At 34.2% G+C, this 54,167-nt stretch overlaps 1 protein-coding gene across 1 annotated transcript; it reads right to left on the bottom strand.

Annotated features, from left to right (window-relative positions):
* Positions 1–1,200: 1,200 nt before the first annotated feature.
* Smp_199560 (putative homeodomain transcription factor (phtf)) lies at positions 1,201–35,282 on the bottom strand (the record flags this gene model as incomplete). Its single annotated transcript, XM_018789230.1, has 12 exons — positions 35,084–35,282; positions 32,563–32,879; positions 29,780–30,551; positions 24,625–25,201; positions 23,247–23,298; positions 21,071–21,203; positions 18,719–18,764; positions 14,773–15,199; positions 12,588–12,729; positions 8,183–8,725; positions 7,770–7,821; positions 1,201–1,472 (listed from the first exon to the last, which is right to left on the bottom strand). Exons 1-12 carry the CDS (start codon positions 35,150–35,152, stop codon positions 1,201–1,203), a joined length of 3,402 nt encoding a protein of 1,133 aa, XP_018644716.1. The 5' UTR covers positions 35,153–35,282.
* Positions 35,283–54,167: the final 18,885 nt, after the last annotated feature.

Consider the following 54,167-nt stretch of genomic DNA (forward strand, 5'->3'; position numbering starts at 1 on the left):
CTTTGTACACTATAACAAAAGTGTGTAACAAACTTATGAAACATTCCTTTAGTTAAAATTCAGCTTGAATCGATAGACGAGATGATAATACCGGAGTTTTTTTCGATAATACAAAACTGAATAAGCACATGTTGTACAGCAAGCAAGATAGAAAAATAAAAAAAATGTAATAAAATTTTCCATTTCTAGGAAAATAAGTGGATCCTTCATGAGTCAAAAGATTGAATCTAAGCTATATAATCGAGAGTGTCCAGTCACTGGTTTCTACAGTTATGAGAAACGTTCTAGGACATTTAAACCTCACTACATTATACAATAGTTGATGTGTACACGAACAAGTGCCAGATCTTGATCTGCAATTCATTAGCCATTTTTGTCCAACTTAATCCTACCTTATCAACTTTAACATGAAAGTGTTTTGTAGTGGCTAAACTAATGAATGTCCACTATTACGTGAATTGGTTTAACCAATTTTAACTAGTAAAAACACTGTGACTCATTGGTTAGCAGAGATGGATAGTGGCTAGCAGTAGAATCCAGGACGCACGTTTCGTCCTATTTGGGAATCGTCAGCTGGATGTACCTGCATCTCAGAGTTGATGTTCACTCTGGGACTCGAACCCAGTACCCTCGCTTCAAACGCCATCGCGTTATCCACTCGGCCACTGAGTCCTGATAGCCACTTGCTTGTGCGATGGGGTGAAGTTTAAATTCACTTAGCATTGTTTGTTTGAATCTTCCCATCGATTTGTTAGGACTGCAACTGGTCAGTCTCTAATTGGCATATGTGCATACTGTGCGTATTGCCCCGATATAGCCTTAATTCACAAGCATGTTTACTCAATGACAGTCACACTGACGCTGCTTAAATGATTATTGTTGTTAAGATAGTACATTAAGTTATATCTTACAGCCGAGAAATAACACAGAAAAGAGAGCTACATAGTTTATTCTGTCTAACAAACACTTAGAGAGATACCTTGTGTCCTTAGAAGATAACGTAGATAGGCAAATGTCGCTTAGGCTCTCCGTATCTACTTCAAATTTTCACAGAAAACCACTCCATGATGAATGTTATGAAGCATCAAAGTATGTTACACACTCATTCATCTAACTGTCTGTTCTGAAAACCGATGAGAATTCAGGCCAGTCATAAATCATTCCAACAGATTATTACAATAAAACAACAATGATAATTGCTTACTGTACATCCGGTTTTGAAAACCAATCCATTAAAAATTGACCAGTCACAATATTCCAAAATACGATACAATAAGATTGCGAACAACTAGAAGTTTGTAAGTTCGTATCAATAAATGTACTATGGATTTTTATAGAAACGGTTGAAAACAAATGACCAAATAAACTTAATATAGCATGTAAATATAACCCAATAACAGTGTCTCCAAAAACAGCATTGTTAGTATTGAATGTTCGATTCATTGAATTATTGCCAAAAAATAACAATGTACCTTGCGTTGTTATAAATAATGATTGATATTGATTGCTATTATCAGTACTGCTATTATGATTATTATTATCCAGTATATTTGATGAATTAGTTGAATGAAATATAATAGATATGAATGGTAGAGCAAATGTTGCAACACAAGCAAATATAATGTAATCTGATGAAATACTTTGTCTTTCAACAGCCTGGAATTTATACAACAAAGTAAAATAATAGTATTAATAATAATCATTACAACAATACTACTTAAGTAAAATTGAGATTTAACTCAAAATTCTTAAAATTTTCAAACAACTTATCTAAAATGTCAAATTAGCGCCATCGCCTATCCACAATGATATGCACTGAAGATGCGTTTGGTTGCTTAGTTTATGATTAAGCCTTATTGAGATTACACTTTCAATGTAATCTCAGCATCGTTAATAACATTACCCTTTCTAACTATTGATTTCTGACAACTAGTTTGAAAAATAATCAGGTCCGCTCATAAAATTCAAACATTTTTCACAGCATAGTTTTATAATATATAGAGAGCGTCTTACAAAAAAGAGTACATTTAAGGTGGCGTCTCGAGATAATCGACAGAAAACCGCGTCGATAACCACTACCTCACATTTCAACGTAGTGTCAAGCCACACTGCATCTTGATCGATAAAATTCGATCTGCACTAAAAAGGACTTGACAAACATACATAAGCAGCGGTCTGCTTGAATATCTAGGCTACTTGTTCCTAACATCTAGATATTACAACAAGTTCCTTTTTTGTTCGTTTTAACACAATGTTATGTCTTAATAGCACAATCTATTCAGACGCATTTATGAAAAGTTTTTTACCACCTATCGCTTCACAAGGTACAAAAAATACAATCAGAGACATTGTGGTGGCTGGAAAAATCCATTGGAAAGAATAAACATTAATCAGATGACCATTCCTGAACTGTTAGATCCTAACTGCCAGTCACTGATTGGCAATGTGGACTATATTTAATTCCTACTAAGTCAAAACATGTATCGTAATTGTAGTGCAATCACAACTCAGGAATCCTGGTTAAATGATTTACAAGACGATAGCTTAGTATCACTACAAAATTTTAATATTTATCGTCAGGATTGATGAACAAATAAGAAATGCATAGCGGCGGTGTATCTACATTTGTAAATGTATAGCAACTCTCTTACAATCAATTTCGATTATGGTTAATTTTTTCCAAGCCTTATCTAACAGACAGTGTTATTCCAACGGTGACAATTCGTCTATTTCTTTGCATTATTATGATCACTATCATGCCTGCATAAAAGTGTAGGCTTAATCACATGTGACAGCCGACGCATATATCTCTCTCTCCCTAAAATCCTGGTACCTTAAATATAACTCGCGAATCATTCACTTTACCATGTATACATGTGCTCAACTCCTATTAATAGACTTTGCCTTGCTTTGCTGCGCCCTTATGCGACTTGGCTATAAATTTACCTCTATATTTGCTCGCATACACACATTTGCCTATTTGCTTCAAACTCGCTCGATGTGCCTGTAGATTTGTTATCCGTGCTATCCGCTAGTAAACTGTAGTTTCCACTTCTTATTTCCTGAATCAAAACGCCGTTAGGGATTTATATATTACCGGTTGTCAAGGTGATTGATTAACGAAGCTAAGCCACTAGAAATGTGAACTAGTGCCAATCTACTTTTGCAAGTTTCAAGCTTTCAAACGACCAACATCTACGCACTCTGGACTGCACATCATCTGCACTATCCATTTTCGCTGATGAACTCACCGAATTTGCTGTTACTCCCTTCAATGGTTCACTTTCAATTGTGTGTGGCGATTTTAATTCATGTGACTGTAGCTTTTTTTTCATCACTAGGTCACCAAATGTAGTAAATTTTCCCACTCATTTATATGCCTATTTGGGCTTAGTTTTCATTATTGATGTGAAAATATATGTGACTTGTAAAGCGCTACATTATCTTGTTCTGATCATTGTATAATTCCTGTTCTACCTAAAGTATATAGCAAGTTTGGAAAGAGTACGCTCTTACATCAGACAAAGAAAGTCAAATACAAGAACTACTCTTAAGAAAATATTCAAAATTTGAGAAACATGTTTCTTACAACTAACTGGGGATTATTCACAGATGACTCATTCGAAAACACCGTCGATAGTAGCACTCGTTATTTTAAATTCTGTTTTAATATATGTTGTCCCACTGAAACTATTTTTGTAAGTTTCGATCAACTTACGTCTCCACAACTAAAACGACTACGGAGAGTAAAAGAAAGAATGTAAAAGGAGAAAAACTCTATTGAACTTGGTAAGCTAAATGTTCTAATAAACCTAGAGATTGGGCGTCTGAACTCAATGTTTGTTCATAATTTTCTATCTTGTAACAACTCTCCAAGTATGTGGAAACTAATTAGAGAGCTTACAGGTGAGAGACGCATTAGAGGAGATAACCAGTTGAATGTTTGTGACTTAAATAAGTCATTTGTACGCCAGTTATCTGATGTCACGCTTTCTATACCCACAGGTCTGAAAAATATTTGTGTTTCAATTTTCACTGAAACTGATGTCCGAAAATGCCTCCAGTCACTTAACTCGTCCCAATATTTAGGACCTAATCAAATCCCAAACCTCCTTTTTAATAAGTGGACTGACGTTCTGTGTTATCCACTGATGAACATCACTAACAAATCCTTCTCAACTAATCTCATACAGAAAATGTGAAGATAAATATAATCCCAATACCTAAGAAAGTAACTGGAGGTAAGAATGCAAAATTTAGACCCATAGCGTAAACTTCACATTTTCTCAAAACAATTGAAAAATTATTGATACTCCCACTTCAATATGCACTAAGTGAGCACATTGATCCGTATCAGTTTGCTTAAAAATGCAAAAGCGATTCCTTAGATGCCGCTGTTGTTTTGTATCATAATATAGTGTCCAACTTGGAAAAGGGTGAGAAATATGTTCGATGCGCTTATCTAGACTATACTTCTGCCTTTGACTCTATTCCAAGACAACTTCTACCAAACACGTTAATCAGCGTCAACACTCCCAGCTGGAGTGAACTGGCTATGTTCCTACTTCTCTGGAAGAGAAAAGAAGTGCTTGGAGGAGAGTGCTCAACGTCTCTACTATCTGATGAAGGTGGGCCACAAGGAGCTGTCCTTTCCCTTCTCTTTTTTCTTCATGATCTGCAATCTACCTTGGAAAACACTTTTGTAAATATGCGGACGATCTCACTGTATGTACGCTGATTTCTACTTCTTCACATCCCCTTGCAATAAATGAGATCTTGTCTCCCATTAAACGATGGTTTGTTGTTATTGGTCTAGCACTTAACCCATCTAAATGTGAAACTGCCTGAGACATGAACAGCACCTAAGCACCTTGTCGGAATCCAAGAGAGCTTGTACCATCGGAGATTCTTTGATAAACCGTGTCTAAGGTCAATTAACTTGGTGCAATTCATTCCTTTGATCTCTGTCAGTCTTCTCATGTCTTATTGTTATCGAACAAAGTTCTACATCTCACTTACTACATAAAGAGGCTGGATGCTTTGGGGATTACTTGAAACTCACTCTGACAATTTGTCAATTCTTGCATATTACCTATTATTCTTTACTCTTCTCCATTATTCTTCCCCAGGCTTTTGAGAAAAGACTTTGATGTATTGCGGAGTGTGTTCAAGACAGTTAATAGGGTGTGTGGTGAATCTTTAGGGGTCATTATTAATAATAAACATGTTTCTAATTGGAAAGTCTTACAGATTCAAATCTTTAGAAAAAAAACATTTCACTCAATCCCAGGTATGTTATCTACTTAATTTACATACATATGTATGCAGTTATTGCTTGTAATACTTTTTTTTATTTCCTTTTCTCGTACAAGAAACTTCTTGAAATACTTTGTGCTGAGAATTCCATATTGTACCTAAGATATAATATTGAATAAAGCCATTAATAGTAATAACAATAATATTACATGACATCGGTCAGTAACGAGTGAGCAATCAGTCGTAAAAGAGGGATATATTTGTTTGCCCAGGAAAAACAACCATACAAATTTAAACCATTGATTCAAATTCTATTTAACTCGTTAAAGTAATATAAACATGAAATATCGAAAATATTCATAAAACGAATCTAATTGAACGTGGTATTGTGAGCTCGTTTCAATTATCATCCGTTCAGTACCACTACTACTTTAGAAAATCCCAGGTGTATGTCTCAGCCTATGCTATTGTTAATATATTTTTGGAAAAGTGATTAAATCAAACACAACTAGTTCATGACAAACAACACATAAATGTCAATAATTTCAATGGACTCTGTAAAAAGGTTTAGAAAAAGTAAAAGTAAAACCTGGAAAAGAACCTACACATACAAAAAGAAGAAGCAATCAAAGAGATTTGTCTCATTTTTGACAGAAATTGGCAATCAACGATTTATCATTGAGTTTGGGAATGATTAAATTCGACCCAGCTTCCGACCACTAGATAGTACGTTTGAACCTCAAATCAACCATCTTACTTTAGGTAGCCGCTTAATATAATTTATGGACGACCTTTCAGCGACGCTAAAGTGACCCTGAGAATATCCACCTACTTAATAGGGCTAAGTGAGGGTTATAAAGTAGTGTGAAGAATAAGGATTATGATTTACAATTGATGGTTAGGAATTAGATTTATCGTTTTCATCACATATTGATATCAGCTAAAATGTCAGAATGCTATTTAGACAAATGGGTGAATGAATTTCGCGTCAAAATCCGAGACATGTTATTCCTAAATCTGATTGGTTCCTCTGTAAATTATAGTCTCGCCAATATAACTATTCTGTAAAAACTCACAAACCAAGTTTAGAAGTATGCATATTATCAAAATGTACTCACATATATCACATTCTTTCCAATGTCTAACATAGATAAATTGAATTTCGACAGTTTCTGTCCGGCCCACATATAACAACGAACTGATGAAAATGAAAGTATAAATCATGAATACGTTTCAACATTCCTTATTAACATAATGTGAGGAAATCAACATGACCAAAAAGTAAAGAAGTTAACATGATAAGTCTGATAATGTAAGATAAAATATAGTACACCTTGATTAATATACATTACATTAACCATGGGTTTTAACGATTTCATTAATATTAGAAGAAAGTTATAGCGTAGTGAACGAGAACACAAGTGGGGATAATCGAATGTATTTCAATACAAAATAACAGAACGTCTTAGTAAAATCTGAGAATCATACAGTAAATACTTAATTTGCAAAATGTCAATAATTTGTCTCATACTTGAATGTTCCTTTTGCAAATATCAGTCAATCGTCTCAGATTTCATTGTTCCTGCATTTCCATAACAACTACTTTCCGTTCCCTTTTTTTTTCTCGATTTTCTGCTGCCAGACATTCTATTCCTGACTATCTTTACATACTGCTTATGTGAATATAAATAACCCACACCACAATAGTCGTCTAAATATGATGAAGAATAACTATGATATGCATTCATCAAGGCAGAGGTCAGTCCTTCGATTTCTTATAAACAGTTTTAATCCCATGGACAAGACTGATATAAGAGATGTCTGGGCTTCTTCACGTTGACAATCAAGTTTGCTAGACGAAACATTGGAATTATTAAAATTCAATCGCTGAGATCATTGCAAATATAACTTCTCTATACTCGGAGCCCAACTTTTTCAAACTATTCGTTCTAATATTGACGAATATTTGTATAAATGATATAAGAGCTGTTTTGATCTGAATGATGTTACAAAACTGTTGTATGTGTACTATATAAATAAATTTCATGCTAAACTTATTCTAGATCTGTCATATACAAACAGTACAGAAAATTTGGTTGTTAAAAACAACTAAAGTGAGTCACAGGTGCGGAGATTCCTTATCTCGTAACGAGATCAATTCAAACTGCAGGAACATGAAACTGTGTGACTAATAAGTTGCTTAAATTTGAAAATATCATGTTACTGAAATAAGTCTACAAGTCTCCACTCAAATGCCTCCAAATGGAAACAAATTATTGATGAAAATACCAATGAGCCGTTTGGTACCCCAGAAAAAAGACTTCACAAGAACAATGTTTCCAGAATACTTTTAAAAGACTGTTTCATACAATCTTACCCAAATAATGGTATGACAACGGAATACCCTGAGTCCAACCATCAAACTACAAGTATATTTACACTTATTACTTAGATAAGGTAGAATGCGATGAAATAAATGAATACAAGTATACTAAGTCGCAAATAAAACATACCAGTATCAACTTTTGAAGGTAATAAATTCTCATGGCCATTTGAATCTCTTGTCTAGAAATGTGAACAAAAAGTAACGAGAAGTTTCAAACAAATAACAAAAATTAAAGGGCAAGAACTTATATATATATAACTCCGCCTGTAGCTCCTCCGGGGGCTACTGCCGGTCCCAAGCCCGGGTAAAGGAGGAGGGTTGGGCATGGGGTTAGCGACCCCATCCCGCGACCCCATCCCGTAGAAAACAAACTCGCTAAAAAAACACTAATATATATATATATATATATATATATCATAGGTAATCTTAAATAAACTTTGGTATAAAATGTCATAAATTTCAGTGACTTAAGTTTTAACTAATCTAACAACTCATTGGATTACATTATAACAGAAATAATACACAAAAAATGACACTTACTAAATGAGAATTAATTTGAATTTTACTAACATTTCTCTTGGTTACTTGGTTATCTGACAGTTTTTCTTTTACTTCAAAGTCTATAGAATGTAGAATTTCTTCGTGCACACTCGATAAAGATTCATTTTTCCCATTGTCATTTACAGATTGTACTGATTCGTACAATTTATGAGATTCAGTAGGCTTTTGATGGTTGTTATTCATGACACATTTGAGGTCGTCAAAACTATTCATTTGTCCCGAATCAGTGGTTGGTGATAGAAAAACATTAAGATGTGAAGAACATTTTGGACAATAATGCTTACTAATGCAAGAATGATAATCAGATCGCCCTGATACTTGTTTTTTATTAACTGTTCGAAATTTCTCAGCTGCGTCTGGATTCACATCTAGCATAGAATTTGAGTGTTGCCAGTTTCGTAGTTCATTTTCACGAGGTTGAGATGGGGACTCTACTTCATCTGGACAAGATGAAGAATCAGCATCACTCCCCAAATCGCTATTGATCCGATCAAAGTATTCATTTTCCGAAGCTGTTTGACCCTTGGATTTATTAAAGAGAAAATATACAGAATAATTATCGTTGTCAAAAGGTTGAATAAACATGGAGAAACATATCGTTTGGGAAAATGACGAGTGACTTGTAAGCTAAGCATAAATATAAAATTATGGTAAACAAAAGTAACTAAGTCTGAGAAATCGATGAACTTTCGTAGATTCAGAATTGCGCCATTATGAATCGTATTCTGATGAGTTAGTCCCGGGTTGTACAGTTTGCTTCTTACGAACACAAATTTCTCACAATCAACGAAGTCAAACTTAGTCGTGATCTGAAGCGTAAAACGTTAGTTTTTACTTTGATACAACAATCTGAATTGATCGTATGTGAAAATACATTAAGATTATTCTGTTAGTACCTGGAGTACATAACTAACTTTTTATGTAGTCACCATTCTTTTTTTAAAACTAAAGAGTCCGAAATATTACATTATTTTCATATGTATTTCATCAACTAGTCAACATTTGTTAACTGAACTATGTACTTGATCAATAATAGATTAGGTGAAAATTTTGCACAATTTATAAATCTTGATCGAATTAGCACACATCAGTAGCAGACCCTCCAACTTAATAGTCAAAAGTTTGAAAACTTCCCCACTAAAAACATAATTATCCATGGTTTTGTGAGTAGAATATCATCAATTATTATCACTTCAAAGACTACCTATCGTCTATCTAATAAATGAACGTTTTCCAAAAATATTTTGTCATGCATATATGGACATGGTAACTGATTTACCAGCTATTAGAAAGTGTAAGATGACAACATACAGTAGCTGTCATAATCATCGGATACATTGTCTTCCTGTACAACATTTAATCACCTGAGTCAAATATTGTAACACTTGTTGTTATTCAGAATAGATTATATGAAAAGTGGCAATAATATTAAACCACACCAGTTTTTCTATCATTTGGCTAGGTGATAACAAAGATGACACTGTTCGAGAAATCATCTTCCAAAGCCATAAACTAAAGTCATGATAGCAAAACACAACTGCTAAAACGATGTATTTGGACAGACGGTATTTTTAGTTTTGGAAAGTCAAACACAATTTACAGTATGGTACATGTATACATTGGTTTAATTTCCCATAACCCATTAGTATAGTGAGATAGAATTGTCAGGACAAATCACAGAATAGTAGAGGTAGTAACAGTTTAAGTGGTAGTAAAAAAAATTAAACATCACAGATACAACTTGAGAAAATATAGATTAGTGAAATAATGGTAACAAAATTCGTTATGAATTATGAGACTTGGGATCTAAGGAATGACAAGGAGTGAATGAGGCTACCCCATTGCGAATGATTTTGAGCTATGTCATTCAAAGTCTCGAAACATCGGTTACGTTGATCTCGCGGACCACAACCAGATAGCTTATGCCTACCTACATGGCTCAGTCTAGTAGTCAGTGTCTTAGTTCGCTTAGATTAAGTAAACTTTCTACCTCAATAACTTAAATTCGTTAAGATAAAATTTTTAAATGTGAATTTACTATTCATCACATCATGGACTGAAGATAACTGAAGAATCATACAAAAACTGGTGAAAAGTAAAGGTCTATTTGGTACTAGGTTTTAATAAAAGTGCACACCAACATTTTTGATGCCTATTAATGGGAACTTTATTAAACGATCAATGGGTTGGGATACAGTGGTCCATATTTTCAACTACAATCAACGTCCATCAACCAGTGCAATCTGTATTATATCCCATTCATTATTTTTCTCTCTTGATATAACTGGATTCTGCTGGTTGGAACAAGCCATCAGGAAAATCAAAATTAAAATTCAAACTAGTCACAATTAGAGAGACCCGTCAAGGACAAAAAAGGTAAGCCGACCACTGAGATTTAAGGAAAGAAAAACTGATGGGTGGAATCCTTCGAAGAACTGCTGAATAGACTATCTCCATTACATCCACCGGATATCGAAGCAGCACACACAGACATACTTATAGATGTCACTCCACCAACGATTAAACAAATCAGCATTACCACCAGACAAATCAACAGTGGGAAAGCAGCAGAACCAGACAACACACCACCTGAAGCACTCAACTCAAACACAGAAGAAACTGCAAACACGCTCCGCATTCTATTCAGGAAGATTTGGGAGGAAGAACAAGTGCGATGGACTGGGAAGGATACCTCATCAACATACCAAAGAAGGGAGATCTGAGCAAGTGCGAGAACTACAGAAGCATCACACTACTGTCAGTACCAGGAAACGTTTTCAACAGAATGTTGCTAAACCGGATGAAATACTCAGTAGATGCCCAACTTCAAGATCAACAGTCAGTCAGCTACAAAGTAGGACCAGGAGCATATATGCATCGGTCTAAGTTGCCATATCTCATTAGCACAACAAGATCAACACCGAATTCATAGAAGTAGTTAATTCAACGGTGGTAATATATCAAAGAAAGATTGTATATAAGGATATAGTACAGGAAGAATGAAAGATATGAAGTAATCTTAATCTCACGGTTTAAGGGAAGACAGAGAGTGTATACAACTATCAACTATCAACCAATATCAATACAAACGTCAAGACAGTCCTACTGTACGGAGCTGAAAAGTGGAGAACTATTACAACCATTATCAAAAAGGTAGAAGTATTTATAAACAATGATCTACGTAAGATACTCGACATCCATTGGCCGGATACCATCAGCAACATCCTACTGTGGGAGAGGACAAATCAGATTCCAGCTAAAGAGGAAAAGACGTTGGAAGTGGATAGGACACGCATTAAGGAAATCGTCAAACTGCATCACGAAGCAAACGCTAAGTTCACATCCTGAAGGGAAACGGAGAAGAGGAAGGCCAAAGAACACATTACGTCGGCAAATTGAAGCAGATAATAATAGGATGAACAGAAACTGGAAAGAACTGGAAAGGATTGCCCAGAACAAGGTTGGATGGAGAGAGCTGGTTTGTAGCCTATGCTCCTCCAAGAGGGGTGACAGGAGTATGTAAGTAAGTAGTAGTCACTTCTAGGGGTGTGTAGGTCTTGTATTCGACGTCGGTAAGTAGTAGAAGATTAGCATGGCTGGGTGGGACCAAACAAAGATAAACCAACAGTTTAGTTCTGCCTCATATTCAGCAGTTCACCACTTTTTATTATTCATTGACAAAAATTAAACTCAAAGTAATTTTATTCAGTGTGCTATATTTAGTGACAATACTTTATGTAAATAAGTTAACTATTCCGATGCGTCACAGCCCCACTAACTAAAAAAAGATGTCCTGATTCAGAAGAGTGTGAATTCCACAAGCAGCCAGAAGTGCGAACAACAACGAGTACAACTCAAGCGTATGCATAGCATCGAAATGTCCTTGGGAAACGTTACAAAGTAGCATATTAAAAAAGACAACGCACCAATGACGTTTAAGTTTCTGTCAAGTAGGAAATACGATACGAGGTGAAAATGGGTGCTTATTGCGCGAAAACAAGAAATTAGAATCCATAAAATAAAATTACAAAAATAAGACATTCACCAAGTGAGTTCTAGATATCTATCATCTTAACAACAATGCTGGTGGTTTTATGCAGTATTCTGGTGTTAAGTGGAAACTGATTTCAATTCAAACAGCTTATAATCGGCAAGTACGAACACAGTTGTACGGTGAGAAATATATGCCGGGTTCTTAATGCGAAACAAAGTAACAATAACAAAAGAAATGATAACTTACAGATCTCGAAATTAATATTAAATACTAGGCATGTAAAAATGCGTGTGATCTCACATTTACAACATTACATTAAGAGACATTATAAAACAAGTAATAGTGAAAGCTTTAGTGAATGTAAGAAATTAGAGAATAAAAAGACCTTACTCGACCATTCATATTTGCATCTTGTGACTCATTTTTTGAAAAATAATGTGAATGCGAATACACATTACGAACAAAACCATTGACAGGACCAAAATACTGTTTCATGTGTCGTTTAGGAGCATGAGTAACCGCATCTTGTGAACTAAAAAGTACACATGTAGAAAGGGTAGTAAAACGATCTTATGCTTGAAAAATATTTCAAGGAATGGTAGGAGAACAAACATCAAAGGACTCAAAATACTGGAAGCTCACGAATAGATCTAGGTATAAGCTTTGAGAAACAGTCTTTAAAAATATGCTAGACCTTATGCTGTCAGACATTTGTATTACAAGTTCAATACTCAGTATCAAGCTTTGAGAACCAGACATAGTAGTTTAACACACCAGTAGTAAATTAGATTCATTAGGGTTACTAAGATCAGTGATTCATGAAACTATGAAACTATGGAATCTAGGCAATCATTGGGTTTTGAAAATGACTTTGTATGGGTGAATCAGAATTCTAGCTCAAATATTGGGCTTATTTTATGACGCTACTTATAAATGTGTTAGTAGTAAACGTTTATTCTAAAATAAAAAAAGCAAAGTGTTTGAGATACAAATTGGATTTAAAGGTCGTGATCTATCCATGAATATTGAATTGAATAAGGAAGCACATCAAACGTTCATCCACAAATGTTTTAAAACTTACCAAGTTATGAAGAAACATAATTAATCCAAATAAGTAATTCAAATATTAGCCTTTTAATATGATGGGGATCTTTAAACGATTAAAAGGTTGTGAATAATCCAAATTATTAAATTATTATTTTCCATGTGAAGTACGTAAACAATATAGGGAAAATGTATCGCATACATTACTTACAAGTGCTAGGAACCCAATCTCGATGCAAAAATATCCCTGAAACATTCTTAGCACAATCAGTCTCGAAAATCTTGTAAACAGATTCTTGTGTTTTAACATAATTGAACGTATTCGCTTTGGATTCAGAGACAAGGTAATAGATATCATACCCAATTGTAACACGTAATAAATCAGCGAATTATAATTAAGAATAACTACTAGTGTACATAAAAAAACATATCGGAAAAGAAACTTCTGTTCAGGAAACAGCGACTGATGACTTGAGCATCTTTACTTCAACTGATTCGGTGCAACAATCACAGCATGTTGAACTATCATAGGGATTGTTTGGAAATACTTTTTCATTTTGGTCATTAAATATATCAAAAATACCTACTGAAGTCTCTGTATTAATATTTAGGAGAACTTCGCCAAAAAATTAATCGGCCACTTTCTCGACCAAGCACTTCACGTTTATTTTAACATTGAGTGTATTTGATGGTGGAAGTGTTGGCTATATCAGTAATTTGTTAGTGCATATCGAAAATTAAATGAGTCATCAGATTTTGTGATAAGAAATTAATGAGTTTTAGATTAGCCTTGATAAGCTGGTTCAGATAACTCGAAGTATCAATCGTAACTCAACAAATGAAATTGACAAAAATAAATGCATATCAGCAACCCTTGTTAATACTTATTATTGTGAAGAGACATGATGAGTGCGCTAGTGTAAGACAGGTTGTCTGAACCTAAGAAAATTCTTGTTTTTGTGAACGATTCGATAGATAAAACTGGTGACAGATTAGTGATCAATCGGAGACGTACAATGGATTAAGAGCTTCAAATATAGGCTGGGTTTTCGTCCATTATGAAACGTTACAACGCTACAAAGTTGATGCGGATACTTGTTTACTTCATGCACCTGTTACAATCTAACTTAGTTTTGAAATCATGTGAAAGAATTACAGTTAAGGTTGCCATATGATAAAAAAATCAACGACCTTATTCTTGAGACTTTTCTGATCACTAGCGCACTAAAACGGAAAACACATTCCATGGTATTAGGCTTATTGAAAAACTAGATGTGGATGGACGTCTATCTTCTGAACTGGACAGCTAAAAATAGATATTAAATACTATCAGGTTTTCGATGAAAACGTTCAGTAATCGATAACACACGGAGAAATAAGATTAATGAAAAGCTAGTACAGATAAACAAAATGAAACGTTCGCAAACAAACATTAGTATAAGGCTAACAAAGTTGATAAAATTACTAATTTCAAAAAACATTAATTAAAAATAAGAATCCCAAACTTCAAGTATTAAAAGATCAGACATACTTTGTAATATCCGTTGTTGGTGTCGTTTGTGAATGATCATTTGTATTTCCAGACAAAGACTTAGCCTCAGACCAATTGTAAAATACTTTCGGTGAAGTGGATTTTAAACAACTTTTATTTGTGGAATTCAACGACGACACACGTTGATTAGATGGTTTAAAATTAATATCAGGATTATTAGATGAAGGGATATAGTTACCCGAATATTTTGAATTTTCATTTGACCATTTACTATCTAATACAACTGAATCTGACTCAAGCATATCTGTATCAGTTTGATTCGAATTTATAACAACACGTGGATGTTGTAGGTGAAAGGCACGTTGTAAAAACAAGCGTAAGTATTTAGCACGTTGTCTATTAAACACGGTAATGGTATCATCTTTATTAATACATTCATAAGACTTGTTCTTAAATTCTGAACGACCTAAGTTTTGTTTTTAAAACAAAATAACAAATATAATATATTTGTGGCGACATTTCAGAAAAGATATACAGATATAAATTTTATTAAATATTTTTATAAAATATAAATAAAGATTTCCTGTGTTAGAAGGGTTCATAATCCAAAGCGTTGAATTGGTTCTAGTGACACTACATTTAAAAACGCCTCACGATTTGAAACAAAGTAAAACGTACCAGGAATTACTACTTAGATGTCTGAAATAAGCCTGACCTAAAAATCCCAGCAGAGGAGACTAATGCATTATTTAGAGACCTCTTGAGATTTATCAGTTTGTCACTGAAAATCTTAATTTTTCAACTTAATAATCATTACAATTGATTTTCATCGTACTGATAAGAGACGTCGCAAGTTGAATTCATATATGTTGTATATTTTTTTTACTGAAGAATAAAGTTGAAATTTTTGGGATTTCATAAAACGTGAGATAACAAACAATAAAAATCAGGAGCGAAAAAACGAGTGACTGCCGCAAAATTTATTGCATTCATAGAAGAATATATCTATACTATACAGTTTTTTTATGCTTTGAACCAACGAATACAATGAGGATCTATTCGCCCATACGATAAATACAGAATAATTTATTTTATAGGAATGGAGTGACTAGAAATGATAATTATGTTAGGAAGAAAAAAACTTCAGTGGGACTTAACTGTTTAGACTACATAATAAAAATGAAGAGTGAAAGGAGAAAAAATGCGACGAATTTTTCCAAGAAAAAAAGAATTTCTCTTGCTTCCCTATGAGAAACAATTTTTTGTGTAACATTTAAAGAAAATTCATGTGTTTAAAAAAAATTAAGAGTAAATGGTTGGTTCTATCCCCTAACAAAGTATATTTCCTTCAAAATCATATACAGAATCACATGAACAAATAAATCTCCAAGGTTATTTCAACAAACCACTAAAGGAATGAAAAAAACCTATGATCATTATTCTTGTAGAATATTTTTCGTGAAAATGAGGAAAATTTTCCTATATCACGTGAACTCAACGAACGAATTAAAATTTCTACTCTTTATTCAGTAAAGAATAAAAATAAACATGATAAACTATTTTATAGATGAGAAGAAATATTTCAAAGGAAACTTTTTTTCCCTTAATTTTGTAACTGTTGACAAATATTAACAACAAATAACTAAGTTCTAATGCACTTATTCACTCATAGATAAGAACACAGAATGGATAAAAAGTATGATCGAAAGTAACGATGTACAATTAAAATTTATGGTAACAATAATTGCTGTATAAAATTCTACATTAACGAATATAATACGAATTAACGAAGGGAACAATGAATTTGATGAAAAGTCTTTTTAAATTTTAACTTAATTTACAATAAGAATATATATTTATAAATTAAACAGATAAATAATTAAAAGAACCTAGTTTCATAAGATGATCCTACTTGCATAGTTAACAATCTATTATATCACTTTAACCTTGTTTTGTTTTGAAAATATGAATCCTGAAATTATTATGTCATCAACACTAATTAAAACAAATCCAACTATAAACACGTAGATGAGGATATTTATAACGTGAGACTGTTATGACTTTTGAGCCTGAAAATTATCGTGTGGCTTAATTGCCAATTAAAACACAGCTTATATGACCTTAGCACTATACCAAACCGATGCCACGTTAACCAGTACGAGCATTCTAGAGTCAACTCTGAGTCCTTATTGGGTCTTCTGGCCCAGCCATTAATACTGTTAGACATGGAATACAATTCAATCACCGTGGAAGAAGAATTGTTCATGACACTTGGTCAAATGATGTACTCGCATTCAGTAATCTAGGCGTTTGATAGGGTGCCAGAAAGAAACCAGAATAAGAGTTCATTACCACACAACACAATAGAGAATTCAGAGAGTGGAATCAATCAAGTGGAATGAGTTTTACAATACATGACAGCTACTTATAATTAATGTATTGGAGTATGCGGAGGGTAAGTTTGCATAAACATTTACATAAATGATGAACAATTCTAAATGCATAAACTACAAATAATCTGTCCACTTTAATCTTACTTCAATTTACCAGTCACGTTATTAATTATTAATAACCCATTATATATATATATATATATATATTACTGCAATCAGCTAACATTCATAAATATGTGTTGAAAAGTGTTGTTATAGTTACGTACTTAACCGTATCTTAAGTGATCTTATACAAAGTTTCATGTACGATACTATCTCTTGAAAAGTCTATGGTCATCTTCAAAAGCGTTAGAAAGTAAGGTCAACCTACCAAAAGTTAACAAGACTAAGTGATTATCATTAACAGATAAACATACTTATCACATTTTAATGTTAATAGAACAGGAAAAAATCAACACAACGAAAAGCCCAATCCACAAGTAATCATATCAGCAATACAGGGGAAATAAACAGAATAAAAAAGCAACTTCATCCTGAATGAGCATAATGCACCCTGGTATAGTTCAGTAGTTAAGACGTGGTCACTTAAGTCCATTTGGTTGAAGATTCATTTTCCTCTATACAGTATCCCGGTTTAGGTAAACTGAGAACCATCACAAATTCTGATATAATAAATGTGGATGGAAAATCTAGTAGAAGATATACTTAGTAATGTTAATTATTCTTTCGAAATCAACAGTTACAACTTCAATATGATTGATTATCGAAATGATCAAATAGAAACAAACTGTCTGGAACACCTATGGTATTTCCCTAGTAATGTTGGTTAGGGTTAAGGAATTTAATAGAGTCAAAAGCTGTTAGTACACCAAAAAAGAAAGAACCAAAACAATAATTCTATATCAGGAGTTAATTTAATATTCCAGACATGACACTACAGCAGTATAGCTTCTTACCAAGTAACGAGTATTTACAAAATCACTTTTCTAATACTAAATCACCGAAAACTGTAGACAGGCTTTTGCTGACTGTGAATGTGTTTCAGATAATATATATTGAAACGCAAAAACTTAACACTCAATTAACATTTCAGATCTGAATATCTTAAAACTATTCGTTTCAGAGTTCAAAGTTAATGCCATCCAAATCATCTTCTGGATATTTCAACGTGCAAATAGTTGACAAATACCTTTCCATAGTACCCCAACACTACAACTATTCCAGTAGTAGACGAACCAAACTGAATTAGGTTAATCATAAATATATTTTTGTTATATCCCAATGAGTAGAAAAATGTTATTTCTGACGTTTCATGACTTAATGTAAGCAACTTCTTCAGAGTAAATAAATAACCGAATCCGGTTATTTATGATTAACTCTCTACCCAATCCTCAGTTTATTTGAATCTATCAAGTCCAACCCTGGCATTGATACCTATGAATTGGGTTAAGTAACCGACAAGTGTATGAAGTGTAAATTTAAAACCTTATGAGCACGAGTGATCAGCAGTCAATGTTAAATTATTATGAAAACAAACCAGAAAAGAAAATAAATACCTCAGGAGAATCAATAACCATAAAAATTAAGCTTACCATAATTATCTGGTTGTACGTCACGTTTTTCGTTCAGTTCATTCAACTATTGTAAATATCATAATAAAATTGTTAAGCATGTTATCAAAAGTACATGCAAAAAAGGAATGGAATGAAAAATAAAACTTCACATGTTTATGATTTATATTACATATTTGTGAATGTACGGTGTATATTGAACGTTGTACAATGAATCCCAATAGTCATGAAAAACATTATTCATATGATACAATATTATAAACAAATTGATAATCATTTTCTAACGAAGTTAAATATTCCGACACATAATCTACTAATGCCAACTAAAATACAAACATGTCTGCAGTTTGTCACTCTCTTAGGTTTGATTTGAAAGATCTTTGCCTCTTTTTATCTGACCGTTGAACAATTAAACTAGCGATCTATTTGAATTATACCAGAATACTATAATATTTTCGTATTATTATACTTAGTTCTTTACAAAAGAATATCCTATATAGTGATGTTTTTTCACCAACTATTTCAAGACAGACACTGTCACCTTCAGATAAAGTGATACAAATTCTTTCTTATAGATTATGATCCATTCTAAAATTTAATTGATACAGACGAAATTATGCATGATCTTTCTTTTATTTTAAAAAATAAAACGCTAAAAGTTGCAACTGAAAATTTATTCAAACAAATTAATTAATCCACCTAATGGATTTTCATAATTGATATGGAATACGACAGAACTTGCGAGTGAAACTGTTAGTTATCCGCGATATGAACATTGGTCAAAATCTGAACGAATAACCTGACAGAAAGTGGTTTATAAACATTAGTTATCTTTGATAATTTCTGTTGAATATTTCTCTTAAGAGGCTCGGACCACTTTGTTGGGCGAAACGTCGGGATTATTTAAATTTCGACTGTTAAGATAATGCAGACATAATTTCTACTGCACTTACAAAGAGTGCCAGAAACTAACACTTTAAGTACAACCTCATTCAATCACTATTAGACCAATGATAGACATATATATTGAGATACTTCAAATTAAAATCTTATTACATTACACACAACTTCTTTTCTTAAAAACCTCTTAATTCAACAATGTTCTGCATATAAAATAATTCACGAATATTTGCTGTTGTCCTTAGTCTATTTCTTAGTAAAGAGAAATATACATCTATTAGTGACTGAATGTAAATTAGCAAATGTTATCCGACATATTTAGGATCTGTGCAGATTAAATTTCTTTTGAACCTGAATCATTCTAATATATCATTTTATTTCCACAGATTGTTAAGAAGTACTCTTCACTATAAAAACTCTAAATCTTGAAAAGTAATGAACAAGAACATAGACTTAAAATAATTATATCCCGAAAGAGATGTATATCAATCAGGATCTGCTAAAATGAAATAATTGTATGTATCCTTTCTGAATCTTCAAATCCTGTCGAAAAACTTAAGCCTGGGTACATGAAATCCGCTTCTCAATGTGACTGACCGTCAAAAGCACATCAATCAAATCAGCAGTTACAGTATTAGTGGTAGCAGAAAAGATTAGTACTAACAATACGATTTAAGAAAATATAAATTTGTGTAATCCAAAAAGAATACAAGTTGGTTTAGAAACTTAGTTATCAAGAGAGGACTAAGAGTAAATGTATCTGTGCCATTGAGAGCGAGTCTGAGTCACGTTACCCATCTCTAACCTTTAGCTATAAAAATCGGGCAAGTAATCTGAACTTACCAACACAGTCCAATTAAATCATTAACAGTTTCATGGACAGATACCATTTTTCGATATGCCGTGCTTGGTTTTACTTTAACAAAACGACATGCGTCGAAGTAGCTCATCTGGTGTGTGTAATATTTTTACTTACAGCATGAGTTGAAGACTCACTACGGAACTAGTTGCATCAAGCAATACCCATGCATTTCTCACTTTATCATAATTGGTAAAATCTATTCTTCGTTTTAATTATTAGTAGGTGGAACTAAAACCTCTCACATAAATTATTTCAATAGAAATGTCTTTGAGTTCGCTTCTGAACTGTGACAGTTTGAATAACAGGGTTGCTAACATTTCTCTCATGACTACGAAAGAACTTTACAAGATAGAGATTGAAGCTTGAAATTGACATTTATGATACCATAACAAGCTAACTTCTAGACATTTAGTTTAGTAAGGATAGAGAACAACTAAGTTAAGCTTCTAAATAATTTTTAAAACTACGGGTCGGAATGTTAGAAAGTGACTAAATGAAACAAATGTCGACTAATAAATATTTTCCAGAAACTTTAGCAGACAAAATCAATACATTTACTGATGGGAATAAGACACAAATGAGGGAAAAATTGATCAGTATAAGTTGCATACCTTCTGGAATTCTTTAGATAACTCAACTGGTTGGACAGTAGATTTCATGTCTTCAATCAGTTGGGATTTAAATATATCAGTGTAACTAGAATATATCTTCTTGTCCAAGTGTTTGTCAACACTAGAACGACCACTTTTGATAACAATAAAATAAAGTTGATAAAAGAGAATATTAGTCAACTTTTGAATAATTCATCTTTGTAACCAATAAAAAAGAACTCAGTTTCACTAGTTTATACATTCAATACAACGTATTTTGCAGAATTTGACGACCAGCTTCCATTAATAAAGGCAGACTGAAGTAAGATGACCTAAGACTTAACTAATATGACAAAATAGCTTATTCACTGATTAAAATAAGATAGCAAATCAATAAAAACCAAAAACTATTGAATAACTGTTTTATCAAACGTTTTGACAAAGTATAACTTAAATTCTGCACAATTAAACACAAGAGTGAGTTACACAGTGACTAGAATATTACTTCAGAAATCAAGTTCATGTCGAATGATTTACATTTTTTAACTTCTAAACATATATTAGAAAATAATCTTATGCGTACACAAGTAAATATTGCTAAATATTCTGTAAACATATTACAAAAGAAGTAGAAAGTCTACTTTGTAGATTTAGGTATAGATTTAAACATAAATCAAGTGTCACAAATCATGTTTAACCAAATAGCAACCGAAAGTTGTTTCACGGAAATGTGGAACTTTTCAATAGCTCGATTTCACTAAACTCATTGTTGAATGTGGGATTTTCAATTTCAACAAGGATTGTTACCATACAGTTGACAAACTCAAAAGCATTATTGAGCATACTCAAATTACAAGTGAATAAAATCAGGTCTTAGTTATAACTGCAGTTCAATATATAAAATATGTATTGCTGTTTTATGCTATTATGTCAAATGCATAAAAATATTTAGGCATTTGGCGCGATACTTACTACTACTGAGGCTATTTGTCTTGTGATTTATTATATTTTACAATCAAATATACGAAGAACTAAGAGAAATACACAGATGACGCATGCTTATACCATACAATTACAAATATTTAGATTATATTCTCGAAAACAATATGATAGTATTTTAATTAGCACCATTATACAGCATATAACAATATGATGATTGTCACTTGTTTTTAAAACTACATAATACATATAATAAAATAATGCACTTGGAAAAGACAGTTATTATGCATTACCTACTTACAACATCATACTATTTTATCATGTAGTTAATTTTTTGCCCCTTTAATACACAAAATATCTTCAGCATATTTAGACGACTGAGAGATATGAAAAATCATGTTCTCACTATTCTGATTCATTTGAATGAACAGTTGCCTCAAATGATAATTCTGTTGTAACTGACAGGGTAGGATCCTTAGTTAAAACTCAACTAAACATTTCATTTATTCGTTTGTCAGTGATAAAATATGAAGATAATTCAACCGTAAGCAGATATATATGGCTCAGTTCACTAGTAATTTGTTGATATTGATGTTAACAACATGATATATAACACGTTTCATTAGGTGCTATTCAATTCTTATCCATTAGCATCAAAACATTTTTTGTAGTCACTTTCGTTATCACAAGAGAAGCTGAAATAAGCGGAACACTTTGTCAATCTAAATGTCAGAAGTAAATTTATTACACAAATTGGTGGTAACAGATATGGGTACAGACTACTTGACGTGGAGAATTGAGACTGAATATGATTATGGTTAAACATTTAGGTAACATATAAAAACTGACCCGAACGACCGAGAAAAACGTTTTATGACTTCATAAATAATATGAATAGTTTGTAGAGTGTTTTTGACAGGTCGTGAAAATATCAACCTCAAGCGAGAATGGTTTAACCTCAAAGATTTTTAAAAAAAATCAATTCAACTGATTCTTTTTTTATGTGATTCAACGTTAAATCGGTCTGATTATCAAGACTTACTTTAAGCTATTTTTTTAATCACGTTTCAATAACTAATGTTTACCACGTATAATTGATTAACGACAAATGATAAGATGAATACACTCCAAATAACGAAATATTTAAACATACACAGGTGGATATTGATATAAACACATATATTTATTTTAAATAACACTCAAAATAAACAAAGTGTAACTTTTATGAAGTTAACAATACAATCAATATTATCAGTACCATTTCGGATTGGCTGTCAGTTCTGCACCAACATCATGTACGGATTCCAGTTCTGAAAATCACAATACAGAATTAGAAAGTGGTACAGTCAGTAAGAACATCCATTCAACCTAGATTAAATAAGTGAACAACAATAACCTGTTATACTGATCAGGATATATATATATAACAATTAAACGTGGCATCGATGCATGAAGATAGTGATGGTTAGATTGAACCATATACATAGGTCAAGACTAAAGGTTTCGCGTGAATTTCGCAACCAACGATTATACACTTTGGGTGACATAGGTTAACATCGTTATCGATGACCTAGATGCACCCATTCTTTATCTTCCGTTAGTACGTAAGTTTCTAAACTATCATATATTCTTTTTTTGATTACACGAATGTATATTTTCTTCTCGAATTATATTGTTAATACTATAACTTTTACTGTTAATACTTATTCTACTTTTTCATTTCGCTATGTTAATGTGGTGTAGTAAATTGAAAAAATGTATGTACGGCCTTAATAGAGAAATATACATATAAAAATATTATGTAACGAAGTCTCAAATATAGTTCTGCTCAGTATAAAACGCTCACCTAAAAATCAGTTGAGAATACTTTAGCAAAGTATCCAACTGAGATTATTAACTGAAATCTTCTAAGACAACATAAAATTATTATTATCAGCAAATTACTCATCTTGATCAATGTAAAATTAATTAATAAGCAATAGAGGTACACATTTATGACTTTTACTTCCGAAAATTTTGAGATTTCTAGTACACATGTTGATGATGATGACAATAATATTATTAATAATAATGACAATAATAATAATCACAGTTAGATAATCATGTGCATGTAACATTTGACATACACTATACTAAACATTAATAAAACGAATAGACAAATTATAATTAGTAACTTTAATATGGTAACTAACATTGATAGTTTTAAATTAAATGTTCGTAGAAAACAATTAAAGATACAACATGCTACTAATGTATGTTTGTGAAAGCCAATGATACCATTGAAACTGTACCTAGATGTAGTAAACAATAGATTTTACCTCGTGACCTAGTGGTTAAGAGACGATTGTGGAGAATACTGAGTAATAATTCGTAAATATCAGATCATATAAACAACACAAATTAATCTTAATTGTAAATACACAAATTCCACAATATAGCTTGATTGAAGTGAATATGAATATAATGTTGTATAACTCATTACTTCGATATTTCTGATAGTAAAAGTGTGAAATCAAAAACAGTGAATAAGCCCCATTCGGAAAGGAACCATAAAACTAGAGGTAACATGTAATAACCTTATTTCTCAGGTTGCACAATATTTTTAAAAAGATTATGAAGAAATCATGAACATTTACCAAAAATGCGACCATTTCCTTTTGGAAACTTTCTCACAGAACTGAAAGATCGAGCAGAATTAGTGGAAGACTCTGCAGCTCCCGAAGAATGTGATGACAATGATATTTTACGATATGAAATATTTTCACTGCTCAAACGATTTCGTCGATTTGAACATAACTTTAAAACTTCTCTAGCCTGGTCATTCGTATTATTGTAGTTGGATTGAAAATCTCTCTTTTGTTGAAATGGTGACTTCAATGCGTAGGGTAATTCATTACCAAATAAACGACACTGTGACGAATGAAAGTTCATTAAACAATTTAATAACCCATCAGAGAATGACTTTTTCAACATTAGAAATACATTAGTCGTAGTATTTTTACTGTGCACAGGAAAGCTCATTGACAACGAACGTTTTAATGAACGGCGACTAGATCCAACAAAAGAATCAAATGAACTACTTAAAGAAGAAATATGAGACAAATGAGGTGGAAGACATTCAAGTTCAGTGAATTGATCGGTCTTCAGTGGGATAGGAGAATCACTGGTTGATTGTGTTTTCAAAACACCTACTTTATTTGAAGACTCAGTATTCTGAAATGAAAGAAAATTTAAAAGGATGAAAACAGTATTCAACTGTTTATTAACCTGAATGTTTTATGAAATTGTGTGAACAGGACTGCTGAAATAAATAAGTAATGTCTTCATGTTATCAACTAGAGTGAAAAATATAAACATAAACTAGACGACACATAACAACAATCTTTTAGCGGAATTGATAGAGATTTTAAAATAAAGATTCTAATCATCATAGAAACTTTCTCATGAATCATTCTAATTACCAGGTCCATAGTTGATTGGTCTAGTCCTTAAGTACTGGTCGGATTCTATCGACTAAATTTCAGTGTAATCACTAGTCTAAACAACTAGATCAATAGAGTTTGATTAGCACTTAAGGGTTAGGCAAACATGACAATGGGCATCACTCAGTAAACAATCAATAGTAAGTATCTCATTGCCATAAGAAGTCAGTGGCAGCTCGAATAACTCTGTAGCAGCTCAGACCGTGAAGCTGGGTGACGCACGTCCCAACACCACAGGAAGTATTAAATCGCTCCAGATTCCAGACACGCCTCGCTGACGAGTGGTAAATAACATGAAACCTAGACTCAACGTCTCCTCCCGACTACCTCCAACTACGTAACACTGAAAAAACATGGAAGAACCTTTTTTAGATTCACCCAAAATAAATAAAACTATACTTGGGATACTGTACTTGGGGTTACATAAGCTGTAAAAAGGTCGCACATAAACTTACATTCTTGGATTTGAAAAATATTAATAGTTATAGCCACCTAGGATAGTCAATAACAATCTTTAAGATCTGCAATAAGACATTAATTAACATACTAAAACTGAGCACGAGGACACATAATGATATCAGCTTATTTAACATCTTGGAATCGTAAACCAATTCAACAGATCATATAATATGAGTGTTGAGGGACAGTGGAATGAAATGAACTTAAAAGGTCATCTTATTTGCAAAAAAACGAAGCTAAAAAGTCATTAGAACTTAACATTCATTGAACAAACCATGAGTTAATGAATGTATCAAACAGAGCACTATTGTAAAGAATTTAGTACAGCATATATGTATATATATATATATATATATATATATATATATACTTTAGTTAATAAGAATGCAGGAACTGAATGTCTTTATAAATTAAAACTAATTATCATGTTTCTAGTAGACTTCCTACAGTATTATAACACTCAATTGAAACAGTTCTCTACTGAACATATCTCCTTTCGCAATGGATTCAACATGAAAACCCGCTACCATTGGTTGGTTTCCAGTCTACCTAACAGCCATCCAATCTAAAATGTATAGTTTCGCTCGGCGAAGTTGTAGCGGTTTTGAATTCATCTGGATATCTCACGAAATAATAACGGTTTATAAAAGTAGATACCTATAAACATAAGTACATGTGAATGTTGACGTTTTGCCTAACATACATAAATAAGGAAAATATAAGTTTCGGAGATGCGTTTGGTATTTAATAGAAAATACTAGAACTACCAGAGTAAGAAAAACACTTCGGATTTTCGAATTTATGGAAAAAATCTAAAGCCGTACATTTTCTGACTAGATAAAAAGACGGATCATAAGAACATTTAAATAATATCTAGACAGACTCCATGCTTTTAGAAGTTACTTTTTAGTTTTGTTAGACAATGATTCAGAATAATATCATAGATAATGGATTCTTTAAATGTTTTTATGCAGGAGGATGAATAATGATAGTTCACTGTGGTAGGTAACTTTTGACCTGACCACCATTCTAATATGTTTGAATTTTTAAAACTATGATATATATATATATATGTATATATATATATATATATATATATATATATATATATATGAACAAGTGCGGGAAATACAGAGGCATCACACTACTGTCAGTACCAGGAAACGTTTTCAACAGAATGTTGCTAAACCGGATGAAATACTCAGTAGATGCCCAACTTCAAGATCAACAGTCAGTCAGCTACAAAGTAGGACCAGGAGCATATATGCATCGGTCTAAGTTGCCATATCTCATTAGCACAACAAGATCAACACCGAATTCATAGAAGTAGTTAACTCAACGGTGGTAATATATCAAAGAAAGATTGTATATAAGGATATAGTACAGGAAGAATGAAAGATATGAAGCAATTTTAATCTCACGGTTTAAGGGAAGACAGAGAGTGTATACACCGACGCCATTGTGATCAATTTTGAGCCATGTCACACAGAGTCTCCAACCATTGGTTACGATAGTCACACGGACTCCAACCAAGTAGTCTGCATCTACAAACATGGCTCAGATTACAAGCTAGTGACTTCAAGGACTGCGAGATCAACAGACCGGATTCCGTAAGGACCGGTCGTGCACAGACCAAGTCGCGACACAACGGATCATCGTTGAACAATCAATTGAATGGAGCTCGTCACTATACATCAAATCCCTTGACTATGAGATATCATTCGACAATGTGGATAGAAAAATCTAATAGAACCTTCTTCGGCACAATGGTGTACCTGGGAAAATCGTCAACATCATCCGCAATTCAAACGACTGACTACAATCCAAAGTGGTGCCTGGAGGACAGTTGACAGACGCATCCCAAGTAAGGACCGAAGTCAGACAAGGCTGCTTACTCTTCCCCTCCCTCTTTCTTCTGCTGGTTGACTGGATTATGAAGACCTCCACATCTTACAGGAAACATAGCATAAAATGGATAGGTTGGATGCAACTAGGCGATTTAGACTTCGCAGATGATCTGATCCTTCTATCCCATGCACATCAAAAAGTGCAGGTCAAGACAACCACTGTAGCAGCAGCCTCTGCATCAATAGGCTTCAACATGCACAAGGGAAAAGCAAGATCCGCAAATATAACACAGAGAACACCAACCCAATCACACTTGATGGAAAAACTCTGAAAGAGGTGGAGAGTTTCACCTATCTGGTCAGTATCATCGATAAACTTGGAGGATCTGATGCAGACGTAAAAGCGAGGATTGGCAAAGCAACAACAGCATTCCTACAATTGAAGAACATATGAAACTCAAAACAACTATCAACCAATATCAATACAAACGTCAAGACAGTCCTACTATACGGAGCTGAAAAGTGGAGAACTATTACAACCATTATCAAAAAGGTAGAAATATTTATAAACAATGATCTACGTAAGATACTCGACATCCATTGGTCGGATACCATCAGCAACATCCTACTGTGGGAGAGGACAAATCAGATTCCAGCTAAAGAGGAAAAGACGTTGGAAGTGGATAGGACACACATTAAGGAAATCGTCAAACTGCATCACGAAGCAAACGCTAAGTTCACATCCTGAAGGGAAACGAGAAAGAGGAAGGCCAAAGAACACATTACGTCGGCAAATTGAAGCAGATAATAATAGGATGAACAGAAACTGGAAAGAACTGGAAAGGATTGCCCAGAACAAGGTTGGATGGAGAGAGCTGGTTTGTAGCCTATGCTCCTCCAAGAGGGGTGACAGGAGTATGTAAGTAAGTAGTAGTCACTTCTAGGGGTGTGTAGGTCTTGTATTCGACGTCGGTAAGTAGTAGAAGATTAGCATGGCTGGGTGGGACCAAACAAAGATAAACCAACAGTTTAGTTCTGCCTCATATTCAGCAGTTCACCACTTCTTATTATTCATTGACAAAAATTAAACTCAAAATAATTTTATTCAGTGTGCTATATTTAGTGACAATACTTTATGTAGGATTTAGGTCTGTTTTGCAGATGGATATCTGTCAGTGTAGTAGCCTCCATAATTGCTATGTTGGGAGCAGATAAGAATAAGATGAATAGCAACTGAAAACAAATGGAAAGGGTTGTCCAAGACAGAGTTGGATGGAGAATGCTGGTGAGTGGCCTATGCTCCTTTACGAGGGGTAAAAGGCGAAATTAGAAAAAGTAGGTAAAAGTATGTATAACTGAAACTTAGAATCTGCAAAGCCTTAGTTATTAGAACACCCGACGAGTGGGTTATATGCTTTAAGCCACTATTCACCTATTTCGGGTTTAGGCAGCTGATTAGTATTACTGACATTCAAATCAAATATATTGGATCGAAAATAAGGTTGAGACCCACGCGATTACTGTTGGAGATGGATGATAGAGCTCAGAATCTATCCCAATGCTCTACAGGCATTTCCTTTTCATCTTCTATAAGTTCCTGAGTTTTTAAAATTACCTCACTTTTTATTATATAAATTCACTGTCTTTTTATACAACTAGCGATACTATGACAACGCCTAACTGTCTAGCATTTGTCTCGGTAATTTCAGCTTGCTACACCAATGTGGAGTGGTGACTTAAACTAATACACATATGTGCCATGTTCTCCGTTTCTTATGACTGACTGATTAATATGAACCTAAATCTGGTGAGTTATATTATAGGCAGGCAGCATACGATCCAGTCTTTAAATCTAGGTATGAAATATGTTACTGTTCAGTTAATCATTCTGCCATACTTGAGAATCAAACTTAAATTATTTTGCATTATTGACGAAAGTTCTGACGTTAAATAGTTATTAACTCACACTAAGAAATAAGTTTTACGAAGAATAAAAGGCTTACGGCTGAAAAATCACCCAGAGTATTTGATAATTTGGCAGACGTATGCAAATTTGAAGAATCGAGTGGAGATTCAGATACTTGTTTTCTCTTAGGTAGAACTGTGGAATCTGGATTTATATCTGAATTAGAAGACCCAAAATGGTGATCAGAACCACCTCCTTTTAATTGTAACTGGTGAATAAAATCAAGATTGAAACCATCCACAATTTGATCACCGAAACCAATCTCCCCAATATCTTTTCTAGATGGGACAGTTACAAGTTCACCTTCGCTCTCTTCTACGTCTGCATCGTGTCCACGACTTAAGTTACCAAGCTTTGAATTGTAACTATTTTGACGTCTGCGTCTTCGAACTACTCTCGACCTATGCTCTAATACCTGCGAATTATGCAGAAGTTTAGTTCGTCCACATTCTTCATCCAACGTACATGGAGTCTGTGGGCCATCTGTTCCATGAGTAACATCCGAGATATTTAATTCATGTTGGGTATCATCACCTGGACCGTATAGATCAGAATAGTCATCTTGATAATCAGTGTCGAGATGAGTCTTTAAAAACTTATAGGACGAAGTTAGTGGCCTTTTCGGTTTCATCTCACCTGGTCTCCAGTTTATATTCCGTTGTGCTTTTGCGTAATTTCTGTCCACTAACTGAGAGGTTTTGAAACATTCGAAACGACCACTACTTGAATGTCCACATTGTTCTGAAGTACTGTTTATAGGTTCTTTGTTGGGATTTGGTGCGTTTTTTGACTGATGATTCGCTGAGTAACTAAAGCCAGTTTATATACACAAATAAATGTTAAATCCTTATATTTGGTCAGATTTAATATCGCAATGATTGTAAATAATAAAACGAGAGTGTTCCACATAAAAATTTGTACACATCACAAGCTTAAAGTGTTTAACGATGGATAGTGAACCTATGAAAAACTGAGCGAAAGTTAGTTCATCTAGTTTGCAAAAACCGAAAATCCATATCATTTGACAATATACACTCAAAAACTGAGAAACGTTCCAACACTATTGACGAGTATTCTAGGAATTAAAGACATGTTAGATAGAGTGTGAATTATATTCTCTTGAAGAGAGTATACCTCAAAGGAACCAGATTTATGGGGTAGGTTTCTAAACTTTTCGTTACTGAAAAGTACGAAATTAGGGCTCTGGATACTGAAATGCAAATAACAACAAATATTCCGCGATGGAAACTCTTTGAATAAACAAAATCAACAGGCTGGGAATATTTACCACTGGTTGATTGCAACGAAGACAAAAACCAAAGCTAAGCAGCCGTATTCACTAAGAACTGGGTGAAGCACTTGAAGATGTAAAAAGTAAAATTGTTATTAATAATAAAATAATCATATACTTATGATATCCCAATTAGTAGAAGTTAAAGTTCCTAACGTTTCGTGATCTAGTTTCGGTCCGCTTCTACAGATAGTAAATTAGTAACCGAATTAAACTAACACAAGTTGAGACAGTAGAGAAGAACAAAGAAGAATATTTAATTCAATCAAAATCAAAACAGGTCTGTCTATGGAAATCTCACATCATTCTTGGTCGATTTATGGTGGAAATCTCCCTGAATCCAAACAAATAAAATCGGAGATTACAGCACATACTATATTCGAAAACGATCGAATCGATGTAAAAAAATATTAAAAATAATTCAAAAAGGTTTTTCTAACTATGAAAGACGAAACACCTCTCTGGTCATAGTAGAAAGGAAGGACAGACAATTCATCCAACTTAAACTGTTTATCCAAACAACCATATTCCATTCATTTCTTACATTATTAACACACACACACCCAAACTTTAGTTCTATTTCTTCATATTTTGTACACTCACTCGCATACACACAAATGCACGTGGTGCTCTCATATAGAATTACCTTCATCAAGAATGATGTGAGATTTCCATAGACAGACCTGTTTTGATTTTGATTGGATTAAATATTCTTCTTTGTTCTTCTCTACTGTCTCAACTTGTGTTAGTTTAATTCGGTTACTAATTTACTATCTGTAGAAGCGGACCGAAACTAGATCACGAAACGTTAGGAACTTTAACTTCTACTAATTGGGATATCATAAGTACATGATTATTTTACTATCAACGATCTGCCCGATGTTTAATCTGTCTTAAACTGTAGAGTCAAACCTTGATAATATTCAGTGATTAGTTCTCTCTGTTTAAGATCAATCGCTGAATTTTCACTTGTTGTCAATTAATACAATAGGTATTCTTAGTTTTCTATAGAACCTACTCAATCTTCTTGAAAGTATTTTTTTTCAAAGAAATATAAATTTCTTGTACGAAAATTTAGTGAATGTCGACTTTAAAAACTACATAGAACTTAAACAAAAATGCTGGGGAAAAAAATTTCAAGCTTGCACTTTGAAAATAAACAATGACTTACTTAAATATAAAGTTGTATGAAAACTTAAGCATGAAACCGGAAAATCCTTTAGAACGATACTTTTAGGGATACTGTACTGAATTTTTAACTTAGGAAAGCGTATTGCTTCTTACCGAAATAGGATATGATTACACATTTCAAAATGTCTAAACATAGTACACAAGAGGTAATAATTGGAAATAATTAAATTGTAAATTAACATCCAATCTTCACCTGTATAAGAGATAATATGAATACCACGAAAAGTACCATACTTGATTAGAATCTCTTATTTGGAAAATAATAAGTGTTCGGGATTGAATGCTGCCTGATATAAATCAATGCATTATTATTCAATACACATTACTACAGAACTCACATATTGGTTGGAAATTTGTGATGCTCTGAAATAGTTGACTGTATAGGAAACCAAGATGAATTGTCATATTCATCATGTCTGTTTATAGCACTCTGTATATCACTAAATTTATTATTTACTAAATTGTCCGGATTGTATTGACAACAATTTGAATTCAAGCCATGGTCACCAATATCTTTGAAAGATTGATTGGTCATTGGGTTATCTATAAAAGACGAATATAAACCAGTTTTTCCATGCGGAGCAGTAATATGTGCATGGAGAATACCCAGACAAATAGCCAATAAGCAAGGAAGGAGTAAATCATCCTGAGAGCTCTGAAACAAAAAAACCGGAATTATGATTAATGAACACCAAAAAAGGTCGGGAAACACAGTTTAAGGTTTATTAACTTATTAGAAAAGTTATTTATTGATGATTGTTATATCTTGTGTCTGCGTGCCCTGTTTAATATATGACGTGAAGATGTCGCCAATTAGAGAGCAGTGAATTATCGATCGAACCAAGAACACACGAAACCCGTATGAGCAGTCTAGAGTACTTGTCGGTCCTGCTTTCTGCCTAGCCCAGCCAGTTAAGTTCAGAACACCAATCTCAGCCTCTGCAGTATGAATCATCATATTTCAAACATACTGAGTGTATATACCAATCAAACTGACCACATCGTACCATGAAATAGAAAATAACATTTGTACAAGATTTAGTCAAATGTGGCTGTGAATGTGGGAGGCAGTAATTAATAGAATGGGGATAACTCAAGAACGGCAAGTCGTATAATAACAGTCCATGGGTCAAAGTAAGGCTTATAATGAAAGAAACATGAATATATATAGTTAGTTACTTAACAATTATACAATAGGAAATATACACATAGTATTGATCCATAAATAGTTCTCAAAAGTTAACATTCATAATTATCTTCGGGACGTAACAATCATAAATAATGACGATAGATTTAAAAGTTATAGATTGGATTAAAAACCGAGGAACATAATACTAGACTGATTTTATTTGTAGTAAACAACAAGCTATTGATATTTTCAGTGAACAATCATAAGCTATCTAAGGGTAACCGATATTCACTTCATGTACTCAAATCCAAATATTAATCTACACAGATACGGATGAGGCCTCAGAACTCGAATGCATACCATAGCTTGCACCTCGACTGGGAATAAAGGTAGAAGCAATCTATTTTCTTAATTAAAAAGGTATAGAGTGAAAACATATTAATTTTTAACCCGCTTCTTGTTATAAGCTTTCGCTAGTACATAACTTTAAAATTAGCATAAAAACTACTAATCTATGACTGATGGATTAATGGGCAGCACTTTAAATGTGACAATACATGAAACCAAACAAAATATCTCCTAAATAAAGCTGAAATAGGCTTTTAAATTTACTAATCATACAAAAGGCTATCTTTAAATGAGTTTACTGGATCCACTAAAAAATGTTTACTTCGTTCTTCGAATAACTTGAATTTATAGTTGAAGCCATTTTTTATTCATAGATGTGCGTATTATAAAAGTTATACAACCCAGTAACCCAAAATTTGGAAAATCAATACGACTTCAAATTGTGTAATGAGAACATAAAATTTATCAGAACCATGTGATATTACGACTTCAATTATTAATAAGTCTATGTTGTTTCCTCATTATACCTGTTGATTTATGAAAATATGGTATTGCAGCATTCGTTCATTTGCAGATAACAAAATAATTAACAAAGAAACAATATTTAAGGATAATATACACTGCTATGTTTGTACGTGTACAACGATAGCTTTGACGTAGGTATCAGTTATATTTATAAGACTTCAGTAAAATATTTGCACATAAATACTCCGGAACTTCGTGTGGCGATAAAAGTAAAAGTAACACTTGAATTTCCCAGCTGTTTAAAACGTGTAATGTCAAAGGATAAAGGTTCTATGTAAATTAAAAACACCACTTGATGATAAACAAACATAAATGAGGCATTAAAAACATCGCAGAAGTCATAAAACACAAAAGTTATTATAACTACAATAATGTTTTATGTAAAAAAAAGATAGTAAGCGAGCGTTTAATAAACCACGAAAAGTTTACATGATTTAGCACTATAAAACAGTTTATTTCACAGGTGATAAATATAAAAGACAAAGAGATGAAGTACCGCAGACAATAATGAAATGTTTTAAAACGATACAATTTCTTAACGTTTAGAATGGAAAGTTCAACAAAGAAATAAAATGTTATGGTGAAACAATACGAAGAAATTGATCGACAGGGGATAAATGAACCATAATATGTTCAAAGTCGAAGGAAAATAATGAGTCTATCTCCTAGATACATACTTATATTTAAACTGGGTGATTACAAAACTAAAATCGTCTAAATGGTTTAAACACACTTATATCAATAGAAGTCTTGCATTTGAAAGCTAAACCATATGAAACCCAAAATTTTGATAAGCTTTGCATTTTTAGTTCAAACAGTAAAAAAGGTTAAAAAATATTATTAAAAAAGAGACTAACGTTACTGGTCCGCGGGTCCGTCAGAAGGAAAAATACTACTTGTAAGAACTGTAGAAAAAAGTGAACCATGATATAAACAGCAACACGAAAGGATGTATGACTGCGCCAGTAGTTCCAGTAAAATGGAGCGAATGCTACGCGCAATAAGCCCCAACGCACAGCTGCCATCCAACCATGCCCCGTTTTAGCCTTGGCGAAAACAGAACCTTTATAAAAGATATTTAAACATTTATAAAAAAAATAATATTAGAGTTTATCTAGTAGTACCAAAATTTAGGTAACATGGTCATCACGAGACCTGATACCATATAATGGTGACCAAGGGTGATAATTTATCAGATTCTAAAAACCAAAAACGCTTGAAAATAACCTTTATCACTTATGAAGAAATGGAGTTAAATCATTTACACACTCACATAAACGTTAGACTACAAATTTAAACCCGCTTAGTTGAATAGCCGTTAGTTTTTATACAATACATGTAGCGCATATTTTACAGCATAACCTATCACCTAGATTTTACTGCTTAACTGCATACATTCAATTTCAAACCGCAAGTTTCCAACAGCTTACAACCTTGCAATTAGTGATGTATATGAATGAAGTTTGTTAGGAGGTTAGACACTGTAAATACAGTAATAATCTGCAAATTAATGTGACGTATTAACAAGTTACTGTTTGTATAGACAATAAAACTTGCAAGTGACCTCAATGTATGGTTAGTACGGATCAATAATTTATTTAGAAACTTGATAGACAGAAAAGCCATAGGTATTATTGCGCAGAATAATTTATGGTAAAAGATATCTTGACATTTTTTTCATTAATCGACCTGAGACACGGTGTCAGCCAAATACTTGGAGAAAATAATGATATAAAATTTCAAATACCAAATTACTTTAATCCATTATAATAATGGGGACGCAAACGTACAGATAGTGAGGCTAAGACAGAAAAAATTTAGGAAAGGACGAAAAAATGTAATGCAAGGCACCTAACATTACTATTGACGATAGAAAGAATGGATGGATCAGATCCATTGAATGAATTCCAATCTTCAGTTGTCCCGTAGACTTCAACTAAAACGACCTACGGCTTTCTAAACAGCCAGAAATTGTATGACCTAGGGAAATTTCAAGGTCTGATTATTCTGAGGCTTGTATCAAGCAAATACTAATCTACCTAGTGTAGTAAGCCAATTTGACAGGAATTCTAACGAATTCAGTCCAAGAATATCTACAACCCAATCGGTCAATTAACTTTTCTTCACCATAACATTAACAACAATGACGACTCATAGGGCTCATCGCATCCAAACGATTGTTTCAAAGATAACGACAAATAAGATATTAAAACACTGACTTCTTTTACCTTGAAAAATTATGTTCTTTATTCATGTAGTAAAGCAATACGATACATCCCATACTCCTTATTGAACTAGTAGTCGAATAAACCCTCTGTGATTCAATTAGTATAGATTTATAAAAGCCGAGTGACCCTTTTATATCCACTTCAAGACTTCACTAGTCACAGACTGGTTTATTAATCTAGTGTGAATTCTCAAATAAGTGAATGGTTTAACGATTTCGATCACTTTAATCTCTGTTATTGAGTTACATATTGATGACTGAAAGAATTTGGAAGTCCTTCTGTTTCTCATTATGACAGTATATATTTAGAAGACTGTCTTTTGTCAACACTTTCAAATAACAAGACTAAGCTATATACGCCCCCGTCGTCTATTTTTATTAATTTATGATACACTTCTTAGTACAATAAAACACTAGGAAGGTAATATAGTTCAAGTAAGAACACAACTAAAACCGATTGCATTCAGCCGAAGAGTACATCGTAATGTTCGTGAGGAATATTAAAGAAAACTACGGCAAGATAGTTATTTGATTTAACTGGGCCGTATTTGATAACAACTCAAACTGTACAAAATACGTTTACATTTATCGGTTCAACCAATATTCTAGTAGCCGCAGTTGTATAAGAGATGTAAATACAAACCAACAGGAATGTCGACTGTGTTAGAGTATGGTCCCAGTAAAGTGTATTCCATGGATAAACGGCACCACCATAGATGTTGCCTCCTCATAATCGAGAGACAGGTTAAAGAACGTCGGGCCTAATAGAAGCATATTTCGCCTTGCCAAACGGATTCCCAGCCCTGGCAAATTAAATGACCCTGTTCCTATAAGTTAGAAATATCTTAGCCACCGAAGGACAGTTCAAAGGAAATCCCCCCAAAAAGAAGACGCTTGAATCAATACGATATTACAAAACGCTTAACAGAGACAAAAGTTGATCTGGTAAAAGTTTTCGAAATCATGACGAAAAATCGATCTCTATGTACAAAACTAAAATAGAAAAAGAGAACAACCTACACTTTAGACAACAATTGAAAAATCCATTTCTTACTGATGTAAAACGACACTGTGGTTGTATTATACATAAGCGCACAATCGACCAAATGAAATCACATATATATTAGGATCAATTCAATCACTCCAGCACACCCACTTCCCCTGATTACTGAGACTATTGACTTAAACACAAAACCTCCGAACTACAATGGTCTTTCGTACATCAGTCCGATGACTGGAAGAGTAGTAGAAATTAGTTGAATCTATATAATTGTAGTAAATGACTAGAGAATCAAATACTTAGAAAGATTGTTGTTCTACCTCTCAAATACTAAAAACATTGATAAACTACCGATTGGATGATGCTCAGATTGTATAACAGACTGACTCAGTTCATTAAAATGACTAGTCATAGATTCTTCAATCAATATACTGAAGCAATAATTAGCATATACAAAGTAGCTATTAGCCTGAAAAACGGTTGGATAAAAGCTAAGATAAAAATTCTGAGATTAACTATATGGACTTAAAAAAGCATCTGTAAACAAAAAAATGAACTGAAACACGATGGTTGGAAAGGTCCGGTAGTCAGCGATTGTACCCGATATGAAAATGAATTTAAACTGGCAGTCAGGTCTTCAGCTCATTAAAAAATTGAGGAGCTCACGAAAACGTATCTTTATCTCGCTTCTTTATTAAGTGATACCTATTTGTGTTTATAAGTATGCCACATTGTTACAAAAAGAACTTATTTTTCTGGCTAGTGATCTTGTATTTTGATATTAGTTATTTAAAGGATTTAGGTAAGTAACTCGGTCTTGACAGAAACGGCTACTCAATATCTTATCATTTCGTGAAATTCATCTATCAAAAATCTGTGAATCATTATGAGACACTACAAACTGTCCAACGTAGCAATAGCATTACTAAAGGCTTAGATACATTCACTATTCGAGAGCCTACTCAACATGTCTGTACCTATTTTTTCCTTCTCCTTTTTGCTATCTGTTTTATTATACTATTTAAAACATATCAAGTTCTAATGTGACTAAACGATATCGACATAATGGTTTGTAATCCGGATTATTTTCGTTCTAAGCAGGGACAAACAAGTTATATCGATATTTGAAGAAGTCTCTTAGATTTAAATTTAAATAATTCCAACATTTCATTTAGCAGTCTTGTCTGTACCTCTTCAGGGTAATAATCCAAAGCAAAATTGTCGAAGAATATATGACGTTTGACAATTAAATCTACAGTAAAAGCTTATCTAGTCATAATCAGATGTTGGTTTCAGTAAGTAGGGAAATATGAGTTAGTAATATGTGAATAATGTGAAACGTTCACAATGTGAAAAAGAATAAATATATGTGTACCTTAATGTTATAAATAGTTAATATTTGATGAATAAGTGAAGTCTCTACCTACTACCAAAGACACGCTAATCATTTTGTGTAACAAAACGAAAACAGTGGTAGCAATTGATATGTTTTTAAAATATCGATGTGTATATAAAATGAGGATCATCAAACATGTAACTATGATGTTAAAACATTCAAAGTAGCTATCCGAAGTAAAGGCAAATATGATGTAAACAGGGTTATATATGTTTTGACAGTTTGATTTTGATCATCACCATGAAAAAGAATAGACAAGATTGCCGGAAAAATGTTGGGGTTATTTAAATTTCAATAGCTGATATTTTTTAAATAAAGTGGTCGCGCAATATCGTGGATTGATTGAAGATCGACATTAACGCGGTTGGATGTCGGCTTAGTGGTCCAGAGGTTAAGCCTTTGCGGGTGATATTGAAGGTCCTGGATTCCAAACCCGCGTGAGGGGATCGTGGACGCGCTCTGATGAGGAGTACCACTCTAGAACGAAACGGCCTCCCAGTCCTTCCAGAATCTCAATGGTGGTCTAATATTGACCCGTTCATGATTTCAGCGAAATATAATTTTTACAAAAAACGTCATATATATACTTGGTGCCCGATCTCTGTCAAACTATTCATTTAGATATTGATGAATATTCGTATGTTATATTAATATTATGATTGCTAATAATAACGAAATTCTGAGCAAATCATTTGCTTCGAGACTTGTTACAGGCGTGTGGACCTTGGTGAATACAATTGTTTTTACAGAAATTCAGACGAAAACTAGTTTTACAGTGTCCTAGTGGTTTCAAGAAGGGTTATCACGGCCAAATTAATGTTATAACAAACACCAACCGATATTTCGATACATCTAGCTTTAAAAACTTAATGAGACGTAACAAGAATCCCAGGTTTAACTCTTAAACAACGCCAGACGTTGGTAATTTGGGGAGCAAAAGATATTTATGCAAGTACAAGAAGAAACCAGAAACTTCAAGCCTGTAAATCATTGATTTGAATACTGAAACAGTAACACCTATATTCAATGAAACAGTATAGTAAACAGTAAAAAACACAAGTATGCAATTAATCATCTACTTACCTCGTATTACGTCCACATCAATAAGACCTGAACGTGTTTTCCCATCACGAGTCGAATGGCGATCAATTCCCTAGAGCGAATAAGGAAAAATGTGATTTTTCAACAGCATTTTAACCGAGAAAACTAATTAGTTATGCACGTCCTCATGGACTGAAATTTGTTACGTCCTAGTGAAGACATAAGTACGGGTAACTTCCGGGATCTATTAATGGACTATTATTCTATACATATTCTTATTGCATAACTATTCAGTGATTAGATTTAATCTGTATATTCATCTTATTATGAGCTCCATTTTGATCTGTGTATTATTATACGAATTACTGTTCCTAAATTACATTCAGTTTATATATTACTGTGCCCCACGTTCACAGCCACATTTGGCTTGATCTTGTACAAATATAGTTTTCTATTTGATGGTGTTGATGCGGTCTGTCTGTCTGGTATATAAACTGAATATGTTTGAAATAAATGATTCGCATAGAGGAAGTTGTAATCGGTGTTCTGGACTCAATTGGAAGGGCTAGGCGGACAAAGGATCAATAAGGACGCTATACTGCTCATACCGGTCGGACATCATTGGTTTAACTCAGTGCTAAGATTGGATAAGACGTATTTCGATTGGTGGATAAATCACGTGATAAAAGTCAGGCATAAAATCATAACAAATTGGCGACGGCCTTTTTTAAATTCATAACAAAATGAAGAGAATCTATTGTAACAAAACTAATGATACTATAGATCAATGTGTGTGAAATACATTTGTATCACCAATCCAGTGATAAGAGTCAGGATATTCACCCTTTTAAGGATTCGACGAATAGTGAATCAAACCTCTAACTTCCATCTACCTTGATCTATGGATTTGGATACCGTCAATATTATTTACATAAAAATATTTTACGTCGTTAACAGATCATTAAGAACAACACTCAACAGCCAAAAGGGTCTTCATTCATATAAGAGAACATACTTCATGTATCTCCAAGACAGATATCACTTACATTCTTACGTCACATATACTATGTAGAATGATGGACTTACAGTTACTAGTATTAAATTTGAAAAATTGTGATACCTCTACAGCAATCGAAGGGCTCAACACGAAAATCCAGTTTAGAAATCTAACTCATTAGACAAGCGAACTTATCCCAGCCTCTAACAAGGACTCCAAATAATTCCCTAACCTTTTAAACTGCTGTGTTCAATGTAAAAAGCCAAAAACTAAACATCTAGTTTTGACAGAACGTGAATTTCAATTATTTGATCTTCTGAGGAATAAAAATTTAGTGTTGAATTGAATATAGAAATGTGTTGGTATCGTTCTACTGGATTTTCTAGACTATGTCGCAAAAATATCTTACCAAAAGCAGATGAGTTTTTTACAGATAGTACTCCAAAAAGATACCACTAAACAAATAGAATAGCATTCAAAAAATATCTTGATGAAGATGGAGGACGAATCAGTCACCAGTTGAGATCTGTATAAACAACTTAGAATACATGGATTCGCTATTGTACGACTATGCGAGATTCTTAAAATATACAAGAAAGATGTCCCCCTAAGCCCAAGAGTAGATAAGAATAGCTTGATATAACACACTCCTGATAAACGGTTAACTGAAATCTGATAGACAGTCAGAAACTAGCTTAACAGGCAAACTACAGTTCATTCATTTGATTTCGTTGATTCAATATCTGACGTCAGTGTAACCGGGAAGTAAATTTAATATTGGACGTTACTTCTCACTTCAAAAGTGCACCTCATTCAGATACAAGCTGTCTGTCATGAGACTATAATGAAAACAATAACCTCGATATCAGTGTTGCAAAACATTATATAAAGAAATTGCTTCTTCGATTTACTTTTAACGCTTAGTTTGGATTCAGTAACGCGTTTTATAGACAAACCACTAGGATAGCAATCAGGTCACCACTCGACCCACTCCAAGCTGATTTTCTACTGCTAATTAATAAAACATTGCAGTTAAAACCATAATAGACAGTTTTTATTCATACTAGAGATAATTCAATGATATTTTTACGATCTGCAACTAAAATAACGAACCCAAAGACATCCTGAGAAAGTTGAATAGTTGTCACCAATATTCACGTTTATAATAAGACCAGAGTTAGACTCGAGGGTTTCATTTCTAAGATATTTTGCCAAGTCGAGGACCGGATGATTCGCTTTGAAGATCAATATATAGAAAGCCAACTTATAACGACGAGTACACAAATCCCAATATTGGGCTCCATTGAGACATGAGAGAAACTTAATTTACCCTCGATCAGCGAGAGCCAAAAGAACTTAAACTGATGATACAACTGACATTGAACTAAACCAATTAAGACAGATGCCAATCAACAATGGCCATCCACATAGACAGGTTAACAGAAATAGTGGGTTAATACAGTAGCGTGAAAGATTATCTACAGAGTTCTACATCTTTTCCATAAACATTCAATTTGAAGGAGATACAGAGGCGGAGATCTTGAAAAACTGACTTTTGAGATCTCTGAGAAAAACATTTTATCCTGATGAACATTGCATTGTCTTCTTCAGTCGCCCTTTGATTCATGGATGTGTGAATTACAAGCTTCCGCTTTATGCCACACCTATGTGTATTTATAAATCAACTTTATCTTATGGATCAGGTTATATCGGGCGCACAAGACTAGCTCTCTTGGAACCTATCTCTGAGCACTACCCCGTTTGGTTACCAGAAGCATTGATTAAGTCAGTTAATAGTATAATTTCATAAGCGTTGGCCACGTTCCTCCACCAGAATACTTCAAATTTACCCGCATTCAATAACTAAGACGCAGCGTTGAGCTTGGTACATTTGTACATCAGCTCCAGTTCCCATTCCCTAATACCGGAGCAAGACGAAATATTCTGGGTGAATCCCAGAGTAATAGTGATAGTAACAATACCGGTTGTAATAGAAGAAACTACCCATCGAATATACGATTTGAAGGAATATAAATTAGTGGAGTAATGAACGAAGAAGTGATTCGTAAGAAATGTAGATTAGAAACTTATGTACCGAAGAGACTTAAGCAACCCATAGATTCCAGCCTACATGCCTTAACCCTCCTCCTGTATCGCATACTCAATAATCAATTGTTATTACTCCCTCATCATTTTTTCATAATCACCAATTAGCTAGTACTACAACTTTGCGATTATTTCGTTCTTTATACTTATTAAATAAACAATTATCTCATGTATAAAATATTTTCAACTTGACATTTTTCATTAGCAGTTAGAACGTTACGTAACTTCGTTCCTATAAATGATACGTTCATACAATTTACGACACGAAACAACTATATACCTACAATTCTTTGATATTTTTCGAGTTGATAAGAACTGGCTCTCTAAACATATAAAAATTCTCGAACTGAACTTAGCAATGTCTAACAATGATTTAGGAGGTGTAATTAAAACCGAAAAGATCTTGAAGTACTAAAATCAGAAACACTTGTACTACAATTTACTCTCCCAACAAACTCAACTAAAAACAACTATTTAGCAGGGCAAGATGACAAAACCTATGCCGGATTTCTCATAACAGAATGAAAATAGAAGTTATTCTACAGCGTCATCAGTTGACTTTTTCTCTTTCAACTCTGGACCCTAGCTGAGAAACATATACCTCCCTACTTCTGAGTACTGAGTAGGTGATGTAGCGTTGTGTGCTCACCACTTAGCCGTATTTTATGACTTAGTAGATCTAATTACGTACAAGATACTAAGAAATTATTATTAAACAACTAGATTAGAACAACTTAAAGGCCATAATTAGTGATTTCGAAACTCAAGAGCGAGCAAAAATTACTAAACAATCAGGTTTTCTGACTCTCGGAACCTAACGCCGGAAGACGTGTTCTGGACCTTTTAATTCAGAGAATAATAACAGATTTCGCCACATGACAAGACGAATACACGTGCTCAGATTTTGTAAGAACTTAATGTTTCCAGTGAACCAGAAGGCGAACTGAGGTTAACCAAATTTTATCCAATGTGAACTACGAGATGATAACAACTGTACATTGATTAAGTCAGAAATGTAATAATGTCGAAACAGGAAATTACCTGCAAGATCCGTTGTTCTACTCCGTGTTCCCATGGGTGCTTATCATAATTACTTAACTAAGTGAACAAATACTGAATAATCTCAAATATATTTACTTTCAGCTGAAAAAGTTTAGCATACAGCTCAAACCTCCACATAATTCACGTCATTCGCGAATGTCCACACAAACAACCCGCCGTAGATTGCGACAAGCTATGGACCAACATCTACTCTTAAAATGATGCACAAAAACACACAAATGTTAGTGCAATTATATCACTAGAAATGAAAAGTCATAGATGATCACAAATCAGGAGGCACCTAATTCCAGTCCTTTAAGCGTGTATCAGCAAACCATGTTAGTGATTTCTCTGTATAATTATGATGTGTAAAATCTATCGAAATAAGTTATTATTCATCAGTCTACTCATTAGTCCGGCGGCTGGGTTGCTGGATATCGAATGATTTACCCGTTGTAGTCAGGATTCAGGAAAATCAAAGATCATTAAGCATTTGCATGCCAAGGAATGACATATGTAGCAGAGGTCACACTATTTCTTGTACTTACTCTTACCAATATATTTCCGTAATAACATTGTCTGCGTTGTACGGCCATCAAAGTGGTTATAACACCTGGATATGATGAAAGGATAATCCACATTAGGTATCTACCGTGAGACATGACTTTGACGTTAGCTGATTAGTCACGTCATTCCCGTCCAACTTGAGTAGACTCCATTGATTTTGCACAGGTCACCTACATTGGTGATCTACAATTTTCATTTCCTAACTCCAGTAAAATTTTGGCTATTAACTAACGCAGAATCAAAACCATGTACAACATGTGGTGGTCGGTATTCGGTATTATCCTTAAACTTTATATATTGTTCGTCCTGATAACGGTTACTCGATAACGCTCCAACGGTGTATAAATCAGAAAGCGAACACTAAGATTGATTGCATTTATTATTGAACCACACACAGATATCCAAATTTACAGGCGTGCTAAGCAAGCATGAAAGAGTATTGCCGTAAAGCAAGCGAGTGAGCGTGAGAGTGAACAAGTCAATAAACGAGTGTGAGACAACGAGTCAGCGAGTCAGTGAACAGGATTAAAATGTACATATATATGAGGTGAAATGAGTGAATCATCGAATCAATTAAGCGATTAGTGGCAAGGCTAGAAAAATGAATATGTGCATAGGCAGTAAACCATGCTCAAGCGTACATAATAAAGGTAAACTAATATAGATAGTTTGTTACTGTACGAATGACTCTGTCCGTTAAATAAGTTGAAAAAAGGTTTAACCGAATTAGATGTAAACAAACCCAATTGTACGTGGGCTGCTAGAAACACTTCATCTGACAAAGATCACATGGTTAGCCACAAATTAATAGCTATCCTTGATTGGTGAATTCCTATCTCCAGTTTCCTAAACATTTAAATTTCTAACCTCATGCTGGGCTGTCGGAATAAGCAATCTTTAGTCACTGACCACGATTCTACCACCGATTTTTTTGACCATCAACCTATGAGATAGCGTATGCATATGACGCTGAAATGCATTGTAACGTCAAGGTACCTACCACACTTTCAGAGTTTGATTTTAATCCTTATTACACAACATGGAGAGCAAACGTCAAGCGTGCTCATTTTATTTTTAGACACGGACATGTCACCATTCAATATGGGAAAATCTGAAGCATAATATCTATATAAATTTAGGGGACAAATAACTGATATATTCATTCTTATAAAGGTCCGTTGTCTGACTTTATAACCATCGGATGATCATAACGAAATAAATAACTCACGTAACCTCTTACATTTCAACTGACTTAAGTCGCTTTAGTAAAAAGCGAGCAAAACAACCCTGATACAAGAGTGAATTTTGCATACATTCGTTTCACACATCCGTTAACGCTGACAGACAACATGAGGATTGAAGTGAATCGGAGATAGCAAACGTCTCAGTTCAATTTAACAAAATGTAACTGTTTATCTGTAGTCAAACACAAAAGGAAGTTACAGGATGCAACATAGAGAGTGGGCCATAAACACGCACTCAAACATACTCCCTTATAAAAAGTAAGTAAGGTGACAAGCGGATAACTAATAAGATCAAACGTGTGGAAGATGACAAAGAAGAATAGACTAGGTGCCCCGTCCATAAATCTAGAATAATTCGCTTAGCTATAATATGGAATTAAGTGCTGCGCTAACTACTGGTTACTGGTTAACTCGTAATGGCTTACCTTTGGCTGCTGCCAAACTTTTATCACTGTTAGCTTAGCGGAAAGTCGCACACTTGACTTTAACCACCGACTGCGTTGTATGCTAAGTTACGGAAGTAAAACTGAATAATTTGGAGTGTCATATTCGTTTCTTTTTTTCCTTTTATGTGTTCATGATGTACGTTTGTAGTGGCAGCGTAACAAACCATAATTATTACCACAAACCACCTTTGAAGCCAAACACATTTCATCGTGAGAGATTCGTACTGGGCATTGAATGGCTGACGAAAGTAAGTGAAGATTAAAGTAGGTCAACTCGAGATCTAGATAAGGACCGTATGGCTTACCCAGTCATTTATAATTATATTAAATATACATTTAAACTGGATTTGTTTTTATGTCGATAATATATTAACCTTTATACTCGGCTTTAGTTTCAGTTTGGAAAGGACAGGAAGCTGGGAGGCTTGTATTAGTCCTGGCAATAATGTTCTCTCAGCTGATTCAACTTTCGAAAGCGTCAAAAGATAGAGCTACAATCACGTGCTGAGGTAATCAATTCCATTCGTTAATGGTTCGTTGAGAAAGTTGATAGTCAGCTGACAAGTGATTTGTCCTGTGTTTGTGAACTTTTCGAAGCGCCCTCGTAAATCATCTGTTTTGGAAGACAAGGAAAGTGAGGGCATATCAGATACAAATTTACCACTAAGTAGTTTGAAAACTATGATGGAGTCGCCTCTGGTTCTTCTATATGACAATCCAAATAGTTTTAGTTTGCCCGGTCAAGCATCACACGAAAGCCTTGATATTCTGGGAATCAGTTTAATTGCGGTTCTTTGAACCTTTTCTGACAACACACTATCTCTTTTTAGGAAGGGGCTAGCCGCTTGCACTGGCTTAGGACGAATGAATACTGAATACGAAGTCAAAAAGGTTTTAGCATCGACATCGCTAAAGGTCCTACGAATTGACCTTAGTGTTTTAAAACCTTTGGTGGCCATCGCATGACAGTGTGCTGTAGTTTTAAGTCTTGAATAACTACTGAGTCATTGCGTCTGGACAACAGGTAGTCCAATGTCATTCACTGTGTTTATCTTTACCTTGGTGACCAGTATACATCATAATGCACTCGGAAGCATGTGTCGTTAACGGCCGAATTCTAGACTACTCAGATGATTTCTCCGAGTCATTTTAGAACTCAAAAACTATCACCTTCACTATTAGTCATTATCCATATCTTGACATCTTCAGCTTATTACAAAACCGATGATGATAAAAGGTTAAGTAGGTCATATACACAGAGGAGGAACAATAGGGGTTCCAAAACTGTACACCAAGGCACTCCACTAAGCACAATTTCGCAGATAGACAACCTTGAGTTCTCCCTGCTCTCTGTTGATACTCAACTAGGAAGCCCTTTATCCACATTAATAAATAAACTCTAATCCTGATATTAAGCAACTTGTACAACAGCCGGTCGTGGCGGACCTTGCCAAAAGCTTTCCTGAAATCAGTATAGGCTAAGTCTATAGGCAACTTTTGATCTTTAAAAGCGCACCAACTTTCACGAGCTTTTAATCAGTTAGTGAGACATGGATGACATATTCTCAAGCCATGCTACTCTTCGTAAAGAATCTGGTTCTTGTCAAGATACTTAAACAACTATTTCCAAATAATCTTTTCTGAAATTATAACAACCACGCTGTTTAGGCTTACCGGTCGATATCTCTCAGGTTTGTGTCTCGTACTTGTTTTAAAGACTGGACCTACTACGGCGCCCTTCCAGATAGATTAGGACATATGCATAGGGTATTCGCGACAGCATTCGCAAATTCCTTTAGTAACCTAGAATGTATTTCGTCGAGACACATGGATCTGCCTATATCATGCTTATTTATCAGACCAAAGACATCTAACTCTATAATGGTTACAGTGTCCAGAATGTGCTTGGGATGGTTGTATAAATTGAAGGGGAGGGCATTCATACTGTATACACACTGCTAAAGTAACTTAGGAATACCCGGGCCCTACAGGAATCACCCTTCAATAATGATGTAGTACTGCTGTCCTCACGTAATGCTCTTGGTCCTTTTGTTTCTGTACGGGCACAAGCGTTTAAGATACTCTACAAGTTTCTCTTCGTACAATCTTCTAGACTTGCGGGGGGCCGAAGTACAAATCTTTCGGGCTTCCCGATATTGAGATCTTGTCGCATCGACACCCAGCGACCTAAATCGCTCCCACATCTCTCCTCTGTTACATAGAAGAGTGAGAACCTCCTTGCTGAGCCACGGTGGGGAGTTTATCGAACTCCTTGATGTAGTCTCAGTGATATTTGGTGAAGCAACTTCTATGTACAAATTTCTTAATACCTCACAAGCCGTTTCAAAAGGAGATTCTAATTTGATTGTCAACCTATTGAGGGTACTGAGTATATAATTTCCTATGCATTTGCTTTCCATACGTTGGGTCTGGTTTGGGTTGAAAAATCTTCGTTATATGGAAATCAAAGACTAAAACTGCATGGTCACTCTTACTCAGGGTGACATGCAGTGGAGGTTTGTGACGTCATCCTCTTAGTGAATCAACATGGGATCCAATTAAGACAATTCGGAGTCCGGTTCGTACCTGGTTGCTTCTTTCACATGTTTCACTAGGGCAAGTGTGATAATCGCATTAAACGGTTTCTTTCCGAAAGGATTTTCTTGAGACTCAATCCTCAGACTTTCCAGTCTACCGTAGGTGCATCAACGACTTGATGACCGAGTGTCTAGCAAAACCTCATTCACTCCACAGTTTGTACTGCGGAAGACCAAACCGATCAGCAGCTCTTGTCCTTCGCATTTTATACGCAACATCAAATATTTGGCTTTACAGTAAATGTGTAGAGCCAGTGAAATGTCACTAGGCCCCAGCCAAATCATTCGACGGCCGGGTTACTGAGTATCAAACAGTTCACCAATCCTCATCAGCGTAAAAGACGATCAACGTGCATTAAGCAACTGCACGTCATGGACTGGCCCATCCGGTGGTCGCCACAATCTGTCTCTTGTACCTACTCTACTAACATGTTTCTGTAATAACATCATTTACGTTGCGCGGTCACCAAGGTAGCCATAGTGCCTGGTTACGACGAAAGCATAATGCACGTTAGGTACTAATCGTGAGGAGTGACTTCGCCGTTAACTGGTTGGTCACTTCGTTCCCACCTAACTCAAATAGGTCTCCAATCATTCGACACGGATCATCTGCGTTGGTGGTCTACAAATATATTGGCTATTAACAGCAGAAAGTTCAGAACCATGGAGATTATTTGTGTTCTATATCTTACAAGCATTTTAACAACGTATAATGTACGTATACTAAAAGTGGTGCCCTCGTATGTATCGTAAATGTTCTGTGACGAGTAGTACAAGGTGTTCGGTCCACCAACAGGATATATAATTCCCGTCGAGTTAAATGCCTCAAGGAGGACGATGGAAGTTAACGAGGATTTTGACTGGCTCACTAGGGGGCCTCAATATGTGTTTTATCAAAAGCCCTCATCAGTAAGACTGATTAACATCTTCTGTAAGGATATTTCGCGAGGTTGTATAGTTAGGCACGTCATTATGATTCTCTGAAATATGTAAGATCCATTTCGAAGGTTTTGTGTGTGAAAATCCCTCCATGCATACACTTGAAACTTGTTCTTATTGGTTTCTTTAGTTGTACATTTTGTTAGTCTTTTTGACGCCATTTGAGATTGTAATATTTTATTTTATTAAAGTTTTCTCATTTTTCTTTCGCCTTCACTGTGTTTCTATATTTCTGCCTGAGCTGTATTTATGTTGTTTTAGTTGATACTTAATCTTGGCGGCAACCATATTGATTGTTCCCTCTTTGATTGTGTCGCTTCAGTTGACTGAGATCGTGCATTTTGATTGTGATTTGAAGCACTATTCCAGAATCGGAAACATTTTGTGTTATAAAGCAACAAACTATTCTCTTTTGAACGGATTTTTACTTGATCTATCCAGAAAGGATAGAATAACACTTAGTTTTTTATGCGTTCGGTAATTTTCTTCCACTCCTTATCAATTTGTCTATTTATTGTAATTTAGATCGATTATTGAGGGAACAATTATTGGTTGAATAACTGAGCGGTAATATTTGTTTAGATAATAATGTAAATTTGTATTTATGATGAAGTTTAGAACCCTTATTTCCCCAATCAACTTGTTCTGATCTCAACTGGGCAACAGTGTGTGTTTAAAATACCGGGGCAGTTATTCTTCAGCCAAACATTAGTTTGGATCTTACAAAACATACATAGCCTTTAAAGTCAGCTCACTAGTCCATGGCCTTCATTGCAGTGCATTTATCAATGGTTTTTTTTAATAGCTGAAATAAAGCAATAACTTGGACTAAATTTTCTGCACGTTTTATTAGTTGACTTGGTATTGGGTGTTGGTCTTCAGTCTTAACCCTCCCCAGGATTTGTGCACTTCTATTCGAACTCATTGTATATCCTGCTTTGACTGACATGCGTTCAGTATTATTTTTCCTTTCTAAGTACTTCTCATAGATCGTTTTTGTGATTCTGGATCGAAGCAACAACCAAAAATCCATCAATCTACGTTTGATCGAAGAGTATATCACAGTATGAATCTGTGATGTTTAAATAAATCAATGACTTCTTCGTATTGATGACTGTTGTAAATTTTGAATTCCAAATACAATACGTTCGTTCGGGCTCATCTGATACTCCTCGATTAAATTGCATTATTCCTGGGATTACTAGTTTATACTACAATTCAAATACTTCTGATTATCATATTGGAGTCGCGATTGAGCCTGTAATGGAACGGTTGGATATAAATTTAGGTTTTAGTGCTTTTGAGGAGTACATGGAGAGGTTCGAAATCTGGGCTACGACCAAGGAAGATGATGAAAATTTTAATATTGTGGCCCATTTCCTTACATTCATCGGAAAAGAAGCATACAGCCTTATAAAGACTTTGGCACTACCAGACAAACCGATTTCACTCCCCGATGCAACTCTCAAGCAACTACTGTTGGATCATGTAAAGTATACAAATTCTGAATGCGGTAAGAGAGAAAAATTCGATAAAATGACTCGACAGAAGATCAGACATTCCACTACTTTACTAAGTCGTCGCAGTTCGATGTGTAATCAAAGTTATTCAGATAACACTTCATTGAGCTGTGAAACAGTCCATGAAGATGAGCACGAGTTTAGTAAATGCATGTTCTGTGGCAAGTTTCACCCATGTAATTCATGTGTATTTCGTAATTCTAAATGCTTTCACTGCGGTGAAACTGGACACATTCAGTCAGTTTGTAATACCATGCTTCATTTTGCTGAAAGTAATGCTAAGATGGATGCTTCTAATGATCAGTTATCTTTATCTAGAAGTGGTGTAACGTCACATAGCAGTCCAGAGTTGAATGAAACTCAGAATCATTGTGAGACGAAAATTTTTAACCAACAAACTTCTCGGATTTCTCATGTCATTGAACCAGATATGGTTTGTCGTAATAATTCACATATTTCTGATGAAATTCATTACATTTGTGAGAATAATATCTTGAATGCGTCAAATCATGAGCAAAATCCAGGTTCAGTTTTGGTGGATGCTTATTTTCCTAATGATCCATTATTCTCTAATGAAACTCTTAATAAATTTGATGTAAATATTTCAGAAAAATCAAATTCTGATATCATATCAAATGTTATTCGTCGTCACAATAAATTTACCTCTAATGATATTCCTAATGAATGTGACAAATATGTTCCGAATGAGTCGAATTCTAGTCACATTTCTAGTGTTATTGTATCAAATGTTGGATATTCTCACGAACAATGTTTGTTGAGTAGAATCCCTAGTCAGCGGTACGATGAATCAGAGGGGATAGCAAAATTTACCGAAATAATCAGAGAACCAGTTTGCCCAGAAGTGAAGTTTGCACAGACAGAGAATCCAAATCAAGTCCAAGATTATCCTAATGAATATGAGGCAGATGAATGTTTTCTATTCGATTGTTTCGCAGGTAAATCAAGCCTAATTGAATCACATGTGTTAATTACATATATCAATGCATATCTATCTGTGTATTCTAATATGAATAACAAAAAGAATATGTATCATAATTTTTATTCAAGTCAAAGTCACATGATGGAATACCTCAAATTATATATCAGTGTTTATCCCCAAATACATACAGTAGTCGATGAGTGAGATTTGAGAAGATAATGCGAATTGGGAACGTCATATTTGCTAAAACATTGCGACGTAAGGACCCAACATTATTTCGTGGGGGAGGATATTGTTGGAAAGTATATGATGCAAATTCTAAATATCAATGGTTTCACTACACAACCGACATGCTGATTGTATACAATTCCAGAACCCGGGTGAGTCTGTTCCAATTTTGATTGTTAATTCTGATACTAATGAGTGCATTCTAGATAATACAGAGTCTACATCCAATGCACTGTTGGACAGATGTAAGATGAACTTAAGAAGAAGACAAACAATCGATTACAGACACTTACACTCCAATTTGAGCTGTGGCGGATGTGATGTTTAAATAAATCAATGACTTCTTGGTATTTATGACTGTTGTAAATTTTGAATCCCAAATACAATACATTCGTTCGGGCTCATCTGATATTTCTTGATTAAATTACGTTATTCCTGGGATTACTAGTTTATACTACAATTCAAATACTTCTGATTATCATAGAATCATTCATAAATATTTGGAATGTTTACGTAACTTTTCGCGAGCAAGAAGGGATCTAAACAACCAATATGTTTTAGAAGACGTGGGGTTGCCTGCCTTGGAACTATTCCCATCAACAACTGAAATATTATTATATCCTTGTATGATATCGATGAATAGATTTATCTCTTGTTAGTCATTTGAGAAATCTCGGACATGTAGGACCAAATACACATTTGATACTGTCTGGTTCTTGAGCACCCCATGGTTCTGAATAGTTAATTGCTCAGGAGATTTTCCTTCACTATAATACACATTTCCACGACTATTTAGTTGGAGAAATTGCGAGTGATACCCAATCTCATCATGTGGTTTGAGCCAAATCTTCAAGTTTCATTTATGTTTGAAGTTAATCTAATAGATCCTCAAGGCATGAAACTGATTCTAGTTTAAATTCTAGTGAGCCACTCCGAGTTTATTGTCCTGATTGTATCAGGGGTTGTGTCTTATGGGCGACTGTGTAGTAATATTTCTTCAAAACTTCATCCAGAACATAGAGATCGTTCTATTTACTGACTGGGGTGTGATAGGCAGAGTTTGTCGTTCCAGCTTTTCTTGACTTTGAAAATGAGGTCGAGTGCCTCACAATCTAAACCGAGGTGTGCTTGTCAAACCTTCAACCCGGCAAAAGGTTTTTTCTGTTTAATTTTGCTCGCTCTTATAATTTTAGACTCATGTTGTTATATGCCGAAGCGATTTACGGATGGTAACTTTTGAGAACTATTTATGGGTCAATACTATGTGTATATTTCCTATTGTATAATTGTTAGGTGACTAAACTATTCATATTCGTGTCCCTTTTATTATAAGCTTTATTTTGACCCATAGACTATTATTAAACGATTTACCATTCTTCAGTTATCCCTAGTCCATTAATTACTGTTCCCCCTATTCGCAGCGACTTTTTGCCAAATCTTGTACAAACATTATTTTCTATTTCATGGTACGGTGTGGTGAGTTTGTTTGGTATATAAACCCAGTATATTTCAGAATAATGATTCATATTACAGAGGCTGTTATTGGTGTTCTGAACTTAACTGACTGGGCTAGGAAGAAAGCAGGACTGATAAGTACTCAAGACTGCTCTTTGTGTATCATTGCTCTGATCGATAATTCACTGCTCTCTGAT

The sequence above is a fragment of the Schistosoma mansoni genome (genome assembly GCF_000237925.1).
Source record: "Schistosoma mansoni, WGS project CABG00000000 data, supercontig 0331, strain Puerto Rico, whole genome shotgun sequence".
NCBI classification, from domain to species: domain Eukaryota; kingdom Metazoa; phylum Platyhelminthes; class Trematoda; order Strigeidida; family Schistosomatidae; genus Schistosoma; species Schistosoma mansoni.